Raw genomic sequence first — 60948 nt, forward strand, 5'->3', positions numbered from 1 at the left:
GAACTAGATGCAGTTGGGGCTGCAAGTACTCAGTGCTTCTGATAAGCATGCCCATTTTGTCAGACTGTGCATAATTACATTTGGCTCCTCATCAAAGAGAATCGCTCAGCTCACACACAAACCACAGGGCTGGGTAACAAAGCCACAGATTTGTTATCAGCTATCAGCTACCAGGCTGATAGTACTTAACATGGTAAGGCAGATGCATGGTCTCCCCTCAGTCCAACCCACCCGTGCACGGGACGAGCCAAAATAAGATGCCTCCAGAAGCAAGATAAGCTTCACTAACACGCAGCCTCTGGATCAGACTGCACTTATCATCGAGATGAGAGCCTAATTAAAAGAGCTGAGCCCAGCTGCACCAACCCAAGTAGCTGCATCTGTAAATTAAGTGGGATAGGATCAATTTTATATTATCAGTGCTGTTTCTCATTGATTGAAAAGATCAGGTGCTAAAAGTGCTCCTTTTCATAAGGCAGAAGTAGGTTGTTTAATGCGAATTCAGATCCAGTGAAGAGCAAGCCATTGATACAGCTACACATTTTAGTCTGATGCTTTTTTCCTTCTTTCATATATAGAAAAATCCTTTCCATTGAATATGTATACCTACTCAAAGCTGCATAATTTACTGCAGTCAGTGACTGCCTAGATAAACATGGGTCAAATCAAAACACATTTTTATGATTTTCTTTGGCTTAAAAAAACCCAGTTATTTTAATATTTTTTTTTCTTCTGAGTTCCTGAACTTTCATTTCAATTATTTACATTTTAAAGGAACTGAATAGGATATTAGCAATACTTTTAAAGAAACTGTATTATACCCTGCTGCTAGCACTGGAATTTCTCAGTTTTGCAAACAATATAAGTCTCCTAAAGAGGTTCATTAAACACATTGCTGAAATTGAATTCAACACATTTATACTGGCTGAATAAATTTTATAAGAAAGGAAAAAGCACGTACCAAGAGTTCCAAAAATGAAGTTAGTATAACCTCCTGCAGGAAGGCTTGAAAAGCAAAAGAAACATTAGCACTACCTTTTCTGTTTTCTATTACTGCAAGAAAATGGTTTCAAAAATTTCAGTTTAGGTGTACTATAGTTGACATCCTCATCATGTTATTTGCTGTTTCTATTACTGAAAACTTCAGTCTTGGATACAGATAATACACCTTGTTTAGTAACATCTGCGTGCAGACTGCAAAGTATTAAGGGTTGGCTGGATTGCTAGAACTCAGTTTGGGAATTTGGCCACAGGCTCATTCCTTCTATATGTCTGGCCACAAAGACAAAAGAGTATTTTATTTTTCTAGGAGAACAACAGAAATGTCAGGGGCAAGAAGTGAACAGAAACAAAGAAGAAATATTATTTCAATTTTTTTTAACACAGAAGAAACATTATTTTAATTCCTCCAACTAAAAAAAGAAATAGTCAAAATAGAAAAATACAGCAACAAATGAATGAGCACAGGGGAAGAACTCTAAAGAGCAGAAAGATCATGTCTGAAAAGGCAAAACATTGTATATAACTATGCTCACGGAACAAAAATAACATATTTGAGTATCACTGTCTAGTTGGACTCTGCCCCAGAAACAAGACTCTTTTAAGCACTCAATCTTTGCAAGAAAGGAATGTCTCCTCTCTGGGACCTTCACATAAGGCAGTGGGCAGCCAAGACTGCATCTGGGTGTCAGGTGTGCAGTGGTCACCTGTGCTCCCAGGAAACAACAAGGCTACTGCAGAGCAATGGATCTGTCTGGCTGATCCACTCTGCATGACCACGTCTACTCCACACTTAGGAGCCACAAGGCTTTTTTTCTGCCCAGCTACAAGAACAGTTCAGTCTCTTTCAGTTGTTCAATCCCTCTTCAGAGAGGGCTGAATTGACTAGGCAAGAAGAGAATACCTAACAGGGCTGCCTTCATTTTGTGTATTTCTCACATTTTTTTTTTCCAAGTACAAGTCACTTAATAGTCTGCGAACATTATTTATTGACTAACTGTAGCTTCATACAATTTTGACATCTGCATCTGGGAAAAGTGCACCCCTTTTGACTGTGTTAGATGAACTGAACTTCACTTTTGAAGTATTTCACCGCAAAAAAGTTTGAAGTTCAACCACCATTCATTGTCCAAACTTCTTACCATGGCTGAGACAGCCAAATCTATATATCTGTCCATTGTTCACACGAACCAAGAAAAACAAGACTAGCAGCTGCTTTTATATGTATCTATGCCTGCATTTATTCCATAACCTCTTCAAAGTAACGCATGAATAAGAAATGTATTTACTCGCTTAAAGAATTAAGCAAGAATCATGCAATCATAGAATCATTAAGGTTGGAAAAGTCCTCCCAGATGACTGAATCTAACATTTGGCCAAGTAAGAGAAAGCAAAATGTATCCTGAGCTGCATCCAGAGCAGCGTGGGCAGCAGGGCCAGGGAGGGGATTCTGCCCCTCTGCTCTGCTCTGCTGAGACCCCACCTGGAACCCTGCATCCAGCTCTGGGGTGCCAGCACAGGAAGGACATGGACCTGTGGGAGCGAGTCCAGAGGAGAGACACCAGCATGATTAGAGTACCTCTCCCATGAGGAAAGGCTGAGAAAATTAGCGTTGTTCATACTGCAGAAGAGAAGGCTTGGGAGTAAGCTAATTGTGGCCTTCCAGTACCTGAAGGGAGCCTCCAAGAAAGCTGGAGACTGTTCACTAGAGCATATAGGGATAGGACAAGGGGGGATGGCTACAATCTGAAAGAGGGTAGGTTTAGGTTAGATGTTAGGAAAAAATTCTTTACTCTGAGGGTGGTGAGGAACAGCAACACTTGCCCAGAGAAGTTGTGGATGCCCCATCCCTGGAAATGCTCAAGGCCAGATTGGATAGGGCTCGGAGATAGCTGGCCTAGTGTAAGGTGTCCCTGACTCTGGTGGAGGCTGTTGGAACTAGATTATCTTTAAGCTCCCTTCCAACTGAAACCATTCCACAATTATGCCAAAATCAACATTTGGGTACCAAAGGACTCTTGATTGTTTGATTATGGGTAAGGGATTCATAATGCTTAAGTCATATAAAAAAATTATGGTTTATATGAAATGGCTCATTTAAAAGAGGAATGAGGTTTCAAGAATAAGCTTATCTAATCACTCCCTTCCATGAGATACTTTTTATATACAAGTATTGTTGAACTGCACATGTAGAAACATCGTCTCTTGGGCCTCTTTATGTCAAAAATAATCCCCTCAATTCCCCTTGCAACAACCAGGTAGACTGGTTACATCCAAGTGCAGAAGTAGGACACCTACTCAAGACATTAATTCACATTAAGCATAACTGCTTACCTTGGCAGGTAGAGCTGAAAGTCCCACTGATGGAGAGACAGAAGATACATTGAGGACCTGTTCCACAGGCTGGAGAGTGAGGAGCAGAATATCAGGGTGGGAATCTACAGGTGGATGGCCAAGAACTGCAACAGCTACACAAGCCACAAGAGCCACAAAAGCATGTGTAATCACTGAGAGAGATTACAAGAAAGGTTTGAATCTTGGGAGTGCAAGAGGTAGAAATATTGATGAGGGGGAAAGATGGCTGAGCAGATAGGCTGGTCAAATAGGAATAAGAAAATTAAATCACACTAAGCAAAACATACCCTTTTCACCTCAACAGTGACAGGGAATGTCATCCAGGATTAGTCACTTCCTTTTTTAACCAGAATTTCTGAATTAGTAAATCATGCCTGAAGATTAAACACCACAATTCTGCTTTCAAGAGTGATTGTGCTACTACCCCAAATCTTTTTATGAAACCTCACCCATCATTCTCAGTGGATATTTAAATAGTGTTTTCTGTATGAAAATGCTGATTTTTAGTATGCATAATAGTATATGGGCAATGTAATTGGTGGGTGTGAAATCCTACTGGGCTTCACACCTTAAAAACCCAAAGGAAAAAGACAGCAGTCTGTGTCTCCAATAATTTGCAGTTTAGGTATAGCAATAATCACCAGTCAAATTTAAACTGATGGGCTTAAAAGCAGAACATGACAACACTGGTTATTTAACTGTTGTCCTGATTTGAGTGGTACCATGGCAAAGAAAAAAATCTTTTAAGAAGGATTTGACAGTGAATTAAAAAATGGAGATGCCCAGCGATCCTCTACAGTGAGGGACAGACAAAACAGAAGGACCTAGCAGGTGCCCTTCTTGAAGCACACACAATGCAGTCTGGCATCACGGTCTTTGATATGGGAATTCAATTCAACACTCAATGACAAACTAATAGGGAGGATGGGATAGTGTCCAAGACCTTGTAGAAGAGTACAACTAGATCACAACAGTTCTTTTCAAGAGAGAGGGGGAAATCAGCAAGACACATGAAGTGGTCAAAGCAGCAACACTGTCAAAGCAGAAAGAGAGAAAAACTATCTTAGCAGTTTTACTTTGGACAGATTATACATCCTGAAGCCACTACAAGGCTGAAGATTACCTCAGGTGAGGAGGTAATGGATGAATTTCATTTGTAGGGATGAAAAAAAGAAATATGTATCTTCAATGCAGGACTTAGACTTAACCAGAATATTAGCTTGTGGAAAAATCAAAGACAGTGCCCCAGATTACGGGGCTCAAAGACTGGAAACATAGAGATTTTATCCCCAGTGACTAGACAGGGGAAAAGACCTTTGAGTAAAAGGTCATGACTCACTCAGTAGATCAAGAGGTGCACTCAAGATTACAGTTTGGACTGAAGGAGATGTATCATTTTTGGGATGCAGCAACAAGGAGGCAGGGTAGGATTTGCATTCATGGACCAAAAGAGAACCAAAGAGAAAGAAGAGATTCCTCAAAAGCTCCCTTACACTTAGAAATTATTTTTTCCTTGCAAAAAGTAAGTTTGAGTCCTTAAAGATAACTGTGTTTTCCATTGCCCTGGAGGAGATTCTGCCTCTCACAAAACTGAGCCTGACAGAAGTGACTTTGTGCTGCATATTCCACCCAGTTTGCTCCCACTGAGACTTGTGAAGTCTATGACACTGTGCAGTAGTACCCAGGTTCACTGATGTAAATTTGAGAGGAGACAGACAGCTCCACCAGCTCCAGGCAAACAGCAGCAGTACCACAGCCCATGGCTGAAACAAGCGCGATCCTGCTGGTTCTTAAATCCAGCTGCAAACACCTTGAGTTTCCTCCTAGAGCTTGATGGCATCCCATGTGACAGATACTTGACAAAAATGCTTAGAACAGAAAAGCTGTAAGGTTACCAAATCCTGACATGAAGCATTACAAGGGAACAGGGTAATTAAAAAGGGAAACACTGGATCTTCTCAAAAACCTCATAATATTCAGAGCCTGGAAAACAGGCGAGCTACCAGAAAGAAAGTATTTTCAAAGTATATACTGCCCTCCTGTGTACAACTCGGTATTAAATCCAACAGCTGCAACCTATTTCAAAAATTGAAAATTATGTCGTGCTGTGGTGTCCCAGATAACGCAGGAACAGTGGTAAAATCCTGGCACTAAGAAACAAATTGAAGGCACAGTTCAGACCAGGGCTGTCATCAATGAGTAACTAATCACTGCCATGGATCTTCATCCATCTTTTATGAAGATGATCATGCTGGATCCCTAGGACCAGAAGCCATGAGAGCTGCAGAATTTCTCACAGGCAAAAGGCAAAGCACCCCCAAGCTGCCTCTGAACCCTACCACAATCACAGGTTGTCCACAAACGACTGACTGCTTTAACTAAAAGTAATTTCTTCCAGTTAAAGCTTCTAACAAACCATGTGAGTTTGGCACATTCCTGCTTAAATACTAACCTGTGCAGAGATTGTCTTTTTTTTATTATTCTTGATACCTTTTTCAACAGTTCTGTTCCTTCAGAAAAGAAAGAAAAAAAAAAAAAAAGGATTTTAACTGTATTAAAATAGCTTCAGTGTGAAAAATTAACTGTTTATTTCTGTTAAACAATGCTATGTAGAGATCCTACTGCACTAGTATACATCACTTCTCAGCGCAATCAAAGTTTTAGTCACCATTAAATACCTCTCCTCTGCTTTTCATTTTATCTTGCCCTTTTCAGAAAAGCAGGTCCTTAAGCAACTGCAGAGCAAAACTGAGAGCAAATTCATACCCACAGTGAAAGGTACACAATCTCTGTTTCCTATTGCAAGATGTATTCGCACTTGCACACTCTTAACATTAAATTGAAATGGCGTCTTAATTAAATTAAAAAGATCATAGTAAGATTGATTTAAAAATTAATACATATTTGTCTTCTAGGCATACCATGACTTCCTAACACAACTAAAAAAAATAATTTTTCAGGTAACTCAGTTACTATTTGAAAAAAATCCAGCATCATCTTTATAAAAGCTAAGTAAAAACTTCAGGAGCTTAGTAGATATGAGTAGTTGAATTTTCACAATGTTTACATGGCACACTGAAGAAGAGCATTATTGCTGAAATAGATTCTTTATTTCCTGAAACATTCCAAAACAGCAGTATACACAGTTGTAATCAAATATTAAATCATATGCCATTGTAAGAAAGCATTGATTAGTGCAATTGGATTTTGTAAAAGATCTATCAAAAGATTTATTCACATTAAAACTCATTTTCCATAAGCAACTGTTAATAAAACATTACAATTTTATACTTTGTAATAAAGTACTGAAAATCAACGGTAGTTTTAGAGATCACTGTACCTTTGTAAGTGCAATGTGATTTATGCTGCCATTTTAAATACAAAACACTATGACAATAAAATAACAATTCAACAAATGGTGGTAGACCAACAAAACCATGCTGACCCAGCTGGATAGCGATTTCCAGTGAATGCTACCTTTTTTCCTTTTGTGCTTCTGCAACTTAAATATACTGCTTTGTATTGCCAATGGTCAGATTTTTAAGATATGTTCCTAGTGCTAAAAAAGTACATTACCCCAAAAATATTATTTATGGCACAGAAAAAGTTAAATTATCTCTCTGTAGTTCAAGGTCCAGGCAAGTTTAAATGAACTTAAGTATACAAAATAAAATATACTGAAAGCACTAGAAAAAAATTCAAGCACATACATAAGTACCCCAAAATTGAAAATAAAATGTGTGATGACTTTACACTGAATAAATTATCTCAGAACTTCAGTACGGCAAAGCTGCCCAAAAGCAAAATCTCCTAGTTCGTGCCAAGGAAATATTCTTGTATTTTGCACACATATAATACTTTCTTCAGCTCCAAATGCCAACACTGCCATTGTTAGTCTGCTAACAATGCAGCTGTTCAGGTAACTGATTAAGTGCAATATTTAGTATTTGATAAGATGTTCATTTTTTAAAAATGACATGGCATTGTAGATAGTTACAGATTAAGATCCTGGGGAAAATAATACTGTACGACCCTCCTTTTACAAATCACTGTTACCCAGCCAGCTGGGTAATGAAATCCACATTATGTGTTTTCCACTGTTGAGGGGCATCCTTCATCAATAGCAGCCGTCTCTCCAGTTCCCATCCCGTATCGTGCTCAGTGACGACAATGGCTTTGGAGGCTGAAGAAAACTGTATTTACCAAATGACAGGGGAAAAAAAAGAAAGAAAATGAGGTCATATTTCCTGTGAAAGATCAAGGTAAAAGACATCATTTACTTCTGCAGTGACAATGGCTTTGGGGCTTGCTTAGAGACATCCCTCTGCTGTATTTCTGGCTACATATTAGTACACATATAAAGATCTATGGTGAAATTAAGGCCATTTCCAATGAGAAGAGCATGAAAGATTTGTAAAAAGGAATTGAGTGAATAATTGTAATCATGAATGAGATGCCTCTAAATAACAAGATTTGGTTTTTCAGAGCTAAAAAGACAGTAAAAACACATTTTTGTCACTATGGGCAGCAGAGTTCTAATGGGAAATACTTTCCAAAAAGCTATTGTGCTTAGCATACTCATGAAAAACCAGAATTTTATCGGCTGACCGAGTTCTCCTCCAGACCCTCTTTTATCGAGGACATGCGACAATGAGTTTCCAGAGCCACATGTTCCAGCACTGCAACTCCTGACAGGAACTCACCATCCCCTGGGTCCCCACCCTCACACCTGGGCTGCATCTCTCACTCATCAATAAAGACATCTAAAACCACTTCCTGACCATCTTCCAAACCCTCCAGGTTATTAATAAGGCAACTATTTCAAGTAAAACGAAAAAAAGAAAAAAAACCATCTGACTTGACCTAACTGCCAACTCACTGGTAACACAGTAGGCTCTGTATCTAATTTGCCACAACTGTAATTTTGTCACACCCCAATTTGCTGAAAAAAACGTGTTTCAATTTTGTGAAACTATTTCATATAAAAGCAGACCTCAAGCCTTGTTTTCAAACTACACTGCTTTTGTTATAAGTTATTAATGCCTTCTCTTCCTTCCAAATGCTGCTCACTGTAAAAAGGCAGAGGTATCTTGTAGAGCAGGCAGTTGGTAAGTCAGTCATCAGAGCAGCTTCAGCTCTCTGCTACAACTGATTTTTTAGTAGCAAAAACAGTGCACTTAAGTAAAAACAGTTGGTTAAAGTCAGATTCAGCCAAGCTGCTTTTGTGTAGCTCCATTTCAGTGCAGCACCATTTATCTTTGATATAAATCCAGTTACTTGAGACTAAGAACATAATCTGCCTTTGCTGTTTTCTGCAACTGCTGCTTTTGTTTCCAGAGAAAAAGGAAGAAAGTATGTTTAACAATCTTAAAAAAAAAAAAAAACAGAGAGGGGAAAAAAAAAAAAAAAAAGAATAATTAGCTAACTTGAAAATAATTGCAAGAATACTGCTGTGCATCCAGAGGTGAATCTCTGCTACAGGGCCCTGACAGAAAAACGTGCCAGCAATGAAAACCAGTTCAAACAAGCACAAGCTGTCAGTATGATATCATGCTGTTAGAGACGAGTTGTGGAGGGGCCGTAATGCATTTCTACTTTTTCATCACCAGCTGGATAGCAGCAACTGGCTTCAGTACAAGGCAGCAGGAATAAGCAAGCCCTTGGCTCCACAGGTATGCTTACATTCCTGCCACACTTGTGCCTGGTATCTGGCACGATCCAGACCCTGAGTTGCTCTGGCTTCAGCTGGAACCTGTCTCACCACCGTGGCCTTGTCTGGAGACTGGGAGTGTTGGCTGACCCTGATCACCACAAACACTGCTCTAGGCTGGACACTGCAGGGCAGCCCAGCTGTCCCACTCAGCTCCCTGCTCACCCTGCCCTAAGGGCAGCTGCCCCCACTGCCCTTCACACTGCATAAAGCTAAAACACAGAGAACTGAAAGGTGGGGTCTGCAATAAGCCCTGAGATTGGAGCTGGAAAGGGCTGAGGGTTGTGTGGATCCTTTCTGCTCAAAAGGAACAAAAAAAAAAGGTGCTGACTTCTAAGGCTAAGAAGAGATGGATTACACCATCACAATTTCTTTAAACTGCTTGAATCTCTAATAGGAAGGAGAAAATCAGTTAATATTTAGCCAAGTTATTTATCTCAGCTATTACAATTTTATATTACAAATTATTACTCCCTCATCCAGTGTTTTACTCTACGCAGCAAATGCTAAAGTTCCCTAATGCAAGCCAAATATAATGTGTCTAAGAACCCACTTTAAGTATCTGAAATACCAGCAACTTGGCTACTTAACAGTCTGGCCAAAGGTAAGAAGACAGATTTGAAAGTGCATTTCTCCCTGAACATCTAATTTATTTAAAGAAACAAAAGACCTTTTCAATTTCTAATCAAGTCATGACTAGCAACACTATTTAAGTTTGAAAGAAGCTAGACTCTTAAACTGATAATCAGAAATACCATTCATTAGAAAATACCACGGTTAAAAAAACTGACAACTGAATTCCATCCAGGAAAACTCTGTATGAACTGAAACCGCCTGTATTTTTCCAAATGAATCAATAAAATTGAACGAGGGTGTTAAAGAACTGCAGGTTGAGCTCCAGTCTACCTGTGCATTTTGAGTCCTATGAACTCTGCATTCCCGCAGTGCAAAGACCATCCATCTTCAACAGTCACTGCTTTGGCTCTATGGAAACACGGGATGCAGCTAAGGCACATTTGCAGGAATGGAGACAGGAGCCCAGACTTCCTGGACTATAAATAGCTTTGTTACTGATTTGAACCAGCTTCTAATAAAAACAGCATTGAGAGTACAGTGTCTCACTCTCCCACTGAAACCTCTTAATTTTGTTTTTCTTTAATATTGTCTGTTGTATGAGAAGTTACAAAATAGCAAGGGACTGGTCTTCATGACCCAGAAAGGCTTCCTCACATGTTGCTATGAAAGATTTAAGAGCTCTCCAGAAGAACATGAAGTAGAGGGAAGTAAAAAGAAAAAAGGAAAGAAAACCCTCAACTATAAAGAAGTCTAACTGAAAGAGTTTCCAGCTGAGAGTAAAGAAGATTATAATAGAAATCTCATGGTACAGTCTTCATCAAAGAAGGAACCTGACGGCTCTTTATCAAAGTTTCACCACAGTTGGTCAAAATCTGTTGTCAGTCACATCAGTGTAATCCCCAAGTAACTCAACCAAAGAGAGAATGTGAACAATTGAACTTATTCTGAATCTAGCCAGTATGTAGTGAAAAGCACAAAAATGATGAGAGCTAAACAGTGACAGTTCATCCAACAGAAAATGAGGTGGTCACACAGCAGACCCTCACAAGAGGAGGATGTGTGCAATGAGAAGAAATAGTTGGAGGAGTTAACACAAGTTGAGAGAAGTTTTTCCTTGAAAAGACTTAATTCCTATTAATTACAGAACATGGAGCTAAGAGTTTAACTCTCAGCTAAGATAAGGTGATTAAAACAAAATCTTTTCCATCAAGCCTATTATATTGCTTGACCTAAAAATAATTAATTTGAAGATTAATTTCTCTTTCTCATTTTTTTTTTTGCATGCAAAAATTTGCATCTGCTTAACAGTACAGCTTATTGCAACTGTGTGATATTCCAGGACTCCTCGCGTGCCTGTTGTCTCCCACCTGGAATTGAAAAGATGCTGGTTCAACCCAAGACTGCACAATCCAGGACATTTCCTTCACAACACTGCAATGGTACAACTTGCATTTTTACACACTATTGCCATTTACAACAGCAGGGATGCAGCTCTTTCTGTGTGAACACTCTAAGATTGGCTCATGCTGTGACACTGAAATAGCAGTAGGCACAAGTCTGGGAAAAGGTAAGCCACATCAGTTAATGATATGAGGTTTGCGTTTGTTTGGACTTCTTACTGACAGGTGGCAATCCATTCCTACTTACACGTGTTTACACACTATCCATTACCAGAGTTTACTAGGGGCTACCAGCATGCATTGTCTATCACTATTTCTGGCAAGCAATCTTCACCAATTCAGTGACTCAGCACCAGGACACAGAAGCATATGTTTTATAGATCCACATTCAGGAGGTAAAAACATTCCACAATTTAAGCCTAAGCTATTCACACAGAGACTGAGGCCAGTTTAACTCTCACCTTCGAACTGGCTGTGCAATTTTACTTCTGGGAATGCCACTCCCATTGACGGCCAGCGATGGTCTTGGAAGAGCACTGCGCCCTACAATGCCTTGCCCAGCAGTCTTGTTTGGCATTGGGATCCCAGTGTTGGAATACAGCTGCGAGTTACTGGACACTGGAATACTGCTACTATTACTACTCCCTTGTACAGTTGGGCTTACATAGGCAGTAGCTTTGAGAGGCTGTCTGACAGACACTGGAAAATGTCCCACACTGTGAACTCGGTGCTGAAGCTGTCCTGGTGATGGAACTGCGAAGAGAAAACAAAGCAACAAGGTCAGTATGCAACAAATAAAACCAGGTAGTAATGCTAATTTCTAAATAGAACTGAAAAAGGATAAACACATTATTATACAATTTACTTGCTGATTACAAACTGTTGAAAAACCTCCTGAATCCAATACTATAACATTGCACTGAACTAAAATATCCTGTTCCACCCCTATCCTGAAAATAATCCCAGTCCATATTCATCCTTCTTTCTCCCTTCAAAGACATTAAATTAGCCATTATAAGCACACTAAATCCACCAACACACTTAGAGCTTTAAACAGGAGAAACTGCTGAAGGTATAAATTAGTCACTGTTAGGTGATTAGGTTTTTGTGAGGTGGCTTGTAACAACCACATCTTGTTCGAGCAACACTGCATTAAAGCATTATGAAGCATCACAGAAATTTAAGCTTTATGCACAAAAACAATAAAGAGCCTATAAAAAATCTTGAATATAACAGCATATTCCACAGCTGATGTTATGTAAACTATCATTTTATATCAACATTATGAGCTCCAGAAGCTTTATATATAGATTTTTCTACCCAATCCTGCCCTCTGGTGTACATTTGGCAGGCATCACTTTCCTAGTCCATGTACCAAAAGCAAACTGTCAAAAGCCTGAAGCATATAAATTAAGACACTACATATAGAGCAATCCTTTTTCAAGTCTTTGAAAAAAGGACATCTTTAAACCATTTAAGGACACAGGAAAAACTCTGCAGGGGAGTGATTCAATTAAACTATACTGTCAATATACTGTTATGGAACTCTTATCATAACATAGCTCCTAAAATACCCCAGCACAGCCACTTACTATAAAGGCCTTTTAAAAAAATATTTCAGAAAAATGGAATTTTACACACACACACACAAGTATGAACATACAAATAAATATGTATTCCTAAAATAATTAACAAAATTAAATGCTCAACACACGATCATGAAAATCCATGTGGGAACCTGAAATACTTCCATTTTCATATTCAAACAGGAAAAAAATACAACAAAATTACCCATCAGTCAAGAATATTTTCCAGAAAAGAAGTAATTTAATTGTTTTGAAGACATTGTAATTTCTGCTCAAAGTTGAAAGAAAGCAGGAAAAGTTTTTGCCACCTTCTCCCTCCAAAATCTCACAAGAAATGGAGAGCGCAAGTTAAATCCCTTCTTCTCAAATAATTTGTTTGTTCCTCTTTGTTTCTACCTGTGTCCAGTGAAATCCACTTTTCCCATTTCCCCTCGAGAACCTCAACCACCGTGATAAAAAAGACAGGTTTGGATCTTGACCTATCTTGCTCAGATTCTACATTAATAATTCATCTACTACATCAATACTCCCTTCATCCCCCCATCAAGAAGTCACCTAAATTATACCAATTACTTTAATTCCCCCATTCAACAATTATATTATACTCAAGAATAGAACCCTCTGTTTACTGCATTTCCTCAGAACAAAGTGGCTCAACTTCAGTAGGAGAGAGGTCATGGATTTTAAGACAGTGTTTATACAGTGTACTATACAACCAGTATTGCATAAATTACCCAGGAAAATAGTTCTCAATTGTAGTATCAAAACTAAAAATGTGATATCATATGAATTAATTGCATTTTTGGTGTTTCTAAAATATTACTCTTTATTGTTACTATTATTTCAGCTTTAATGCTGGCACAAGATAAATGGGCAAAGAAAAAAAAAAGGGAAGAAACTTTCAATAACAACACTGGCAGAACTTTCTCTCCAAAACAGAAATTTTGAAAATCCTGAGGTATATTACAATCTAGAGCAAAAGAACAGTTTGCTTTTAATTTTTCTTAGACAAAAGATCAGTGACAAGGACATGTGTTCTACCCCTTTATTGATCCCTTGCGCTCAGCTAAAGAACACAGGTACTTACTACACGACTGCATCCTTGAAATCCCATTACTAGCTCCATGCAAATTGGAGTCAAAGCTCTGACTATTCCTCACAGTGACAGGAGAACCCGCAAAGCCAGCAGGACTGCTAATGGTGGGGGTGCTTGGCATCCGAGCGAGGTTAGGCATGCTTCTGCGGAGCTTGTCTGGAGCAAAAGAAGACAATATCCATTAGTCAGGTCAGAATTTCCAACAAACACAAGCAGCCTCTGCGTCATTTCTGTAGAAAATCAGAATTGTAACAAACCATTTCAAACAATAAACAAAAAGAGAGGTTTTGCTCTACCAGAAGAATATGAATATGTTATTGACAGCTTTCAAATTGAACCATTACGACTACTGTAACAGTATCATTATTCACAAGTTATTTTGCAGACACCAGTAGGCAGTACATTTGCAGAACTGTAAGGATTTAAACAATAAATAATGATGAGTTTCACATAGATGTGTAAAGTAGGTCAGGTGAAACATGCCCTAAATGCGCCTGTTTCTTTGCAGTGAATACAATAGCAGAGCTGCACTGGAAGTGAGACACAGCTATTTACTCTGTGGATGTCAAAAGACAGGTGAGAAATCCATCCCAAGTGACTGAAGTCTTGCCTTCAGGTGCCAGTAAGATGCTAAATAACTCCATTCAGAACCTAACCTTGTTAGCATGTTAAGTTTCTGCAGGAAGCCACATGCAAAAACTGCCAAGTCCTGATGTTGTTCAATTGGCTGGAGCCCTGTGTTGACATAAAAATTTTCAAATCTGGTGTTTCTCCCTCCTACCTCACTTGGGTACCTGATTTGGTAGGCATTTTCAGAGTAGGCTTTTTTGCAGAGCTTTTCACAAAAAGAAAGCTGCAAATGCCCCAAGTATTTTTGAGGCAGGTATAACAGCTAGCTGTCTAAGAGGTCAGAAGATGTCTGCAATCCCACTCACACCAGTTCATTTGAAGAGAGAAGCTGAAACCTTCCTGACACCTCAAGGTGGCTTCCTAACCGTAACATCAGGAGGTAATCTAAGGGAAAACTCTTCCAGTCTCTCCTGCCATCAGGCTGAAGGGAGATGTTCAATCAGAAGGGACTGGGAAAAAGGCACAGACTGAAGGACCTGGTCCTGTGACATGACAGACTTCAGCAAAGCACTGCTGTGGGAAAAAAATGGGCATTTATTAAATTGTCACTGACAACATCAGCAAGGTTCTCCTCTTGGCCAGGTTCAGAAGCACAAGTCCTGTGTCCTGCTGAGGTGGCTACGTCCCCCCTGACAGCATGGCAAGCACAGAGGTCACCAGCTCCTGTTCCTGACATAGGTTCCAATGGCTGGCAGGTTCTTATACTGCAACAGAAAGCAGAGGTATCTTGTAACAGAAGCTACTGCTGCTCTTTCCCACAGAGAGCAGGGCATTTCCAAACTGAAGTCTTGGTTTTATGCATAGAACAACACAGCACACTGCTTGGAATGCTGGCATGGGTCGACCTCCTGGCTCATACAGGGCAAGCTCAGTTTACAGAAACAGCGGATTTATTTAGAAATCTCTGTTGGTGAGTCCACATAAATATACAACCTATTTAGCACCATCATTAGCTCCTCTAATCCTTAAAGCTGCTAACAAGTGAAAAGCAATACAACGTGACAGTACGGCTCTATCTATACAAGTTATGAGGAGTCATTGACAGTAACTTCAATATGTGATGCCTACGTAACTCCAGCAACCTGTGTCACAGAAAGGTTGTATCTCCAGCAGGAAAAGGAAATGTATGCTTTGAATCTCTGGAAACTAAGGTACAGTCAAATCCTAACAAAGAACTACTGTATGGACAACCTTTCACCAAACAAGTCAGAATTGTGCTTCAGTGATTAATTACTGACAGGGGCAGATGGAAACTGTCAATGGTACAGCAATGAACAATAGCAAGGGGACTACCACTGTGGTGAAGGCAGGTACTAAGTATTAATATCAGTGATGTAACAATGATAAAACAGTTACCAGGCTTCCAAAACTGTCCTGCAGATGCAAACAATAGCACCCATACAGCTACTGTTTGTATATATTTGCAAAATTCTTGAATATTTTAGAAACTGAAGAGGGAACTGTCACCCTATGATGCAATCCTTGGGCAAGAGTGGCAAAAAAAATGAATACGGGATGTCTGTAGCTACAATTAGTTCTGGAATCCTAGCCTACCCTTTTGAAGTCCTAGGGCCTGAAATCCTAATTCAACGTTACAGAACTTGGCTAAAAAAGGTTTGAGCATCAGTAAGGAAAGCGTCACTGCATAAAACAGCTTTTTAAGCATCATGTTGTATAGCAGAATTCTTTGGACTCTACATGCTCTTCCACTCAGGACTGCATCAGCCACCCCAATTATCTGTGAATTATCTGTGCCTTGAACTGTCCAGTGGGTGCAGCTACAATAGCAGAAAAATGGGTACAGAAGTAGCTTGGATTTCCTCCATGTCTTGGGTGGCCACATCTTTTGCCTCCTGTTCATTAGTCCCTTCTTGTTCCAGCAGTTTGCTCTGCTGCTGATTCATTCAGTCCTCAGGCAGCAGATTCCTGCTGCACCTGCAAAGTCTCATCCGTCAAGCAGCTGTGTTACTTCTTTGATGGGTCCTTGTGTCTGCTGAGATAAATGGCCCTGAAAAGCAATGAAAATAGCAGGTCAGTTTTGTGTTTGCGGAAAACCCAGAAATGTTCGCCTTGATGGCATTCTGAAGCTTTCATCTCCTTGGATGATGCATTCTCTTTCATCTCCTTCTTGAAGTTTGTTCTGTCACCTGCTTCACTCCTAAGAACAGTGGAAATAGTCTTACAGACGCTTTGTTTGTAAATGAAACGATGGCTCTTATGAGCTTAATACATGAAGCAGAAGGTGGGAATTACGTGATTTTAATATTATTTCAGGCCACTGATATTTGACTAGATATGAACTTGCTGGAAATATATGAGAAGAAAACAAAAACATTTTTCCAAGATGCTTTCCTTTCCAGACCTCTTTGCTCTCCTAAAGACTCATGAGAAAATTAACAGAGAGAAGGAGTAGAGATGTACTCTCAGTTGAGAATGAATTCGCTCAAATAGTCCTGTTTGTGATGAACACTGGAATTTGCTACCTTTTCTGCACTAATCTGGTTCAGAGGCACACCTAAAAAAATCATCAGTTGCCTCGTGTTTGTTTTGTTGGAGGATGTGGATAGTAACACCAATAGGGGACTTCAAAGGACCTACACCTGCTCAAGAAATGACTGGATGTGGCACTTGGTGTCATGGTCTAGTTGGAAAGGTGGTCATCGGTCAATGACTGGAATTGGTATCTCCAACAGCATCCACAGCTGTTATTGTGAACCACAGTACGCTGGAAAAAATAAGGCGTCTAAGTAGAATGCAGCCATGTAAACTATCACAGGTGTATCTTCGCCTTTCCCAGCCTTCTTTGAGATAAAACATCATGACCTACACACATTGTATTGTTGAGGTATTTGTGTTTGTGAAGAAAATTCAAGGATAGGTCATGGAAGGGGAGTTAATTTGTTACTGGTTCTTACCACCTTCTAAGAATAATTCATGCATATACACATGTGCTTGTCATTTCATGAGCTTTCTTTAGGCAGCATACCTTGCCCTTCCACATATCTGCAGCAGAATTGCCTACTGCATGTTTACGCTTCTCCATGTACGTGGCATCCATGCTGCATTAGCCCATCGCTTTTACAGCACAAGAAAAGCTGGGAATTGTGAAATACAGGATCCTATGCCCTCAGCTGAAAATGAGAAGGCCATCCCACAGCACAGATCATATTCACTACTGCTAGAAACAGGTCAAAAGGCAAGAAGAATTCTCCCTTCTTTGTCAAACATTCCACAAAATTACAGTGAAGACAACAGTTCACCTCTCACCCAGCTGCTTCAGTTCTGAGTTTTTGCCAGGAAGTTCTTCTCCTGATGCTATTTCTTCTCTGAAGTCAGCTTGGGATCAGTGGCCCAGCTTCTTTCTGGCAGGACACCAGAACGGGCAGCACCTGCTTTCTGTCTTCTGTTCCCCGCACTGCTGGTGGCCGTCCCCGTTCCACTACTTCTTTTTTTTCCCTTCCCTGACCTAATACTATCACTGGCCGAAGATTAATTCCATGTAGCACGCAAACAGACCTTGTCCTCGGAGCAAAGCTGCCCTAGAAGAGGTGCACTCTTGGTGGGCTGCCAGATGGGGACTTCTGTAGCAGTCCTTGGTCAGTATCATCTTCTATCTGCCAAAATGCCTCATCCCATGAGGTTCTCCTTGCACGGAGGGCTTAAATTGACTCTATAGTGAAGTCTCTTAAAACACATTTATTCCTTCACAGTTATTCTCAGCAAGGGTTGTCAATGTTTTATTTGAATGAAAGGACTCACAAACCTCACCAAAAACACAGAAGTGTGATACAATGAATCAGAATTATTAGTGTCTCAGAGAATCTGTATCATTGTTTGAGCTATGATAGATGTTTCTCACACATATTTAAGTCCTTCACACAAATCCTGCAAATTTAATTCTGCCTTATCTATATTGTATGCACAAATAGGTCGGGGTAAAACCATAAGGAAAAAACCTGTGCTTCTCGATTTTAAATATGATGTTCCATATTATGTAGACATTCAGGGCGTGTTCTGAAATCCTTAACAAACTTGTAGATTCTATTACAACTTCTCTTGTAGACTCTATTTGGAGTCTCTTTATGGGATTAATTCCTCTTCCTCATCTCTGAAGACTTGAGATGAGTATCTGTGTGATATCTGTCACAGTTATAACATTTATGACATTCCAAATACACCAGGGTCTTTTTAATAGTCTGTGGAATCACAAGCTGATACAACAGAGACAACAGTGTGTAAGAACACCAACACAGATTAAAGCAAACCCTTCAGTTAAGTGGGTGATGCCATTCTCAATAATGTAAATACCCACATTTTGTTCAGAATTATTACTTCATCTCATCCTGGCTCCACATACATATGTCTCCCACCACAGATAGTTAGAGCCAATTAAAGATTTTTCCATTAGCCTTCCATAAATTCTCCCACTGATCACTGTTCGCAATATAATCCAAAGATAGCAAAGTAAGATTATTTTACTCCTTTTCTATAATGAAGTCTGCAACAATTTCCTAGGGAGAATTTTTTCTTTCTTACTGAGCAAGACAGGTTATAAGCAGACAATATTTCATAAGTCTATGCTGAACCCATATCTAAACTCATTGTACTGCTGCTCTTCTATTTCTGCCTGGAGTTTGCTTAAAAACCCAAACAACAAACAGAAACCTCAACTGCAGCTTTCAAAATTAGACAACTGCCAATAATGTCCAAAAATATTTTTGAACTGTAGGCCAGAAAGTTACTCATAACTAGTAATTTCTGGAAAATAAAAGCAAAGTTTTTCAGGTAAATGGTATCTGTGGCCTGTTTATGAAAGTATATGCCAAGCTAAAAACTTAAAAAAGCACTGTAAAAAGATAATGGAAAATATACATTAGGATTAACCAGACTGAATGCATTGCTACTCCATAAACCATGTGTTTTTTAATCCACCCCTTCTTACTGTATTATAATAAACTCCGTCTTTACCTGGAATAACTTGCCCAAAGTACAAAGTTTCCAATTTTCATGCATTATAAAAATGGACACTTTAAAATGCACATAAAATAAAAGGTGCCAGGATACAGGTTGTGAGCAAGCTGATCTCAGAGATGGAAAGTGGGCCTGAACACAAGATCAATCCCATGTCCAGTATCTGTTCTAACCTAGATTTTGATTACTCTGGATGATTTTACAGCACTATAGTTAACCATTACTTCTGGATTCAGAAAATCAGAAGTATAGAGGACAAAAAATTATAACAGCTATTATAAATTAATAAAATTACTAAACAAAAATAAAATGTATTTTTTTAAAAGTTGAAGTGAAAGTAGTTACTTTTGCATCAAAGTAACAAAAATAATGTGAATTTATGGACAATATAAAGCAGAAAACAGACTTTCAATGGTATTTCTTATATGAAAATGATTTTATATAAAGGATTCTTGATATTAATAGTTAGCAACATTTTAAGTTGCTAATCCGTAACTTCTTCAAATTAAACTAAGGGGAGAGACGTAAGCATAAATCTTTCCACTGCAAACATATTAAAAGCTTTATTAAAGTATAAAACACACACTAACTAGACAAACTCACTTCAGCTAATTATAATAGATACTTAAAAGCTATTCACATCCTGTCTCTCTCATATTTTCTTTAAATTATCTATTTCTGACCCACCAACCAATTACAAAATCCGTGAAAATCAGAATTACCTTAAAAGGTTTACAAATGGATTTTTTCTGATGTAATTCAACATTACAGAAAATTCAGCTGATTTAGGAAGAGGGTGTAATTAAACAAGGAAAACAAAACCAAACAGATTTCACACAAATCTTATCTATTACTATATTCTTGCCAGAACTGGCAATAAAACCTATTAGAAAAGTGAAGATAACATACAGACTCTACAGATAGTGGCTGTGAAAATTCTGTTTAAAAAGTTAACAAGTACACCCACAACTCATGCTGTAAGTGGCCCTGCATACACTTTAAACATCTTGCAAGATATTTCACATCTAAACATATTAAGATTGGCACACACCTGCCACTTTATGCTAGTGTTTACCAGGAGCCTTCCAGTACATCAAGCTATTGGGGACTGGGAGTAAATGTGACCAACACCATTCACAGGGATAAGGCAAGATAAAGAACCTGGACCTGAGAGTGGGGGTTACATGGTGTGGTGTGGTCCAGAAGTATGTAATTTTATCTTCAAAGAGATGTACAGCAATTTAAAACAGGGAACAGTGTCAATATTACAGCAGGGGCAGTGCTTTGCTACAATTCATTGACAAGAACAATGTACGAGCTCAAAAATACAGCTTCAAACACAGCTGGAAAAAATCTGGTGAGAGACTATTCTCACCCCCCAAAAAGACAGAAGATCACCAGAAACTGCAAACTATTTATCTGGTTTTATCTATTGTCATCATTAAAATGCAACCCTGGGGATGAAGAACAAACAGACCTTTGGCAATAGTAAGCTATCAGACACCTGGTGCACAAGTCAGAGCCTATGTGAAGGTACCTCATGGCATCCCACAGATCTTGGGTTGCTTATGGAGTCTAAGTAGCATTGACACAGGGTGATGGTGAAGCCAGGGTGCATCCAAGTACCTCATGTAGCTCTACCCAGGCAGCTGAATTAGGCCCTTCATACAGAGGTGGGCATCCACATCTCAGCGTTTAAATGTATGTGCTTCTCATCATGCAACCAGTATTATACTATATTATAGGTTTATCACATCTTCACCGTATTTTTCACATGCAGGCAGTTAAGTACCTCAACTAGAGGACCATGTCAGACAAACATCATCAAAAGCAAGTAGGGCAGCATCCCTGAAACTATTTGCCTAAAGGCAAAAAATTGTAATTAAGCTAAATATATAGACTAGTTTAGGGAAAATATTGTGTCAAAGCTAAATACTGAGGTTTTACCCCAGACTGAGCATCAAAATTCAACAGTAATTTTCTTCTCATTCTTTTATGAAAAGCTCTGTGAACGCCCAGATGAAGCAGAGGCCAGACCCTTGAGTGTGCATACAAGAATGTAAGTGATCTCTTTGGGGGAAGTCAAAGGAATAAAGATTTCAGAAGACTGTAGGAATGGCCAAGAGCAGTACAGCATGTGGCATGTGTGACTTAATTATTAATTATGGATCATGTTTTTCACATATACTGGCGGCAGAAACTAAAGGTTCAGTTTTTCCATCTTCCACACCCTTCCTTCTCAATTGCCCTGGTAAACTAAGGGTGTGGAACACATCATCCGTCACAGAGAGCTTCATAAAATTCTTGTTTTGCAGTCTATCTCCATTTCAAGGTGTAGGCACTCTTGAGAGACAATGAAATTGTTGCCAAGACGGTAAGTACTGATAAGATGCTGATAAGATACTGATAATACTACACAGACATATTCAGCTCAGTGAACACTTGACTCTTTATCTCCTTGTCTGCCAAAAGAACACAGTCAAAGTAAAATGTTCTTTCGGAATCTAAATCTCATCACCATCAATATTTGCCCTTACGTGGATCAGAGCTGCATGCGTTAGAGGCTGAAGGTGTAGAAACTGAGGAGATAACTCCCTTCTAAAGACAGTGGTACTGACTGTTTTAGCAGTTTGTCATTCCTGTAAACAGGTAACTGAAGTCACATGCCCAACTTCTGGGTTATGCCAAACACATTATCCAACACCTCAAAGTTCTTGAGAAAAAAGTCAATCAGGTGATAAAACCGGTGATCTTTTACACGTATACACTCTGTAGTTAACAAATTAGGAGCCTAATCTTTTTAGTGCCTTAAAGGTTTCCATGCCTTTCCATGCAGGAAATCCAATACTTCAGTTCCACTGATATGGAACACGAAAAAAATAATTCAAAACACAGTTGGGGGCCACATTAAAACATGGCAGAAACACATCATTCTCTTATTCCTGAACAAAAATGCCTCAAAGCCTTCCTTTCTAAGTCCTAACATTTCTGCAAGCCCAGCAATGCTGTCGTACTCTTGCACCTCCCTGACAAGAGAAATAACATTAAAATTAATATGGCACAAATGCTGTACCAACAGACACCCACGCTGCTCTACCCTGTGTTAACATCACCTCTCCTTCTATATTGCCACTTGTCAATTATACTTCCCTGCCATGGCTTACCTCTATGTAAGTAGAATGTAACTTCCACTAAGTGGTTTGGGCACCAACCTGTCATGTCTTGTTTGTCAGAAAAGCAATATGCATACCTGAAGGACCATAAATAGCAACTATGTTGTTTTGAACAACAGATTTCCTTTCTTGCCCAAGGGTGAGCTGTAACCTGTAATGGTACAAACAAGACTCTGACTGGAAATGGACTATTTAGAATTAACGAATTAACCTGGGGGAAAGACTGAAGGTATAGGAAAGTAAAATGCAGCAGAAAGAAGAAAACTTATGATACAGAAAGAAAAGAAGTTAACAGCAACAATGGAGGGCAACTTAAATGAGTAAGCACTGAGAGACAAATCTTCCAGATTATGGAATATATCTCAAATGCAGTACAAAAAAAGCAGCAGTATCTCAGGACAGCTTGGGAGTGACATTAACTCCAGCTATATTAATGATCAGCCCTATCAGATCTGGAACAGAAGCAAGGTGCCATAAGCACTCATCACAGCACAGCTGCATTAACAGCAAACTCAGGAATAAGAAAGAAAATTAAAATCTGAAAACCCAGATCTGTATTTTACTGCATCCACAATGAACATGTGTACATCAAACTTGAAAGCCCCAGAGTTCTTCTAATTAACTATTAGCCTGCTAAATCTTTAAAGCCTGCTCTTCTTTACTTTTTGTTTCTTCACTTGTGGTCATCTTTGCAGCATTTTAAAACAGGCTAAAGCAACAACTTTCATGACCAGGTCATAGATTACATTTTGTAGAAAACTGCTTAATAATAACATCCCTTAATCATTTACACTGGCTTAAATTATTTGTCACAATTTATGTGCAATTCATCTTTAAAATGGCACCAGCACTTGGCAGAGAAAAGACCACTTCTCAGAAAAGCATGCAACCCACCTCCATTAATCCTATTTGGTTGCTGCTCTGGAGTTTGGGCTTGAGGAGAGTAGAAGGGCTGCTGATAAGTATTTGTAGGGAATTGCGGGGAAGTAGGGCTCCTCCTGCAGTCCCGGATACTGGAGAAAGTCTGTGAGTGAGGAATCCCTCTTTGGAAGGGGGAGCAGCGAGTCAGACGTGGCTGCGGAGGTGGAAGGTGGTCAAACTCTTCCTCATCCTCAAGACTATAGCGATCATATTCCTGGTCACTGCATGTCCCTTTTTTTCCCGCATGCAGAGAAACACTGGAAGTGTGCCTTGACACAGATGCTGAAGTTGAAGCATAATCTTGCCTAAGGCCTGTAAATTCCAAGAGGAGGATGATTCAGCTTCTGCTAAATGATTAACTCTTAATATGCACTTCAATCTTGAAAACTACACAGGTAAGTAGACAGAATTTTACAGCAAGAATTGAATTTAAAATGTAATCAGGCTGAAGGTCTGATGTAGGACTCATCTGATCTATCTTTCAGGCATCTGATCTACCTTTCAGGCATCTAAGCCTGAATTCTTTCCTTCAAAATATTTTTAAATAAAATATTAAAAAAGAATATAGGAATCTCCAGAAGATGTCTTAGATGCCTTTCTTAAGAGGAGCTACTCTCAGGAGGCACCTATTTCTCTGCCAATAAAGACTATACGAGTACTAAGTTTTTAACTTCTCAATACTCATAACTAGAGGAATTACACTCACATTAGGTTTCCAAGCTATTGCTACTGAACTTTCGTATTCATGCAACAAAAATGTTTACAATGACATTTGTTAAACTTACAACCCATCTAAATCTTCTGTCTCTCCAACCTCCCTGAAGCATTAGCTCCTGATAGCATCCAGTCTCATGGACAAGGCTTAGTGGTAACACAACTGTGTTTTACACAATCCTACCATCCTCTTTTCAGAATTTCAGGTTTTGAAAACTATAAGATAAGTATATTCTCACTATAAGAACTTCCCTGTAAGAGCCTCTTTGCTCCAGGTCAAGTGAGAGGGAAACGTTCACATCCCCGCTTTCTCCAGAGGCACAGCAACTGAAGAAAAAATACTGCACTTCCATGAGCCGAGTAAGTCTGACAGTAGCTGCAGATAACAACCACGCTAGACTTACAAGAAGCCCTAATTTTTAACAGATGTCTTTGCTTCACAATGGGAACTTCTTAATATGCTTCCTCTCCCCCTTCTCAAGTGGGAGTTTCTATTTGTGGCTGTGAAGAGAGTGTGCCTGCGTGCACGTATAGAACTGCCACTTTCCACGGGATTAAGTGGTCAACAACTGTCACGTGCTTAAACGTTCTCCACCAGCTGCTACTACAAGGATGAGATACAATCAACTGCACCTGACACAGATTTGAAGAAAAATCAGCATTTTTCTTTCCAGTCTGCCAATGCCCTGATTCCTTGAAGAGCTAAGTACCTGAAGTATTTTTTAAACCTCACTCTGAAGGAGATGAGCACAGCTGTCATTTAAGCAATGCAAGCCTTTGTATCTTTGACAGTCATAACTTTTTTTCTTTTTAAAATTAGAAAGCTTGTTAATTTTTCTGCTGAACATGATGCATGCCACCAGACACTCAGCAAGTTCTCCTGTTGACAGGTGATCGCTCTGCCTGCTCAGTCTGGTGGCTTCACCCAGATCACAGCTCTAATATCTTCTTCCCATTTTATTATTTTTGTTTTATATAATCACTTATTACTTGGCATTTTTCAGGCCCCATCTGTGAATTTCTCTTGCTTTTAATCTCATCACTCCTTCCTTGATATCTCACTTGACACTAACAGGATGCAGGAGAAATACTCCACTTACTGTCTCAGTGACCTCCTAGTCAAATGCCCTTTACTTCATTTTACAAAAGTTACTATTACACCAAACTATAATCTATGTCAAAGAAGACTCGAGGCTCAGATTTGTGCATAATTATTAGTTTTAAACCAAGATATTAAATTTAAAGGCTTCAATTCAGTATTTAAGGGGGATTTAATTTCGAAACTCATCTGAATATTTGAGAAAATTGGAGGCAAAGAAAGCTGAGAGAGCTGCTTATTTTCTCCTTTCTCATGAAATGCATGCATGAGAAAAATGCTTTAGCATCTTTCCTCTCCAGAAATAAAATTAACTAATATTCAGAAAAATATAAACATCAAATTTTTAAAGATCAAATATCAGTTCAGATTAACCTGGACCCAAAAATGTTCACACCATCTCCATGCAGGTGAAGAATATTTCCACCTGCCACTCAGGAGACAACACCATTTAAAAGAAGTATCTTCTTGACTTGGATCAGACTGGAACAGTTTTAACTGTTAGCAGAAATCTTCCTCACACTGTTATGAAAACCAAAAAAGTGCCACCTACTCTCCTCCTGTAGACGAGCCATGATCTGAACATCAGTGAGGTCCTGCAGCTTGTATCCCATGGAGATGGAATCATCTTCCAGCTCCGAAGTGCTCAGTTCACTGTCTATTGATGACTGTGGACTCAAAGGGGAACTCCTAGAAATGTACCCTATGTAAGAAAACATACACTTTAGGCTACAAATACGTCTGATGATATTCATGAGAAGCAGTAAGTGTAGGAATGGATCATGACTTCCCCAGCTTGTTCCCAAAACAGCATTGCAAAGCCCAGACAATGAATAATTTACCCAATACTGTTCTGACACAGCTCAGATTGGTGTAGTCTAACCAACATCTGCATTTGCATCTCTCTTATGGGACTGTGGTTCTCCCTACTCTGTTTTGAAAAACAAATGGATATGTGTCACTGACTTCTGCTCAGTACTCAAATGCTGCATCCAAGCCATTTATCTAAATTTTACTATTCTTTTTTAAAACTCTCTATCATATTGATCACAGCAACAATTAAGGCTGAACATTATAAAAAAAGAAAGTGTTGCTTCCTTCAGAGCTACCTTTTCAAAAGGCTCTGGATTCTACTTTTTCCCCGCATGCAATAGTAAAATATAAACTAATTTGCAATTAGTTGCATGAGCTAGTTGTTGTCCAACTTTAAAGAAAAATCTCATCAACCAAAATAGTAATTCATTTTCTAATATCCTCTGGACCACCAGAGACCAGGGAAAGAACTGCTGTGACTACGGCTCACCAGCTGTGCACTTCTATCACAGGTGTGTTTGCATCCTCTAGCACTGCTGAAAGCAGCCACATAAAATTCATCCTAAATTCAGCTATTTTCTAATAATATCTCCAAAAGAAAAGGACAGGCAGGGGATTGCTTTGGAAGGGTTGTATGGAGTAAATGTGTTTGCTTTTTTAAATGTGCAAGTTACAGCAGTCTCTGAGTTTCTGCAGAGGTAGTAACAGCTGTGCTCTTTTGGAGCAGCATAGGGAAGCTAGACATACCTGAGGCTATCTCAAATAGCCTGAGTTCATTTAGGAACTAGGCTTCATCCCATTGAATAGGAAAGACATTTCACTCACATGCTACAGCAGGTGCTCTGTCTGGAGCTGGCTCTCACCCACAGTGCCCATAACCCTTAAAACAGGCTTTCTGCAGTGATTTCATGCATTGTAAGAAACACTGCACACAGACTGGTATGACACTGATCATCCTCAGCCCATGCCTGCTCCTGCCAGCAATAAAATGTTAATGCCTCTCCCGCAAAAGATTATTTTCTCCACTGCCGCAGCAGTTTAAGAGAAGTCACACATACAAACTAAATCCTGGTATCTGCAGTGAAGAAGAAAAACACAAATCCTTGCAATTTACAGTCCACAGAAAGTTTTCAATTTCCCTAGAACTTGGGTGTTCCCTGAAGATCAGTGGAAACAAAATAAATCTTGAACATTAGCAACAATACCACCTTGAAAAAAGGCATGATTCTGCCAGCTTATTATAAATTCTCACTGCAATTTCATTACACAGCTGTACATATCATATCATATCATATCATATGTATCTCTGGACACAAGGAAGGGGCACCGTGGGGCAGAAATGAGGAACAAAGCTGAGGACTGTTTAAGCTGACACAGTCACAGCTGTACCACTGGGTACATCATTAGTGGTATTTACTAGCATCACTTTCCCATAATATGCTGCTTAGGACTTTTAGTTAACAGCCAAATTTTAGGCCATTAAAAAAACAAAAAAAAACAAAACAAAAATCTCCTTCTGAAATGAGTTCATATACAAGCATCCAGAAAGAGTATTGCTGTTAAATGCTAGCAGGATTAGATTCAATCAAGCACTTTTGTAAGCACCATAAATCAATAAAAAGATAAGCATTACCTGTCCGTTCAGGTGTTAGTATTGCTTTACTGGAAGTTTTAGAGAAGCTGGGACTATTACAGCCATTGGTATATGGGGTGAGCCTTGCAACAGGACTATAGGGAAAAGCCAAGGAGACAGGTGTAGAGAAGAGGTTCCGCCATCGGCTAGCTGTTAGGAATGTGAGGGAGGAGGGGGGAAAAAAACAAGATTTACAGTTATTAATAGAAAAGTACATTCAGAGAGAAAAATCATCTCAATCTGTTCATCGATTTTTTTTAACTTATTACAAGAGGAAAATTAAGGTGAAAATTCAGCAGCAAATCAGAGGATGAGTACAGTCTTCTGCACATAAAAGTGAGCTCTAAAAGATTTTCTAGCAAATACATCTGTTGCCTATATTTTACATATACACCTATTTGGTATATATTCATCACATACTTCACTGGGTGACCAACACACAAATAACAGAGGAATTAAACTGCTAACTGCTGCAGTTAGCAGAGAAATGAAAATGTAATTTGTAGTGCTCTTCAAGGAATTGTTCATGGCAATTAATCATCACACAATTGAATTAGCAGCTAAATTATCAGTTATGGGAGTTCAGAGACAGAGCAGTAAAAGATGCTTAACCATCAAGTGCTAAAACAAGTATAATCCCATATCGAGCTTTTAAGCTACCATATTTTCTCCTCTCTTTTTATACCATCAAATTCCTGATTGCATAAGCAATTTACTTTTTCACTGTTTCTGGAATAACAGAACAAGGCATCCCTTTTTCTACACATTGTTTACAAAAAGCTTGCAAGGCATCTGGTCTTTTAAGCAGTATCACAAAGCACTCAGAGTAGGCAAAAATAAAGCTAAAGGGTTATTTCACTTATTAATTTACATTTTCTTACTCACCTGGTAAAAGTATTAATACTTATTAATTATAATTAATACTTATTAATACAATTAATTAATTTTGCCTATTTTTACACACCTTGAACAAGTAACATAAACAAAATTCACATGCTCTTCCAAAAATAAACAAATATTAGTAATAAAATTGTTTTAAGAAAAAGGAAAATTTTAAAGGATAAATTTCAGAGAACTTATACAAGGAAAGATGAAAAGCATATGATGGGATTGATTTTTTTTTTAATAGAATCTATTTTCTACTCATAGATGTTATGTACAGGGAGCCAGGAACATACTTATACCTAGCTTTGGAATCAATGGCATAACCTCAATGCTTAGCAGGTGCTCTTTGCAGTGTCAGATGTCACAAAATGGTTTTCAAAACCAGAAGGGCCCAAAAGCCCTCAAAAGCCATTCTCCATCGCATGGCTATTTAATACCACAACCTGCTGTGTTACTTGGACTTCCTCATCTGGTCATTTTACACACTAACACCCATTCAAATAATACTCAATTTTTCTGTTTTCAAACCTCCCTACCACCAAAATTATTTAGCAGAACATATGAACTTTATTCCTTCTTCTTGCAAACATCAAGTAGCCATGGGAAGGATGTCTTGGTGGGCTGTCAGTCGCATCCTCACAACCTTTATTACTGAGTAATCAGTTTGTCACCAATCCAAACTCCCATTTCTCCTTCTATTTCTCTTCCTATTGTTTTTGCTTTGACCTACTTAAATGTTTGTAAAGAGTAAGAGCCTTTTCAACTGTTCCCACAAGTGCTATTAAGCTTGGTGCGAAGACAACTGCCTGGTTCCAGCACAGGCACAAAGCAGTCTGCTGGGGACAGGGATTACCTGCAGGGCACAGGCTCTGAGGAAGGTAGGTAAGTACACATTAGTAATATATAAAAATTTAAACTGTGTTCTTGGCTATCCCCTCATTGAAGAGTTATTGCAATTCTCTCCTTTTTGGTGATTCTAGTTCCTGCAAGCTCAAAGAAACCCAAACTTCTGAGATCTTTAAAGGCAGCATCAGCACCACTTTAAGGAAATTGCTTGATGCCAAGCCACAAAACACAGACTTCCCGGCTGGATTGTTTGTCCTCAACATTCACTAACGTGATCAGTTCTAAAATGAAGCATTCAAGTGTCCTAGGACAAAAAAAGAGAGCAAGCACAGATGAACATAACTCTACAAGCTTGCAATTAACATGAGTCCCTCAGGATGAGATTAATTCACAAGGTATTAATAACAGCAAATTGATCTGAGGCATTCACTGAAAGAATCCATACAGTAATAGTAGATGTCAGTATCACATCCACAGCTAATGTCTGTCATTCCCACCAGGAACCATCAATAAGAGCAAGGGATGACAGTTCCCTGAGATTTCATTTTCCTGCCTAGCACAAGCTACTGCTTTGTAGCAGCCTGATCATTTGCCAGGCCAATTAGTTGCCAGCATGTTCTCACCTCCAGATGTGGTCAGGCACACAGCATAAATAAACATCATTCATTACCCTCTACAATAACTGCTGTGAGCTGGCCCACTGAGCACAAGGCAACAGTTATCATGATTCTGAAAGCAAGAACCCGCACCAAGAATATAATTAGTATTTATGGCCAACCAGATTTCAAACTCCTCTTTCAAATAGCATGTGTTCTCAGGGAAAGGTAGATGGATGAGGCCAAGAAGCTCTATCTACACTAACCTCTATATATACTAAATCTCTAGGGATACCAATATCCCTAGAGGTATTGGTAAATATATCTATAAATATCAGGTTAAATATTCCAAATTCTACAGTCTTCTGCCACCATGCCTAAAATAAAACTTTTTAGTTAAAGCATCAGAAAATGACACATACTTTTTAGGCATATGAGTAAATCCATTGTTTAGGATCAAATATAGAAAATGGCTTTCATTAGACTTCAAATGGAAATATCAATGTACATATTGAGCACTGTACTGTACTAACAAAGACAGCAAAATTACACTTACTGAGGTCTTGTGCTAATGCCAAAACCATAAGATGGTACGTAGGAAGTGAGTGCTACAGACATGTAGGCAAATATGTAAATTCATGTAAAATTTGTAAAATCCCAAAACTGCAATGGATAGTCATTTTAGAACAGATATTTTGCTCTAAATTGAGTATGAGACTGTCCTGGTTAGCATGATAAGCACCAATCTACTATGCATGGATGAGACAATGTTGTTAAGACCTTTATTTTAAGTTTAAAATCCCAGCTCTGAATTTTACAGTATTTGTAGCTTCTTCTTAAAGCGCCAATGCCAGTTACCTGCAGATGAAGCAAGATGATCAGGTACCTTTTAAAAACAAAGAAAGTTTCTCATCTTTGCAGTTGAATAGAAACATAACTAATCCTGCTCTGGGTAACTTATACTGAAGATGCACTGAAGGAAGAGATTCAACCATGAAAAGGAAAGCAGGGGCATCTAAAACAACAAATCAAGAGAAAAGAAGCCAAAAAATCCAACTCTTTTACTGACATCAAAGAGGTAAATGCTTTCCATTTGACTTTTTTAAGCATTAAAGTGGTGGGACAAATATTTTAATAAAATAAGCATAAATTGTCCCAGATTCTAAGTAACTAGACTGCTGATAATGCACTGTGTTACACAGTACCTACTCTAATACATTAGAAAAAGAACTTTCAAATTGACTATGTTAGTTTGAAAATCTTTCCACTAAAAAATAAAATCAATAACAAGTGAAACTGTTCATACCTTTAAAATATTTATTAACAGAACTGAAGGTTTAAAATTAATTAACCTTATTTTTATAACATCCCTGGAGATACCAAAATGCTAAAATAGATGAAAATAGTAACTCATATAAGAAAATATGAGTAGCTAATTAAAAAATAAAAATATTCACCATACTGACTCCTGTGAATAATCAGTATTAATAAGAACTGTTGCAAAATTTCACATGAAAGCTTGAACAAGTAAACATCCAAAGAACTGCAGCACTCAAAAGAAACCATACACCCTGCAAAACCACATGATTCTGTACCATCTTTAAAGCAATTCCCTTCCTAAAACTAATTCTTCATTTAAGCTACATAAGGTAAAAAAAAAAAAAAAAAAATCCTGAACATATACAGAAGCATGTTTTTGAAAGGGATGACAAAATTTGCTATTTAAATTAATAGGAATGTTCATCATCTGGAATACAAGGTATTAACAGGTAGAGATCCTCATTATGTTGTTTTAGTTATGAGAGGTTACATAGGTGTTAACAGGGACAGCTCAAGCACAGGTCCTCTACTTGAGGAATACTTGAGGAATCAGATACACCTAAAACATCATATGTGATATATCTAGGACATGTGGATGACCAAGCACTGGAACAGGTTGCCCAGAGAAGCTGTGGAGTCTCCCTCACTGGAGTTATTTGAAAGCCATATGGACACAACCCTTTGCAATGTGTTACAGGATGAGCCTGCCTGAGCATGGACATTGGACCAGATGACTCACTGTGGTCCTTTCCAGTTTGACCCATTCTGTGATTCTGTGGTCGTATTAGCCAAGGCTGTAAGGGTTTCCAAGAAACCAAACAAAGTACATGCACATTTTAAACACCTTCCTATTTTCATAACTCCATTATGAAACTCAGTTTGTCAGAACAAGAACTTACTTTCACTATATGCAACGCAAACAAACAATATTTTTTTGTTATCAAGACAGAAAACAATAAAACCATATTTATCAGTGTTGTACTACTGACTGAACATGCTAAATTATATGAGGCATTATCAGGCTTATTTATCCACTCAATTAGCTTAAATTTTGTATAGGCCTCCAGGCAAAGTCAAAAATACTTTTTAAGCTTAAGCTTAAAACAAATTATATTGCATACATGTAGGCATTTAAACATGGGTTCTAATTACATAGCCTGAACAAAATCTTCTTTCAAGCCAGCATTGGAGGAACATTCACAATACTGCCATTCCACAGTACAGCAAATAATTTCCTGACAACGCAATTTTGTTAGAGTAGAAAACCCAAACCACTTCCCTGGTGTATTCTGCCTATGTGTGGTTGCACAGCAGTCACACTTAAAAGAAAAATATCTCTCATGGGAGTAAAATACAGAGACCTACATGGAAACCAGAAGCATTTAGCTGATCACAGGACAAAATCGGGAGTACTAAAAGGGAATTCAAAACCCTCTCTTTACCTCTCTTTCATAGGCATAAGAATGCCTATGCCAGCTAAGAGGTGTCACCTCAGTGAGGCATAACTAATATCTCCCTCCCAAAGACAGGTATTTAACTTTCACTTTTGGTCCCTGTAAAAAAGCAATTCAGAGTCTGAAAACTATTCTTGTAGTCAGATATACATCTGGGAATGGCTTTGTGTCTAACATGCCTGAAAAGACTGACAGAGGAAAATATGAAGATATTCCCCGCTACTCCCTGATTAGTGCTGGTATTGGGACACTGGCTCAAGGAGCAGGAAACGTGGGCTCCCACTACTCAGCAGCCTGGAGAGATTTACACGAGTCTCTCGAAAACCCAGAGTTCCTGTAAGAACCTGAAGACTGGTGCTAGATACTTACCAGGAACCACCACTGTTGCTCCTATCCAGTAAGAGAACCTCAGGGAGCCAAGCTTCCAAAGAAGCAGAATCTGTATTTCAAGTACCTCAGTAGCTCCTGTACACATGGACCAAACTACAATCCTTTGGACTGTTTCACAGGGTGAGGCATTCAACTTCTGTTCTCAGAAGGACTGTAACAGCTTCCACAATTTATCAAAACACAGTGCTTCTTCAAAGCTTTCCTCTGCAATTTTATGTAATAAAATTCACTTTTTCAAAAAAAATTATGGGTTTATCATTTACAGGATTGTAAAATCTGGGCTTAAGACAGTAATGTTTTCAGTTCTAATAACTGAGTAATGAGTATCGAGTTGTACCTGTAAATCTGGAAGTTAGTTTGGAGGCAGGTCCATTTTTCCATCTTGTTGAATGTTATACAGCAAACTTCTTGACTTTTCAAGCAGCACACTTCTAGTTCCAGTCTCCCACAGCCATCAGCTTTGGTCATCCCATCAGCTTATTCCAGTCTGATTTCCTAACCACAGCTGTAGCTCAGTCAGCCATCCTACCAGTGGCAGAAACCTTGCCATCAGGCACAGTCACACCTCATATGCTTAATGCACATTTGCAGTCACACTGAAACTGTCATTGCCCAAAACTATTTCCCTGCCCTGACACACAGAGCTCACAAAATGCTTGAGGCTTGTTTGTCATTTCTGTCCGTCGATTTGTCCATCACAAGAAGGAGAGCACCCCCTCATCCCCAACTGCAATGAGAACATAAATTCCCAAAGTACAGACTGTACAAAGGGCCTTCTTTCAAGAGTCAGAAAAATTGAGGGGTGGGGGAAAGGTGTTCTAAGATTTGGCTTTATTTTTTCATTATTGTACTCTGATTTGATTAAATAATACATGTGTTACACGTACATTAACATTAATAAATAATGTTTGTAATAAAACAAATTTTTCCCCAAGTCAAATCTGGTTTGCCCGTGACACTAACTGGTGACTGATCTCTCCCTGCCCTCATCTTGACCCACAATCTTCCTCTTATTAAATTCTCTCTCCCCTGTGCAGTTGAGGATGAGAATGATAGCACAGTTTTGGTGGGCACGTGGTGTCTAGCCAGGGGCAATGCACCACATGGACAAACAGCTAAAAATTAGGAAGAAAATTAATGGACTGTCCACTTGTCTCTAAGCCTAGGAAAACTGAAAAGCAACTTTAGGAGTACATGAAAACTTCAGTTTTAAAAATGTGAGAAAACAGGGACTACCTGAAAAGTTTGTTTCCCAGTTCATTCATATGAAGCACATCCTTTTTTGAAAAATTATATTAAAAAGATCTAGTATTAGCATAAAATGAGAAAGCAGTTCAGTTGGTACGTATCAGTATAAAACTGCTTGATATACAAGAGCTACAGCATGTACTTCAAGAGCTGTCCTAGAAAAACAGCACAGACCTCTTTTAAAGGTGGAATCGGAAAGCCTGTCTAAACTGCAGGAGTTTCTGTAACTTTCAGCTATCACAGCAAGAAATGCAATCAGCAGTGGTGTCTGGCATACTGCTACTGGTGACAAAAACAAAAACCTAAGATTCAGGACTAATACTTTGCAGGACATAGTCCAGTTGTGCCAATTATTACCTATCACTGTGAGCAGGTAAGTTTCAAAGGTAAATGTACAACTACTCTAGTTCAATGTATTCCAGAGAAAGGCTGACCTGAAAATTGGTTTTGTACATTGAATGTGAAAATACAACCATAGCACTGTCCACCTGCAGCATGCTGAAGAACAAGGAAACTCCAACTACCTATCTCTGACCCAATTTTGTCACAAAAATGATTTTATGACATCAAAGAATTCAAAAGACTAGAAAGCAAATGGAATTGCAAAGTATAAGCTACTTCCTACAAATCCCAAAAGAGGATACTACATTTTAGCTATGTGCTTTGGAGGGTAGGGTTGTGGGTTTTTTCTTGTTTTGTTGGACTTTTTAAACTTGGCTCTGTTTTTTTAAGGCAAACCTTTTAGTGTACAGCTGTGTAAACAGACAAGCACAGGGGCTCTGTGAAAAATGCAACCGTCTCAGCTTTAATTTTCATCTTGGGTGCACAACTCTACCTGTATTCACACACCCAAAATCAAATTCTGTGATTAGACCTAACAACCAAACTTGGCTTCCCACCTTCCCTCTTGTGAGAACCTGGCCAAATGCTATGCTGACATACTAAGCCTTAGGCATGACCTAGGGCCCAAATCTCTGCTTCCTCCCCAGCTCCCAGTTTTTATATGAAAAAAGTCAGTCTGATGTATTTTCATTCTATTTGGTGGACTGACCAGAACCCATGAGCATACATGAGTAGCTCACATTTCAGCTAGTTTTAAGTAAGACAGACCTTTCTGAGCAGAAGACTCATTCTCATGTACCACTACATAGGGTAACCCAAAACCATAAATAGCCCCAGAGTCTTCTACCAAACTATCAGCATCTCATTCATTAAGAAGAGTGTTTACCCCACTTAATTTTAGAAGCCTTCAAATAAGGCATTAAGAGCCTTCAAAAAAAAAAAAAAAAGATTTTGGTAAGGATTCTTACCAAAGGACTGCGTGAATGCAATTAACATGGGAAGACGACACAAACTCACAAAAGAGGAATCCACCAAATGTTAATAAATATCACATCTAATTCAGAGTTCACATCTGGTTCTGTCAGTCACTGAACTAGCTATAGAGCTGGGATGGTGTCAGGGCAGGCATATATGCTATTTCCCCATATTCTCTCTCTCTTCCAGTATCTATTTATAGTGCTTTAGGACACTAGATCCTATGTCCCAGACACAACGAAGATGCTCTTAATGTACAGACATTGATGGCTGACCCAGTCACCTCAGGACACTATTTATGCCCAAGAGGAAGGACAGGGCATGATTCATCTCACCTCTGCTTGCAAGGGACATGAGCTGTGCCTCTTTGTCTGCTCTGTCTACAATGGCAGCCCAGTGTGACTAGCTCCAAGATAGATCTCTGCATACATTCAAATGAAACTCACTCTGACTGCATTCATTACAAAGAACAATAAACAGAGCTTAAAAACAGAGTTCAAAGACTGCATTCAGTTTTCAGTTTTTCTATGCAACTGAAAAAGACAACTCTCGCAGTACTAGAGCCCTGCAATGCTTGGATATAACCTACTGAAACCAGCTTGTATTCAAGTGAAGTCACCAAACAACTTCCTCAGAAGCAGTTCCAGTTAGAAGAGGACCTCTGTTAATTAATTTTTTTTTTTTAACAAGGAAGTGTTTCTCAATGCCCTTTACCAGGAAGACGAAGCTCACTTGTATCATCACGTTTCAGGGAGAGATGGAGAAGTGGAGAACAGCAGCAGAAAGATGGGACTGCTGAAGGAACACTGCCTCCAAAAGAAACACGTCAGAGAACAGCCCCCAGAATATGTGAAAGGGCAGGCGAGATGAACTTAGTGTCTGACACCTGTCGTTCTAATTAGGAATGGCGGGAAGAATGACACGGACTCTCCAGGGAGTCAGAACAGGAGAAATCTCTAGTTTATTACTCTAGCTTTGTCTCTTTATAGACTGATACGTGGAAAGTACAGAAAGGAAACTCTTATTGGTTAGTAAAGTGCTACATTACCATCATTGGTCAGTGGGGTTCACCACCCCCTGACTTTCTCTTGCAAGGAAAACAAGAGGACAGACAAACAGCACCTGGCAGTTGTTTTCTGTCTCTGAGGATTGTTTTGAAATCCTCCTATGAATTTCCCAGGCTAGCTTTCAGGCAGGACTGAGAGGCCATGGGGCCTGCAGCTTGCTCCAAAGCTAGCATCCATAGACACCAGTTGTTTACTCACCCACACAGCACAGATTAAAGCAAAAGCAAAGCATTTTCACTGTATTTTAACCATTAGCAATAAAATGCTAATCACCTCATGTTGTCACTCAGTGGGTAAAGATCTATTACCATGATGTGCAGACAATGCACCTAAGGCCACTGAAACATCTTCCTCCAACTCTTGCTGGGCCAGCTGGATGGCTCCAGCTATAATTTCCCAGGTCTCTGGTAAGGTTCACCCACCAGGCACTGACTGAAATGGGCAGGAAAGTTATCATCCAATAATCTCAGCTAGTAGATCTGAATGGGCAGCAACTCCTGTAGGCACAAATGAAGAGCTCTGAAGAAGCTCTCAAGAGGCCAGTACATCACCCAGGGGAAGGCAGGACTGCAGCAAGAAACTGAAGTCTCTTCCACAATCAGCATACCTTCACAAGCAGCCAGCTGCACCCAGTCTGGTAGGGATAACTAATCTGTTGAAACAACCTTGCCAGAAGCTCCACACCACACTAATTTAGGAGCTGTGGCTCTACTCCTCTAATGTGGAAAGGGTGTCTTCATAAAGATATTGCTATTGCAGTCTATGGCACTAAGATTTAAGCAGAGCTGTATCAGAAGTCATAGCACTACAACATTGTTGGAGCATTGTGATCATTGTAAACCACATTTTACTCACTGCCTGTTAATCCAAACAGGATAATTTTTGCTGGCACAATTTGTTAAAGTGTTTGTATTTTCCTTAAGAAACCACCAGTCTATCACTGATTACCCACATACACATGCTACCATAACATCATCATAAGCAAAATCCAAACTCTAATACTCATTGCATAAACACTGTGAAACTCATCCCAACCTCGTTTTCCCTCTTGAATTTGTTACCTGCTCTGTTTGTATTTCAGTGGCAGCGTGACACAGCAAAATCTTGCAAGAGTACTCTGGGAAGAGTATTTTGCACTCAGAAAAAAAACTGTTCTGTTTGCCACAAAACTCTACAAAAAATAAAACCAGGTATATTTTGAACAGAGTAAGGTCTTTTTGTCTTTTTCTTTAAATGCTGGCTAGGTCTATAGCATCTCCCAGGTCCAAGAGACAGCGTGTCTGGGTCTCAGGACATCTCTCCACTGCCTCCTTGCCTGCAGAGTACTAGCAACCTTTGTCTGCCATATAGCTTATACCTTTTAAATCCAGTGGAGATTTGCTCTGCAGACCAGTCTGACATAATCTTTCTAGGCCTAAAACAGTCCAATGAATGTCTACAGATATGCAGCAGCAAGGAATATGTGGCTGTGGGCATCACCTCCACAGCTGCCATAATTTAAAACTTGCAGCATCTTTAGCATAGATGTTTGCCCAGGATGCAGCTCACACAGTAAAATACTGGTGACCAGTAGTTTGATAGCCACTGTGCCAGATTTATTACCACCACAGTTCTGTGGCTCGTGGCCATTACCAAAATTATGGTAGATCCATTAGATCTAGGTAGATCTGTTTTCTCTGGCTCAAGACAGCCATACTGTCATCATCTCGCAGAGTGGTAACAACTCACCGGATCAATGATATATCCTGATGGAGGAGGAAAGAGACAATTTTGGCAACCTCACCAGAAATTATGTTATTTGTAGTGTTTGCCACTGATTTTTAGGTCTGGTGTAAAGAGACAAAGACAGTTGAAAGTGTAAAGTCAAGGCCTGATCAAGATACTTAAAAAAAACCAACCCTAAACCAAAAAACAAAACAATAGCAAAATTCCTTCAACTTTGAGATGGAAAATAGTTACTGGAGCTGCTATTTTGCAAGACTGCAAATCACTTAACAGAAAGGAAAAGTAGAGCTGTAGCTCTACAACCCTCCCTGGGCACATCTCTTTGGACAGGCTGAGCCCTCTAACTCATAGCTCTTGATAGCCAAGATTCTGGATCACTGCAAAGAGAAACCTAGTATCATATATAAAATTAATAATGTATGTTGGAGTGGGAGTTGCTTCTAATATAGGCCCATGATCATAAATCTGTGTACTTAACTAAACCCCTCACCATCCCAAAACTTATCTAGTGGTGAAGCTGACTGAGAGAAATCTGACCTGCTGCTTCTTTGGACATGTTTATGTATTATTCAGAAACAGGCTTTCAAGCTCCCAATGCATCTGGTACATACATTGCTTATGCGACTTTTGTTAGAGGTCCTCCTCTTCCCTAGCCAGACAGCTCTGTCCCTTGGAGTTATCCTTATATGAAGAGTTTGCCTCACCATCCAAGAGGTAGGAGAAGCAGCTTCATGAGGGTTTCATCAACCCTGGTACATGGCCTGGTGGCTGCAGTGACAATTTTCTTCAGTTGCAGTAAAAGCTGGTAATTTCATTTTTGGACAGTTCTCTGTCAGATTACTCACTGAACTACTACTTATGACAATGCTGCTCTTCTTGGGCATCTGCCTTGCAGCTAAAAGATACTTGCTTCCCTAACCAGTCCACTCTACACACCCACTCCATTATTTGGACTCCTTAATATGAAAACCAAGTAAGCCTGTTGGTGAAGGATATTTTGCAAATAAAGTGGAATAAGATCTGTAAACAACTCTTACACCACTGAGCAAATTCTTTACAAAACACTTTACAAGCATTGCTGTGAACTAGACAGGCTGTATCAAAACAAGGAAAAATTCCCAGAACAAATGTATATACGTACCAGGGACTTTGGCCAAAGCAGGTCATGGATTTACATCTTTTCACATTGTTGATGAATAAAACTATACTGCATTCACATCTTCAGCACAAACCTGACCTTCCCAACACTTGCACAAATGTCAAGAATATCACATGTAGCTCTGGTATGTGCGTCAGAAGAAGCCCATGGTGTCTAGGCAAGTTTTGCTAAACTTGAAGCAAAATCTCTAAATATAGGGCATCAAACCTCAGAGTTTGAAATAATTTGTACTTATCATTACCAGCCAAATCTAGAGCATAAAATTACTTTTTTTCAGTAATGTGGTAAACAATGCACATGGAATCTCAGCTTATCCCATTTTTAGCCTCAAATATAAAGCAGAAGACTCCTCTCAAAGTTATTCGACATTCATCCCCCAAAACATAGAATTTGTAGGTGAAATACCTGAAGGAACATAGAGATAATGCACAAACCCCAGCTAAATTGAAGACTTCCAGTGACTTCAGTAGGCTTTGAATCAACATGGTCTTTTTCTTCCTACATTTCTACTAGTTTAAGTCTTCTAATACTTCTATCTAGAGCATTTTAAACATAATTACAAAAGATTTTTTAAATGGTATTTATTTAGTTACCTTCCTTTGTAACACAAAACCGGAGACACTTGCTTGTCTCAGGTTAGTCCTAAAGTTGTAGAACGCCTGCCTTCAACAGATTTAATTCCAGTATACCACTGGGTAAGTAAAAGCTGGAAATTAATTTTGCTTGAAGATTAAAAATTCCTTTGAGAGTTGCTGAATGCAAGCTTACCTGAATTTCAGTCACAGAGGAGAGGCAGAATATTTGGTAAAATGCAGCACATCCTCCATCTTTAAGAAATTGTGATCTGCATTCAGCTCAACTAGTGTACAATATTCAAATGTGACCTCCAGTCCTACCTAACCAATGATGCTACTGTCACTGGAGGAAGACAGATCTCATGCTCCAAAGATGTTTTTTCAACTAGTCACCGATTTCAAACCTGAAGTTTAAGATGGCTTAAATACAACAATACGAACCATATCTTGAAAGCACTTATAGCATGTTGAACAATGTTTAACACACAGAGAGACAGATGTGGTAACTAGAAACGTGAAAGTCAAAATATTAGAGGTATCATGACATTCACTCACGTTGGATCCCAGTGACTGCCATACCAATGTATATTATCCATGCAGCATTGCTGTGTGGATATATTTGAGCTAGGCTGTTTGGCATGCTCTGCAGGGTGCAGACAGGCTGTTTGCATTGACAAGATCAACTCTTAGGGTCTTATGTTAGGTACTCATGTTTTGGTAACAAGAAGGTATGAGGTCTTCTGTATGTCTGGATATGCTCTGTATCCTTCAAGGCTACAAATAACATGAGAAGCTTTTATCTCATCAGCAAGCTACTTTTTACGTAGCAAAAAAATTACAAGTCTTAAGGTATTTTCTTAACTTCAGCCTGAGAAGGAGGCCTGTTTTCAAAACCAGTTACCTTATCAGGCTTTTTTTGGTGCAGAAATAGATCTCCCCCCTCTCTTAAAACTGTATGTTAGACACCCCCACTTCAATCAGCCAACAGCAAATTTAAAACCTCACTGATAGCAATTCATCCACTCTTTCAGAAAAATGTTCTCAGTCCTTAGGAAGTAACAGCTGCTTTGTAATTTCAATTATTTGTATTGGTAAGTGCTGAGTCACTGCAATCACAGCAATCCCAGAGAACTCTATTGGACAGACTCGCCTTCTGCAGCTTTGGTCTTGGAACTTGAGTAAGTGATAGGAGAAGACAAGAGTAACAGTACCACTGCAGAAAAACAAGATCAAATCACAAGTATGTAATAATCAGGACAAACATTCAATCGCAGTATAGAAAATTTTATTTTAAAAAAACATTGAATATATTTCAAGAAGAGCTCAGCTGCTATTGACAAAAGGAACGAAGATGAATGGTGTCTGCCATTTCACTCTAAGTCCACACTTAGGGGGTTCCTCTGGGATGAGGAGCAAGGCTTCTCTGTGTGATTTAAAGAACAGGTATTAGTTAACTCCCCTTGTAGATCAGAGCTCAGCTACTACACAAGGTACTCTCAATGCTGAAAACTTACTTATTCATTTAGTCTATACATTGCAGTAGTATAAAAAAAAAAGCTACCATGAACTGCTCAGTGGACTTTTCAGAGATGGTAACTCTAGGTAATAAAAGAGAGCTTCATCTCCACATGCCACATAGGATGTACAACACCTCTCTTATGTGAACCTGTGCTATACTTCTAATCAGACATGTTAGCAAGAATTTGAATCAAAGGTGTATTTTTGCTCTGAACAAGTTGCTGGAGGAAGAATAAAGTTAAAAATATATATTCCCTGAATTTAAATTTTCTGGTAGCTTACATAATTCTTTTTTTCTTTGTTGCATTATTATTGGCAAAACAGAAGCATAAAGGGCGAGGGATCCATTCTGTTAAAAACAGACTCACGGAAGGACAATTTCCCATTCTTCTCCTAACAGTATAGGATCTTTATTATATACTAGGTAGAATTCAAATATGTCCATCTGCTGGGATATAACACTCTTGATCATTCATGATAGATGAAAATACAGAAAAGATTAAATTAGTCTAATTAGTCCAAGACTGACCCTAAATTGCACTTCTCCTATCATTACTGTTTAGTCCCGAAATTCCTCTGCATCCCAGAAACATCCATACAAACACTATAGCTCCCCCTAAAACCATATCTACTTGCCATCTGCATTCACAGGTTAAATTTCTGGCAGGAGGCTTTTTACCAGAGAGGTCTATTTACAGCTTCTGCCTCTAATATCATTCCAAGATGCCACAGTCCCTCTTCTTTGTTCAAATATACCTGCTGCCTATATTGAGGCAGACTGAAAAAGCTGAATCTTAGACTCAAATCGAGGTCAAAAGCAGCACTTACCCTCCAGGAAGCCTGTAGCTTTTGGATAAATATAGCAAGTGTCACAGTTATGTGATTATCATGAGAAACTGTTAACACTATTACCAAAAGCAGAGAAAAGATACGAAACACTTAAAAAATAAAAGCTCCCATGAAACAGATTTTTCATACTTTTAAAATATCATACAGGAAAAAATTCATGAGAGTTTATGATTAAGGAAAGTTCTAACAGAAGTTTAACTGACTGTCAAATATAATAACATATTCAGAATATGTATCCTCACACAGAATGAAGGTTCAACACCAACCTTGAGTAAAATTAAGAAGCACTAACCAAAAAACTGCTACTACAAAAATGGGCAAAGAGACATATAGATGTTTGAAATAGATACCATTATCATTACTGTCACGGGGGTTATGGCTTTTGCAACAATTTTTAAGCTAAGCAGACCAGACTCTTCGGATTCCCTTGAGAAAGGCCAATACCTCCTGGCAGTAACTCAGAACACATTCCTGCATTTATGTTTCCCTGGGATGATTTCAGGTATCTCAAGGGAGACGCTTTAAGTAAACTTTGCCTTGCGAGTACCTTCCAGACGTACACTGCACCAAGAACTGTGCAAGTATTTAACAAAGAGGCATTCTTTGCTCCTCACTAGCAGGCAACACAGGTATAAGCTGGCAGAGGAGGAGAGAGGAGTATAGTATCAGTCAAGAGCACAGTACAACAGGGAAAGCATGAGAATGGTACACAGAACTGAAAAGCACAAATTGCAGAAGCACCATCAGTACAATTAGAACACTGCTGCAGCATCCTTCTGCCCCTGTCTTACTGTTCAGGGTAATAGGTACTCTGCATCATCTTTTAAGTGTATCCATCACCATAACCTCTCATGTCCACAATAAGCAGAAATACAAGCTTGGACAATATAGTTTGAGCACTTTCTCCAAGCTTCTCTATAAAGAAACATTTTATTTCCTCCAAATAATTATTTGAGATTTATCAGCATGAACATAAACCAAAAACAAAATATTTTTGGACTATGTCCAACACAACATATAGTCCAACACAAGAATATATGTGCCTACTTACACAAAATTGAGATTCTTTTTATTTTAAATTTATAAATAAAGATCCATTTGTGACTATAGTGAAGTATCACACCCAGTGTTTCAAAAGACATTAAGAAACAACCATGATGCAGTCTGAACACTGGCTATACAACTGCAATACATGAAGCACAAATGACAAAAAAGAAAACTGATGACACCATGGAAGAACAGGCTGAAGCCAAGATTCTGCCACTCCACCCTGCCCTGTTTCACACTGGCCTGCAAATCACTCTGTATTCTGCCTTTCCTATGGGTTAGGAAGGAAGAATAAAGAACATTAAGGTTTGCTGACATTTCACAGAGCTGCTTGAAGGACATGGTGAACTTTTAGGAGGAAAGGACATTAGGGACATTAGGATGCTAGGATCTGTGCCTGAAGGCAACAACGCAACAGATGACTCCGTTGCTATCACCCACGTAACAGCAGGCCACAAAACTCTGCCCTGCACTCACAATGGACTTCAAACATGTTATGAAGAAAAAATTGCCTGAAGACAAAAGTCACAAATACATCAAGTGCCAACTAACTGTAAAAGAAAAGAAAACAATAATTAAAAAAATACATGGTACCAGTCAGATGCAAATTCTAAAGACCTACTATTCAATCTTACTCTTTTATTAAGTCTACACTGGGGTAGAACCTTGCACCAAACAAAACTGGAGCTACGTTTTATGAGCCACTCCTAAAGCACAAAAATTAGAGCCCCTAGCCCTAAGAGCTTGCTTTAACTTCTAACATAAATCTTTACATAATTTTCAACTGATTTTAAATGAAGTAGCAGAAAAGCTAACACTAGAAGTCAACTTGCAGTTGCATACTTCCACCACATGAGTGATGGCACTTTTTTCTTGTGTGCTGATAATTTTTCAATAGAATGACCAATATAAAGCACCAATATAAAGTGCATATTATATTTTCTTATATGTAAAAAGCAATTCTAAATAGAAAAGATGAAACAATGCATACATACACACACACAGACGGGCCTACTTGTAGACAGCCTCATTTTAACACCTACAGTCTGGAGCAGAACCAATCCTTTAGCATAAAACAGCAAGGGTGTGATTCAGTCATCTGAAAACAGGACGCAATGACATTTTAGATGCTCCAGCTGGTCCAGTTCAGCAAGGCTACTGTGCAGATCCTGTATCATACCCATCTGCCCACCTAGATACCTCAAGGATGCAAAAGAATGTCAGATTATGCTTGGCACCTTCACTAAGATAAATGGATCACAGTCAAGGCAACTGAACCTTTAACTATATATTAACTAGACACAAACCTAAAATTAGGTGGAACAAACCTGGACCACTACATGTTCTATGAATTCATGTAAATAAATACCTGAGATCCAACAACAAGGTGCTTACAGTAAGACACAAGAAGAACAGCTCCATGTCTGGAGCTAGAAATCGAGACACAAGATGTATTTCCAAGGAAGATTCAATCATCACACAGATGTTCCTCTGCGATACAGATGCAAACAAAGCAATATCCCATGTATCTAACTTAAGACTAGCAGACACATAATATAATTTACACCCTTTCGCCAGTTACTGGAATGTAGAACAAAACTTTTGTGCCTTTCATAGAAAGATACAGATAGCTACTAGTATGTGAAAACACAAAAAAATCCACAAGCATTCTCTGTCTTTGTTTTGGAGAATGAGCTTAGCTTCTAAACAAATGATTACAAACAAGGTCACAAGTGCCATGATTGAAGAAATAGAAGACCATGAGAGACCATTTCTGAATGAAAGGCACCAAGGCTATTCTTGCAAAATGCAGAAGATATTCAAAACCTGCTAAAAATATGAAGTGATAATGCATCCAAATCCTTCTGATGCTATGTACTCCAAGGTTTTTTTCTAATTAGTGGAGAGAAATTACTACCTCCAGACTCAGTCTGCACAACTGCTTAAGAACAGCTGGGTAAACTGTCCTTTGGCTTCTTGAGAATCAGTGGACAGACAGTTTCTCACAGGTATGTAGCTTAAATGACTTAAGGTTCAGTGAAATTAAGGGTCACATTTAGTATTAAAAAGAGGTCTTACAAATCCATAACTCAGAAACAATCTGTTCTCAATCAACTACAGACAAACTAAGAAAAAACAACTGATCTCAACTATGCAGCAGAGGACATAACTCATCAACATTTACAGAGGAATTTACCTGACTGCATGAGGATATCTTCAAAGTTATCCACCTCTAACTCTCTTAACCATTTTAGAACTGTGCTCTTCAAGGTACAAGTCTCCTCACCCTGAATTAATACAGGGCAAGCAGCAAAAATCAACACTGCTGCTTGGTACTACCCAATGGAATAAGACAAGTGAATAAAAAGAAGTTGACTTTCTGAAAGTAGAACTTGTTTGCTCCAAGTTGGACAGCAAGTGCAATGCTCTCTGCATTAGAGGGGCACACAGGGCTGGCTAATTTGAGCAAACAGACTACCACTTTCAAGCAAAAAGCTCTCTCAAAATCACGTTTTCATTGATTCTTCTGGTGTTATGAAGTGGGGTCAGTCTGAGCTCAGCCAGCTGTGAAGACTAGGTAACAGGTACTCTACATTGTAGAAGTGATAATGGTGGTCCGAATTTACCAGTGAACATCATCCACTATCTCTTTAGTCTAGGTAACACAACAGAATAGATTTAGAAACACATAAAATAGAAAAAGCAATGAAATGCTATGCTCAACGTTATTTTAAAAATTGTTACCCCATATTAGCTTTCCATGACCTCACATAGCCACATACTCCCATCATAGTACAAAATATTCAAGAACTTGTTGCAGTATACTTTGTGACTTAATTCCTTTAACATTATCAAAAATGTAATCTGTAAATGCTGCAAATCTTTATTCAAAGCAGCAACTACCTAGAGTGCACTTGTTTTTTGCTGACAAAAATATTTTTTTGTCCCACAGGCATACTTTTACTACTTTTTCCCCTCAGATCTTTTAAGTGTGAAGCCTTCAGTGAAGCATTCCATTGTTGTGATAAATCCACATGTAAAAGATGACTTTTGGTATAGCTTAGTGACATCACTAAGGGTAAATATTGCCCACGAAAACATTTTCTGTAATTAAAAATTTTACAAGAATATCCCATTCTGTAAGTAAAATTAAGATAATGATATTTTAGAAGAACTTCATGAAGGGAAAAAAATAGAACACTCAGGAATTTTGTTTTTATAAACTCCTATGTCTCTATCATTTTTACTAGCTTCACCTTCAACATAAAACAAATCAAGCAAATCCGTGAATGCCTCTGTCCCTCAAGTACTCAGATTAGAGCTTACTGACTACATTTCTTTATCAGGTAGAGTAAAAAGGTTTTTATTTTATTTTATTTTATTACAAGAACTGTTGCATAAACGTTTAGGTAAAAACAAATGATTAGTGTAAATTTCTTATTTCCATGAAACATGAACAGAGATGCTGAATGTGAAGCACTTAGGAAAGCAAATGCAAATAATCAACTTCTTTCTAATATATTAAAATGCAATGGCAGTTGCCAAGAAGAAGGACTGCATGATATGTTTACAGGACTGTAGACTATCCCAGAAATAACTGATCAAGATATTTAAGGATCATGGCACAAAACCACACAAATTTCAGTGTGAAAAAAAGCTTCCCAAAAGATGCAATATTGTGAAGACAAGAACCAAAGGGCTCCCTGAAAGTGAAAATACAGAAATAAACCATTTAATAAAGAAGCAGTGCTACCTCTATCACACTTATCTGCATTCTAAAATGTTATTCCCAGCTCTCTTCCACAGACATCAAAAACAGACTGTGAAAGAAAGACAACGTGAAAGACAAAAGCTGTAACAATAATTTGGGGACTAACAGTGAGCAAGAAACACAAGACTATCAGAAGCAAAAATGAAATTACAGAGGACAAGCTTCCAAATGCCCTCAAGTCAATTATTAAAACCTAGGTTTCTTTTTAATTTCTACATAGGAAAGTAGTTGCACACTTCAGAAGACAACCCAGGACTAGTACTCTGCTAGGTAACACTAAAAGTGCCTGTACTTTTAGCATAAAGCAGTGTTGATGCTACTTCTATTGTTTTTTAGACACACACTGCATTACAGGATTTGAACTTACATTGTGAGTGTAAGTTATTTAAAATAAGAATAAGCCTACTGAAATCCCCACATGAAATTTAACAGTGTTTCTAGCTGTTTAACCACTCATGATGAGATGATAATCCCAGCTCAGAAATCAGCAAGGATTAAAAAAAAGCACACTCTAAAATGGGATGGAAAGAGCTAACACCACCTCTCTACCTTTACAGACACTTCTGAATTCAGCTTCCTCTTGCAAGAATGACAACCAGAACTCTATTCTAAGCAAATAATTGAGCTGCACAACAATCAATCCCCAAATATTATTAAATTCTTAAATAGTATGTATATTGCAATTTAATAAAAAGTGGAAATCATATTGAAGAGCTGTAGCAAAAAGGCAAGAGACATCTCTGAAATTAATCAAAAGTGTCTGATCTTCTATGCATTTGTTGCCATAAGGGTTTTAAACCCAACATTTCTATCTTCAAGTGTACTTGCAGAGTAGCAATGTTACAGTGGCAGAAATATTCTGTTTGAAATGCAAGTCGAGTATCAAACCTGAGTTTTTCCAAATTGAACTACACAAATCCTCAGCAGCTGTGCTAGAAAATCCAGAGATATCAGCATTTGCAAAACCTCTAAGAAGTGCTTGGAATTATGCAGCTGTTACAAATTACTTCAAATAAATGAAATCTATTAGGAAGAAACTGTTATGCATGTATAGGCGCACTCCAAGCACTAAGCTTGTATTGCAGCAGAAGATGCCTAAATGGCCTGACTTCCAAGATGTCACATTTGTCAAAAGGTGCTAAAATGTGAATAAGAGCTCTGGCTGTTTATAATTTTTTATTATCAGAAACATACACAAAAAGGAAACAAACCTCTCATGCCACTTTTTTCATTCCTTTCATTCTTTCTAGAGCTTTATTTTATTTATGATGGAAACAACAATCGTCTGTAAGCTTCTGCACATTATTACTTCCTGCCTCAAAAGCATCTTGCATAGAACTAATCTGCATTATATATGAGCAAAAAAAGCTAGATGAAATTTTATTAATCCAGTTCTGAGTACCACATACATATATGATCCATCAATGGACAGCAAATAAAGTTAAACCTAATGACTCTACTTGAGAAAATAAAAAACACACAAAAATCCCCTTTGCCCTTGTTTCAGCACTGAATCCAGCTCAACCATACAAGATAAAAACTTTGTTCACTTACAGTATTTTCTGTTTGCTTCTGGAGTTAACAGACTACTGCACAGAAGTTCCCTATGAGAGTGGTCTCTTAACAGTTGAAGTGTATTCTGTATCTTAAAGACTCAAAATAAATTATTTCACTATGAACCCACAGAAAGTGGAAGAGAGTTAGAATAAGGGGAGAGAGAACACTGCCTCTTCCTGTGTAAACCACAAGTTATACATCCAGGTAAAACCTTCCATCTGGGGCCCTACCAGCCGTAACCTACCAGATTTTTTTTTTTCTTAATAGGTAAAAAACCACTATACTATCAAAATAAATAATTTTGTTTGGTCTCCTCACAGTTTATCTTCTGGGTACATTGTATGTTTGGGTATCAACCTTAACTAATATTTAACACTGGGATCCAGCACAATAATGAATAAAATTCGTCTAATGAGACCCTTTGAGGAATCAAAAATAATGGAGAGAAACAACAGTAGATATATTTCACAACACATCTTGCCGCCCACAGATGACGTAACAGCCTCCATCCTGAAGCACAATAATAATTTTAAACTTTAAATAATTTTGCAGCCAACTGCAAAACCTACGGACCTCAGCTGCCTACTGTTCTTAAACATCTGAAATGGTAGTTCTGAATAAGAACTCATCTAAGCCAAATTCTGAATCTACCCAGTATTTCATATTGCCCAATAATGAGGGCACATTATTCAGTTTCCTATCTGGAAGGCTGAATTGGATGAGTTACACTTTGAGACCCTGTATAAAAGCTGAGCTCCTCCAGACTGACTCCTTGCTAAGTCTTCTTAAATCCTCAGTTTATCCACCTGCCTGCTTCAGAGCTTTTTGCAGAAGTCAGGCATGGTATCTTCAGCCAGGATGCCAGTCACTACCATCTCAACAGTTTCAGGAGGGTTATACCCATCTGCATCAGCTAGGATGTTTACAGGTCACATCTCTTCGCTCACTGAACATAATGCATGTCCCAGCATCTTCAATTACTGCCAAGAAAACACAGAAGAAGCTCTACCACACCATTAAGACTGTTAGGTGACCCTGTTCACTTCAATTAACCTAAAAAAATAAAATAGACAGAAGGATTAAAATCCAGTGAGCTAACAGACTTTATAATATACAGGGAACTACTGTAAGCATAACAAACCAGAAAGGTTTCAAACAGAAGATAACTGACAAAGAGTAAAAAGAAAGATGTGATCTAGTCCAGCCAACAGAGATAAAACAACTAAAACAAACAACAAATGTTACCTCGACACTGTAACTGCTCACAGAAAACAGGAACAATTCCAAACAAAGATCTTATCATAGGAGGTTACTTCTAACTTTCATCCTCCTTAAAGCTAGCATGCTTAATCCACAGAAACAGGGTTTGTAATAAGCTTAGCTCATTATAAATATTATAAAAGCTTTACCTACTTAGTGGTAGACCAGAGGAATGTTGAGAAGCTTGCCCAAGTTCTCACAGTGGTTCACAGAAGAACCACCTGCTGGAGATCACTTCTGTGCTTATACTAAACCTCAAGGATTTATGCCAAGATGAATTCTTAACTTCCACCATGAAATACTCAAAACAGTCATTTTCACTAGAAAGAAACAGGCTGGTGACCGCAGCAAAGTGAAAAGAAAATACCACAATTCAATTTTCTGGCCTGAAAGACCAAGTAGCTGCTGGACTATTTAACTGCCTTGGACTGCTTAGGCAAAAGTCTCTCACAAGCTTTTTAGCCTTTTTATGAGATATCCTAATGCTGGGATATTTAAAAATAAATGAAAACTTTTATAAAAATCAGGATGTAATGTAGTTAGAAAAATTCACACAGGCAGGAATAAGTGAGGACAGGATTAAAAATCCTAGTAAGATAACAACTCAAAAATAAGGCAAAATTTGTATTTTTTCTTGGCTCACAGCCCTTCTCTCTGTATGAACTTATCCAGATATGCTGACTTTGCAGTCAAAAATCAATTTTTACTGCTTTTTATTTCCATGTGCACTCTGGTGTCTAAAGAGCTGTAACAACTAAACTGGTTTAATTTTTGGCTAATGCACCGTGAACTAAGGAAATTCTACCGATAAGCTATTTAAGAAATCACTCTCTGATACACTCTAAATGTTTTCTGACTACTCATTTAATAGTTCTGAAGTACTTCAGTGTTAACCATTGATTCAGAGCCAAGCAGAAGAGGCACAACTAGATTTCAAAATACTCTGAAAATGCCCTTGCAATGCATATAGCTAAAAGGGGAAAACACCATTCAACTTCCAAGTACAAAGTTTGAAACTTTAGTACCAGAAAAGAAGAATGTCATACTTAGTGAGTCATTTATAAAATCTGGATGGATTATGTGTATGTATTTATACGTGTGTGTTACTGATTAAGTGCACTGCAAAACAAAACATAGGAAAGTCAGGTTACAGAAAGTTTTCTGTACTTCAGAAACCAAATTATTTGATTCTTAGAAAAGTCTCACATCTGGTTGAAAAACTGAGGAATAAATATATATGGTGAAACTAGCATCTAAAAATTTAAGACTAAGAAGGATGACATTTGCTTATTATGTATTACTTATAAAGGTACAGTTGCTCGAAGAAAATACTTAGAAATACGAGTGTTAATCAAGTCTTAACTGACTTATTAATTAAAGCAATTTTAACAAAGAATTGCTGCAGTATAAGCACAAGTCTATTCCCTCCCTGAACATACTGCTCCCATAACAGGTTTTATTTATGGCATACAATTTCTCAGAAACTTTTTACAGAGCTCAGGAAATTCATGAACCAATTGCCATGAGCAGAGCATATGGATCAGAGTAACTCACTGTCAACATAACTTGGTGACATATGTCACTTTGCTGCGACTTCTGCAGAGAGAGAGACTGAACTGACAACCATAGAGTGATTTTAATTTGAAACTTTTATTGCCTATTCAATTTAAATAAATCCTTTTAAGGGGAAAATTAGGTCATGCAGTCGTCTTGCTTGTTTCTACACTTTACAGGCTTGACTCAACTGTCCATACTTCCATGTGCCTGCCCACTTGAGATGCCTTGGGGAGGCCAAGGTATCATTAAAGAACAGAAAAAGCACAGGACTTTTGGAAGGTCTCCATCTGTCCTGAATAGAAATCAGCATAACAGGCCATCTCAAAGGATACCGGTTACCTATGTGGGGCAATCTAAACAAGAGGCTCTACTCCAAATTGTACTCCATTGTTGGAGGCCCAACCCCACACAGATGTATCTTCAGGCGAGCACATGGGGCTGAGTGCCAAGCACCCGTTGCTGTCAGTGGACTTGAGAGAGACACTAAATTAATTCTACACTCAACACCTAAACCTTGTAACTTGAACAGCTCCCCTGATGCCTCTGACTCTACACACAAAACTTCCATTGACAGTCAAATATGATACTTGGCTCACCCTATGGAGTATGGTATCTGATACTCAGATACCAAATTAACAAACCAAAGTCCACCCTAAAACTAGATGGGATTATTACCAATATAGGAACCACAGCTTGGCCCACATAACTTGAGGCAAATAAGCTCAACTAAATATTTCTAGATCAATAATCATTGTAGCATCTTTTATAGTCAATGCAAAGACACTGATGCCTTCAGAGCTTGATTCAGTTAAATGCCTGATTTTGGACAAGACTTATCCACAGCTACCCATATCCTCCAAAGCATACAGGAACATACTCAATTTCTCTTAATGACAGCTGTAGCTAACTTATACAGCCATGTGTTCACGATGTCATTAGCTTTATTCCTTCTTCCGTCATGTTCCTGTATTGTTCATTTTCTTCTTTCCGAGTGAGTTATAAACCTTAACACCCTCCCTTAATCACTTTCTTCAACAACACTTAATACAATCTTAATGAGACCCCAGATGGTAAGAAAGTAAGAAAACTGCTGTCTGGCATTTATTTAAAACAGATGTCGGATCACACAGAGAACTCTACAAGTTCACCAGCCATCAGACAGATTCAGTACCTGAGATTACCGAGAGACCAACAAAACAGCACTACAGTCAAGTTACAGCTCTTCTTGGTGTGTGCTATACTTAGCAAAGTCCTGACACTACATTAGATGTTGACAAATTAGCCTTTTAAGGTTTGTAGCCCCATGATAATTCTGACTCTACAAAAAGTGAAAAGCACCCTTTTTCAAACCTCAACAGATATACCAATAGTAAAGCTAGCATCAATACTTGCTTGCCAGGAGGTCCTCTATTTTAAGCTATGGATGAAAACTGACAAGCTAGAACAACAAGTTTTGCAGGAGAAAAAATGGGTAACAAAGGAGGCAAATACTTGAAAAAAACTAAAAAAATTCAAACATTTGTTAGCATTTACGTAATGAAGGAAGACTTGCATACATATGGAGAAACTGCACATCTGCCGTGTGTAAAGCCTGCTAAATTATGAAAACATCCAAGAGGAGTGAAACACCAGACCAAAAATGACAATCTCCTAAACAAAATTAACAAAGTAAGATTACCTTGTTCCAGTCTAAAGCATAGGGAACGTTTTGCAGCTTCTATCTCAGGAGTTGGATGATCCAGAACACGTCTGCACCACTGCATAGGACTCAGAGATTTCTCTCGTGGAGTGTGAGTCTTGGTAGGCAAGACGTACAACCTTAAACAAAACACAGAGAAGTATGAGCAAGATATGCAATACCGTGAAGTCGGCTTTTGTAAGGTCACTTTCCTATTAGATACGAATAATTTATAACATCTAAAGCCCTGCAAAAGAATATCTAATAAAAAGAAATATATTCTGAAATAGAAGAGTTTACATTAGTTTTCTTTCTTCCCTCCTCAGAAAAACAGGTGGCAAAATATCAACTCTACAGGTCTGGCACAACCAAACAAAGTTCAAGTAGATTTCACGTTAAAATCGTCTGTCTAATCACTACCATTGTCTGAATTTCAGCACTGCCCAAAGTTCAAATGCATTAGGTGCTGTACACACATCAAAGCTGCTCTTGCTCTTCCCTATATTTACTGGTGATTTAGATAATTTCAGTATCTCATTTTGTCTTCACCCAGATGAACTAGATTTTGGCCAAGTCTTATTTGTAATGATTAAAAAATATTTGATGAGAAACACTGAAAACCTATTTTCAACATTCAACACCAGAAAAAAAAAAAGCACATATGCAAAAAAAGCTAGTGTATGTACATTATTCTCAGACAAGAGCTGGCATCTTGATCAGCTGCATATTAGGAAACCAGGTTTCAAAGCAGATTTCATGGGAGAATTTGTGAGGCTGAGATCTGGGTTGCTACTGTCGCCCTGGCAGATTAGCAGGCACAACAGATGCTGATTCACCTGGGAGAGTGCAAATCTTCCAGGAAGCAAACTATTCTTGTCTGCTGGACAAGACTCTGACTCACAGATCCCTGGCCTGACCACCTCTGAGACAGGGGGCTAGGGACAACCAGAGGCAGATTCTCAAGGCACCAGAAAAACACTCCACAGACAGTAAAGGGATCAGGCCTGTACAAAAGGGCAAGAAAGGCAAGACCAAAAACTAAACAGGATTTTGCCGCTCAGGGGGTTCACCAACAGGTAGCAGCAGCCTTCCACCTTCACAGTTTTGGCTCAAGAGCTACCCACATCCCACCAGAGCACCCCTTTTCCAGTGTCTGCTCCATAGAGTTTTTTGCCTTTGAAGTCAATCAGCACTGTCTATCCAGTCCACAAGGAATAAAATCCTCACTGTGATTGCTATCTCTCTTGGCAATCCCAGCAAAGATCAACTACTGAATTGCTCTGAGGAGAGGACTCATTTCCCCAGACTTCCTGCAGTGCCTGACCACACATTTAAAAAAGGATACTGAGAAAACCAAGAAGTGAAGGGAAGAAAAGCTTTCAGGTTTCCTGTTAACCTGCAGAAGTGCTTCAAAAGCTAAACATCTGACTGATGATCAGACCTTCCTGTAAAAAGCTGAACACTACAAAGTAGTTTGACTTGTCCGCAGTTCCACAGGGTTGGCTGGTTTCGGGGTTTTTTGTAACTGCAGTAAAAACAAAAAAGCAAAAAAACGCAAACAAAACACAAAAAACCAAAGGTACTTAAGGCCTAAAATTACTAATCAAGAACTAGGATATGCACTGGAGGCTCTGGCTTTCGAGACAGCAGTTTGCTTTAAAGACTGAGATTACAAAAAAGCCCCAAGCAACTGGCATCACACACCTGACCTTTCATGGACAATGGCAGAGATTTATCCTTGAACTAAAAACATTCAACAGCTGAAACAACCCATTCTTAGTGGAATAAATTTGTTAACAAACCCCTGTCATAAAATTCTGCATGTGGACACATAGATGTGTAACATATTGGTACATTTTGGCACCCAAATCTAGGATTGCTCCCAGGGAGGAAATCAAATTGGAAATTTCACTACAGCACATAATGCAATGACAACTTACTACCACCCTAAAATGTAAACAAGGAAAGCATTTTGTTTAACAAGACATTATCAAACAAATTTGATATTCCTTAATGCTGGGAAACCTAGAAGTCAGAACCAACGTAAAATTGGATTTAAGTCTGGACTGACAAGCCCAAACCAGCCCTGAACAGACCAACCACATGCACAATGAAGCAACGCTGAAAGAAATTTCCACACGATTTGTACATGATTCTCAAAGGCCATTTTCAGAAACACAGTATTGTGCACCATGAAGCACATACAACAATCAGAAACATTTCTGACATTTAGATTAATTTCTGAACACTTTATTTTCTACCAAAATTAAGAACGTTTGAACACATCTCAGCATCTTTATACTGCATTTTATTCTTATCTGACATTAACTTTAGCTTGATTCAAAAACTAACCTCATAAGAAAGAAAGCTACATGGAAGCTTAGACACGTACTCTCAACCTGTTACTAAAATAAAGATCTGCCACTTCAAAACAATTCAGGATCAGTGACGTTCCACATGATTACACAGCCAAGATAGTATTCCAGCACTGTCCCTACGATGTCCGCCCACGTTGCTGAAACAGGTTTTGAGGCACTAGCTTTACTGATCTACTTGTATCTCTACCTTGCAATCTCCCCTTGTTTGTTTTTAAGGGATTCGTCCACGTCGATTTTACTTTTCGCTTTATTCATTTGCTATCCATTTCCGATTTATTCCATTTACTAGCACACTGCCGTGCCTTTTGGAGCTACATGTGCGCGTTAAACACACAATTCAGATCAACATCTAAAAGACAAAAGCCCTCCCAAATCCCTGAAGATGAGAGACAATTTGACAGAGATTTTAGGATGAGGAGGCAGCGCTGCTCAGATCAAGGCTTTCCCGGAACAAAATTCCGCTATTTTTAATTCCTTATGTAAACACGAGGCTGAAACTAGGCTGAGATCTGTACGATATTCCTCGGGGCGGAAAGCGAGCTCTGCTCCCCACGGAGGGCGCGACGCCCCGGGCCAGCCGGGCGGTGAAGACCAGACCTGAGCCGCGTCCCTTCCCTCGGCAGGGCGGCACGGTTTGGAATGGGGATGGAGAGGAGGGAAAAAAAGAAAAAAAAAAAAAAAAAGGGGGGGGGGGGGGGGGAAAGCAGATTTCAGTCTAAGCAGGGAGATAAAGTGGATTTGGGGGCTAATGCTAATCAGAGCCGGGAGACCGCTATGGGAGGCCCGGCCGAGGGGTACAGCCGGGCCGGACCGAGGAGCAGGGCAGGGCCGAGCCGCACGTACCATGTATCCTCGTCCTCTCCGCAGCCGTCCTCCAGCTCCAGCACCGCCACCTCATCCAGCACCGTGGCCGCCGCCCCCGGGCCGCCGCCGCCTTCCTGCCCGCCGCCAGCGGCCGGCGGCCCGGGCGAGGGTGTGAAGTAGGCGAGGGGCTCCGGCGGGCACAGCAGGGTGGGCACCGGGCTGGGCAGGCACGGCGGGGCCGCGGCGGGGGGGCTGGCGGGGCGCAGCCCGCCCGGGGCCGGCGGTGGGGCCAGCAGCAGGTGCGGGCTGGGCGGGCCGGTGGCCACCGCGGCGGCGGCGGCGCGGCTCCGGAGCTGCTCGTTCTGCTTCTCCAGCTTCCGCACCAGCTCCTGCAGCTTCTTCACCTCCAGCTCGGCGCTGACGGCAGAGCCGGCGCCGCTCCCCTTCACCTCCGCCATCATCGCCGGCTTCAGCAAGGCAGCCTCCATCCTGCCGGCCCGCTGCCGCCGCCGGCACCTGCTCCGCCGCGCCGCCGGAGGGCAGCGGCCGGCTGCCGGGGGAGGCGGGAGCGCCGGGGAGCGCCGCTTGCAGCGCTGGGGTCCGGCCCTGCGCCGCTGTGCCTGCCGCTCCGCCGGCCCCGCTCCTGCGCCCCTCCTGCGCCTCCCGTTAACGGCGGCGCGGGCCGGATCCCCTCCCACTCCGGCAGCCCGAGCGACGCGCACACGCACTCGGCAGGAACAAAGAGCCGCCCGGCGCCCCCGCCATTCAGCCCCGGGGAAGGGCGGCGGGGAGCACCTCTGAGGGGAGCCCCGGGTGTTTAAAGAAAGGTGCCTTCCCCCCACTACACCCCACCGCGTCTCGCCCCGCCCGCGGGCTGGATCCGGCCCAGGGCGCCGCGCCTCTCGTGAGCCGTGTAATTAGAGCCTGGTGGTGTCAGGGTTGTAATTATGCAGATTGAGAGTGTGAGGGGAATGGGAATCACAAATAGAGGCTTTGTTGGGCTTGAAAGGAGCTAATTCAGCCAAAAGCCGCCGTTTGTAGGTTTGAAACGTGCTGATTCTGGGAGTTTTGGCGCAAAGCGAGGAAAGCGACGTGTTTTTCAAGTTGCGTCGGTGGTGAAGCAAAGACTGAACCGAGCATTGCAGAAAACGACGTAACTATGTATTGATTATGTACAGGAGAACTGAAGTGAAAGATGCCCTCGTATTGAAATGACTTCCTTAACCAAATCCAGACACATAGGTGCGCTTGTAGTTTGCAAATCTTTGAGAGAGTGGGATGAATAATGTTCACTTATGGTAGTGGTTTTGCGTTGTCTTTCATTGCCCAGGACTATAAGAAGCCATTGCTTGGGTCCCTCGTGTCACCTAGGAGGTGAGCAGAGATTCGGTGTTTCCGAAGACAGCTCAGACATCACACAACCCTCCTTCAGTTCATTTCCTCTGGCTACAGCTTTAGGGGACAACCTTCTAAGTCACAGTCCTAAGTCTCCTGCAGCTCTGATGAGAAATCAGGAACAAATCTCGTAAATCAGGCAGGTTCAGATTAGATATTATAAAATACTTCTTCACCAAAAGTGTCATCAAGCATAAGAACAGAGTGCCCAGGGAAGTGGTTGAGTCACCATCCTGCAAATATTTAAAGGATGTATAGATGTGGCACTTGGGGATGGTTTAGTTGGCATTGCTGGGTTAGCAGACTCAGTGATCTTAGATGTCTTTGCCAGCCTAAATGATTCTGTGATTCTAAGGGTTGTAAGTTGCTCAGCTACCCACTAAAAATAGCTATTGGTCAGTCACTGCCCAATTCTTGAACATCAGCTTTAGGCAGAGCACTATCAGCCACTGCTGCCTTCACCCTGCTTTGTTACTGTCGCAGGTTTCTGGTGTAAGGATGAACACACACTGATTCTATGTTCAGGGCATCAGTCAGCTTTGAAATCATCCAGCCTGCCACAATTTTGTCTCTTTTGTTTATAATCTGGAAACTTTCTTCTGCACAGGACAACAGCACTCTTGCAGTATAGATAATAACAACCAGTCCTGTAAGAATGACTAGAAAGGAAGCTAGAGTGGAGCACAAAACATTGACTTCCAGATGATATAACTTCTATCAGTGAAGAGAGTAAACACACCCCCCCAGTGTACTGCTTTGCAACCAGATAGCGCTTAATCTAAAACTTTGGTGGTGTCTTCTTTGTCCCTTTGGAAGAAAGAAGAGGGAAATGTTGAGAGTGTAAAAGCCATCTGGCCCAAATTCTCCCATGTTTTATTAGAATGAGTAACAGAATCTAGTTTTCACTACTACAGATAGCTGTAATCTTAATTCCCTCAAGTAAAAGGACAATTGAGCTTCTTTCTACATGTTTAGTCAGAGGCAAAATGTATATCTCTCAGTTTGTTATCACTAATAATGGTACTAGCCTTAATTCTTAGAAGTGCATTGTTAATCCAGTAAGATTGCAAAATTATATAAAAATATTAATTGGCAGCATATGTAATGAGTTTATTATACATCACTACAGTGAAAAAAAAAGATGAAATTTATTATATCAGTGCTGGACGATGCAACGAGGCAGTAGAGGTTCAGTTGTTTATCATAACTTTTTTTTCACTGAAAGAGTAGTTAGGCATTTTAATAAGTTGCCCATGTAGGTGGTGGAACCGCTGTCTCTGGAAGCATTCAAGAGGTGTCTGGATGTGGCAGTTGGGGATGTGGTTTAGGGGTGATTATAGCAGTGCCAGGTAGATGGTTGAACTAGATGATCTTGGTCTCTTCCAACCTTGATGATTCTGTGAAATACTCAAAATAGATTCAAAATGGAGGAAATATTTATTTATTTATTTATTTGAACCAAGGATACAAAGTCTTTTAGTGGACCAGGGAAAAAACCCAGTAAATGGGTCTCTGAAGTTTTCAGTTGTCAGAACATGACAGAGTGCTCTGGATATTGCAGCACTAAAAATATCTTGATGCAGACATCAGTTTGGAGATACATCAGGAGACACATTTGAAGACAGGGTAGAGTATGTAGCATCATAGCACAGGATCTTAAGTCGCCATGGGATTGCTTGTCCTCAGTTATGAGTACAAGTAGTTGAAAATTTTCACATGCCCTCTACTGTTTCTGTCACCTACACAAATGTTGCATGCAGGCATTCATTTCAGAACTCAGCTGCCAAAGAGAAAAAGCTTAGGACTCAATGTTGTACCCTAGTATGGGTACAAATGCATTTTTCCCAGACAGACACATTGATCATAGACATCATGGTCCAGAGATTGACTCTTTCTTGACTGGGACTTCTTAAGTGAGATACCCAGTAGTATGGGTAGAAAACAGCTTAAAGGTATGCATAGTTGAGCTACCATGCTCACAGTCAGTGTGGAAGATGCTGGCTTTTCCAGGCATTTCCTTTACAAGTGTACAAGGATCTAGTAAAGGGAAAATATGCACTTCACTGTGTTATATTTGTTGCTCTATTTTAAGTGTACTTGTAATTTCACTAACACATAATTCCACTACTAACATTGCTTCAAAGAGAGGTGCTGGCAGGTGAAATTTTTGTTGATGAATATACCGTCCTATGGTTTTCAGGTTGGTCTGTTTTGATACTGCAAAGATGATTTGAACATCTTAGTATTTTCAATAGTTCAATATATTTAAAAATATATTTTTAAATATAAATTACACTCCTCCCAATATTGACATTACTAATAAATTGTTGATGAGCTCCATTCAGAAGCCCAGCAATAGCTGATGAGTTTGATCAACCCAGAACTTCATCAGCACTTTACAAACCACACTGAAGACTTGATGGTTCCATTCTTTTTTAAGGCATTGATAAAATGTGTCTAACAACAACTCCAAACACTCTAAAGTGCCTGTGAAACCTGTTACTCCTGGATTTGAGAAATTATATGCCCTAAATCAGTAGAAATCTGCTATAGGATGCTACTTAGACAGTATCCTATAGTAGGAATTTCTGAATCAGTGTAGTTACTAATAGGCTGTCAATGCAGAGAACAAAGAAGCAGGAAGTCCACAAATCCCATCTGCTCTTTTCTGGTAATAAGCTTGTTGCTTTATGCTGCAATAGCTGCAGGCTGGATCTGCCTTTCAGGCAAGCCAGTAAAGAATTAATTGCTGTAATCCAGTCTGGGCTATACAAAAGATGGGTAACAATAAGGTCAAAGCATCGACAGTGAACTCCTAAAGTCTTGTGAGGTTATTTTAAAGCACAGTTCCAGTCTGAAAAATGACTGTGAAAGTAGT

At 39.4% G+C, this 60948-nt stretch overlaps 1 protein-coding gene across 5 annotated transcripts; it reads right to left on the reverse strand.

The window, feature by feature from the left end:
• Positions 1–6442: 6442 nt before the first annotated feature.
• On the reverse strand, positions 6443–57475 carry SLAIN1 (SLAIN motif family member 1). 5 transcript variants are annotated; one of them, XM_058848368.1, is made up of 9 exons: positions 56715–57475; positions 53494–53633; positions 27674–27823; positions 25781–25930; positions 23391–23729; positions 13714–13878; positions 11502–11793; positions 9971–10048; positions 6443–7547 (listed from the first exon to the last, which is right to left on the reverse strand). In XM_058848368.1, exons 1-9 carry the CDS (start codon positions 57161–57163, stop codon positions 7472–7474), a joined length of 1839 nt encoding a protein of 612 aa, XP_058704351.1. In that variant the 5' UTR covers positions 57164–57475; the 3' UTR covers positions 6443–7471. The 5 variants fall into 5 exon arrangements, with proteins under 5 accessions (XP_058704351.1, XP_058704342.1, XP_058704356.1 ...); XM_058848359.1 differs by lacking the exon at positions 27674–27823 and having other exon boundaries at positions 56715–57303; XM_058848373.1 differs by lacking the exon at positions 23391–23729 and having other exon boundaries at positions 56715–57303.
• Positions 57476–60948: the final 3473 nt, after the last annotated feature.

This window comes from Poecile atricapillus, chromosome 1 (assembly GCF_030490865.1).
Source record: "Poecile atricapillus isolate bPoeAtr1 chromosome 1, bPoeAtr1.hap1, whole genome shotgun sequence".
Lineage (NCBI taxonomy): Eukaryota > Metazoa > Chordata > Aves > Passeriformes > Paridae > Poecile > Poecile atricapillus.

Excerpts from the sequence above, each read along its gene's own strand:
- SLAIN1 (XM_058848368.1), bottom strand. The coding sequence starts at position 57,163 with ATGGAGGCTGCCTTGCTGAAGCCGGCGATGATGGCGGAGGTGAAGGGG. Across the intron at positions 53,634-56,714 it reads GGAGAGGACGAGGATACATG|GTTGTACGTCTTGCCTACCA; the intron begins GTACGTGCGGCT and ends GTTTTGTTTAAG. Across the intron at positions 11,794-13,713 it reads TTCAAGGATGCAGTCGTGTA|TTCCATCACCAGGACAGCTT; the intron begins GTAAGTACCTGT and ends TTCTCTTCGCAG.